The sequence below is a fragment of the Rosa rugosa genome, chromosome 5 (assembly GCF_958449725.1).
Source record: "Rosa rugosa chromosome 5, drRosRugo1.1, whole genome shotgun sequence".
Taxonomy (NCBI): Eukaryota; Viridiplantae; Streptophyta; class Magnoliopsida; order Rosales; family Rosaceae; genus Rosa; species Rosa rugosa.
The window spans coordinates 25,608,387-25,680,475 of NC_084824.1; the positions used below are offsets into that span (position 1 = coordinate 25,608,387).

Genomic DNA, 72,089 nt, shown 5'->3' on the forward strand with positions numbered 1-72,089 from the left:
TATATGAATCTGAAAATTCTCAATTAATCATAAAATTCCAGAAATTAACAATTGTTCAAACATATATGTCAACTAGAAACAATTCTAACGAAATCAAACAAGGTTACAAAGAAAGAGGTTGAATTACACAGTGAGATGGAGACGGGCATGAAAGATAAAACGTATGGAGTCTTGAATCTCGAAAGCAAGCTTCAAGGTGGAGAATGGATGATGATGCTCACGGCTTGGTTCTTCTTCTTCTTCGGCCTTGCTTGAACTTCGTGGCTTGCTCTAGAGGATGGAGAGAGCTTTCGCGTATATAGTAAAGTTCTGAATTATGGGGGTGTGTCAAACGTCTAGCATAGGGGGAGTATATATAGGGGACGTTGGCCTTGGTCTCTAAGTCTTCATGAATCTTCTATTATTTTCCAAGGAATTATCAGAAAATGCCACATAACTTCAACCAATCACAAATTGCCATGTAAGCCCTGGTGTGTCATCCAACCAATCATAAGCCTTCAAAATAAGTCCCAAATATATTATTGCCGAATATCCATGAATTAATTCTGATTTTCTTCTTTATTTTCGGCCAAAATTTCTTTAGGAATTGTAGGAATGAATCTGGACTTGTTTTTGAACCTTTTATTCCTTAAATCTCTCCATGGACTTCCTTTAATGTCTCTCCTTGATTTTCTCTTGATTTTCATGACAAAATACAGATTTTATTCCTCATTTTCGTCCAAAATATATTGAGGGGATTTAGGAACGAATCTGGACTTATTTTGAGCTTTTTCTTGTTGCACAATCCCTTGAAACTCTCCCTAGAATATCTCCAACGTTTTTCCTTGATTTCTTCTTGATTTTTCACATTATCTTCATGATTTCCCATGGCAAAATCAGATTTAATTCCTCCAAAAATATCTCCATTACGTCACAAACCCTAATTTCCATGGGCCTTTATCCATTTTGCCGAAAATCCAACTTCTCTTGACAGTTCTTGGGCCTTTATGCGTCACCTTCAAGCCATGTCATCTTCTAATGTCTTCAAGAAGCTTCTCAACATCATGACACTTCAATATTTTCGATCACACTTCTTGGACAGCCTAAGGAGTCATTTCCTTTCCTGGACAGGATTTCCTGGTTGAAACAGGAAAACTTCTTTTCTTCATTTCTGCTCATTTGTGCATCCCTTTGTATCTCATCTTGTTTCCCTCCAACGTTCTCTAGCTCCTCTTTCCATTTATGAGCTCATTTCAGCTCATTTATTCCAAGTACCTGAAAATAGAAACTGTTAATGAAAAATAGAAACTTTCCTAAAATGAAAAACGGAAACTTTCCTAAACTAAAAAGGGAAACTTTCTAAAAATGAAAAATAGAAACTACAAAATGGAAACTTTCTACAATAAGGAACTTTCCCAATCAAAGGATGGAAACTTTCCTAAACAGAGTTTTATTAAGGAAATAACGCAGGAAATGTAGGGAAATAACAGTTAAAACGTCGCATTAAAATGCTCCTATCAGCATGCCTCATGGCCACACGGGCTCCACGTCACCCAATATAAGTTGTCCAAGTATATGGCTTGAAAATTCGCCACACGTTCAGGGGTGTGTTGAGAGTATAGATCCCACATGAAAAAATGGGAACCTTACCTATAGGTTTATAAGGATGTGGACTACTTCATTCATTGTCAATTGGGTTTGAATGTAAACCCTACATTACTTTATCAGTATATACCTGAATATCAGTGTGGAAGAAGACATCGGCGTAACCTTTGAAAAATATAATCAAAGTGTCTACATGTACATTCATATTATAACAGGGTCTACTTAGCATTCATCATCGAAAGACGGAGAAAAAGCCTATTAAGTATAAGAGTGAACATCATTTTTTCCCAATACCCAAGCTAACAAGGCAGTTGCGACGTGATTTGGAATGCAACATGTAGTAGACTGTAGTAACCTGACATAGCAACTTGTTTAGGCCGTTTATTTATTTTTCCTTTCACTACTAGAATTTTTTGTTAATAGACATCAGTCCAGAACCGATGTAAAACTAAATTCCGACCGATCTCTTAGTGGGTGATGTAAAAGATCCAGACATCAGTCTAAGCGCGTCAAAAACCGATGTCCCGGACAACGACCAACATCGCTTCTAAAACACAAATCGATGTACAATCGTTACAATCATCATAATTTTGTATGTTAACTATATTTAATTCTTCATATTTTCACATTTTATGCTTAATAAAGTATATCTCGAACAATACCTTACAATTTCAGAAATGAAGTCTAATACTCTCATAGACATCAGTCTGACTTGATACACATTTACGCAAGCGTACGTATCATTGTCAAGGTAGGGAAATATTGAGCCCAAAGTTTATCGTACCACGGGGATTAGTGACTAACCCACAATCCTTGGGTGGTCGGAACTAAAGTCACTAAACAAACAAAATAAAAATAAAGTGAATAAAAAGGCTAATCTAAGGCCCCAAGCCTTAGCAATGCTCGGCTTTGGTTTTCACCAAAGCCTAATCAAAACTAAGAGCCTAGTGGTGGATATGCACAAATGAGTCGAAATTTGTAGGGAGTTTTGAATTGGGAATCAACTAAATTAAATGTAAACTAAAATAAAAGCAAACAACTAATTATCAAGCAAGAAATTAAATTTGGATTTCAAATTAATGGGAACATGGGAGTGTCGGGTGATTCACACTAACTATCTTGTAAACATCGATACCAATTTCACAAATGCATGCATTTCCTATATGTGTCGAGTCCCGTATCTAGTACCGGTTAAGGCTACTAAACCAATTATCCTTTCGGTGTATTGACTATGCCGGTTAAAGCCACAATCAACTCTCTAATTTGGGCATTACGCCGGTTAAGGCCGCAATATCCAAAATTAGAGGCCTAGAGAGCAAGATAATAGAGACTCAAGCAAGCTTAGCTACAATTAAGCTAGCTAATGGTTACCACACTTAAATCCTAGATGCCACAAGACTAATAAGTTGTCAATTTATCAATCTATTCATCACAATTGCCCACAACATAATTTCAAAGGGTGACAAAGCCTAGAAATATGCTTCAACTGACAAGAAATCTATAGCTGGTTAAAGTTGCCAGATTGTAATGTAGTCTGCTGCTGACCCTCAGTCACCAAAACTGTAATATCTCGATCTCCAGAGATGAAAAGAGAGTGAGACCAATGGGATATGAAACGAGACTCATAAGACTACCTGACGGTAAAATTTCACTGAAATATAAATTCTGAGTCAAAAACCGTTGGCCTCCAAACTCACTAATCTGTTCTGCAGTTTCTGCTGTCCCCTGTTTCTGACCTCTGTCACTTGGAACACAATATCTGAAGCTAGGAAGGTTCAAATGAAAAACTGTTATAACACCATACAGAGGACGTATGAAGATACACCTCTGAGAAATTTTAGCTCCAAATTACTTGATATGTAGAGGATATGGCTTCTCAAAGTCACTGTACAGTAGCTGTCTCTGTTCTAACCTTCATCCATTGATCACCAAATAACTACAGTTCCAGAGACTAAAAAGGGCTGAAATTTAGTCAATACATAGCACACACACAGGGGAATGTCTCCAGAAAAATTCAGCTCAAACTAGCCTGTAGATTGAAAAATATAGTCACCCAAATTCAACTGAATATTCTGGACAGAAACTGCACACCACTACATTCTTGCTTTCTTCACACGTCCAACTCCAAACACCTCCCATCCTCCCAAAAAGATGGCTAAATAGCTTTATTGATGCAAAATGAACAAGGTAAATTCAAAACAAACTAGGGTTGCCTCCCTAGAAGCATTTGTTTTTAAAGACCCCAAGCCGGTCTATAGATTGTAATTTTTGTCAAGGTGGATACTTCTCAAGTACGACCACCCTATTGTTTGGGGCTAAGGGACTCCTTGATGTATCATAGAGGCAAGACCAAGAGCTATCCATGAATATTGCAATTGGTGACCAAAAGTGAAGCTTCTTAATCTTCCTCTTCTTCTCAATTTTTCTTCTAGAAACCAACCTTGCCTTCTCCTTCAAAATTGGTGTAGAAATGATGCTTATAGGAACAATAGGTGGTAGAAGCTCTTGAGAGTGATGGGGAAGGGTGAGTGCAAGTGCTCCATTTCCTTTCCAATCCATCACCTCATTGTAGAAACATTGACCACTTAATGATGGATTGGGAGGTAAAAGTACCTTGATCCCAATCCTCGCATTAAGAACATAAGTGCTCAATGTTCTACTCTCCACCTTGGGAAGCTCATGATGGATCTCTATGGATGCGGGAGAATAGAAAGTTCTTGCCTCTTCAATTTCTTCACCATCACAAAGTAATGAAGGACTCTCTTCCTCCATGGGATTATCAACCTCAACAAATAAGGGATTATGGTGTATGACTTGAAGCTCCGCATCCTCCTCGATGAACAAGGGATTATGGTGTATAACTTCAAATTCTGCATCCTCCTCACTAGACAAGACATCCTCTTCTTTGGAATCATCTTCAAATATCTCCCCTCCATTAGGAAGCTTAGATTTCCAATATTGCACCCATTCCTCTGAAGTGTAGTCTCTCACCCCACTTGCATTGAAACTTTCATAACCAAGCTCATTTTCTTGTACATCAACATCACTATCATCATCTTCAACTTGCATAAAAGACTCTTGCTCAAGATGCTCGATATACGCTTCTTCTCTTGAAATAGGCTCCACTTGGTCAAAGAAAGATTCATGCTCATGAAAAATTGTGAAGGGTGGCTCTTGTGCAAAACTTGCTTCAAGTTGCTCATTGGAATGTATAAGCATTTCTTGAGAAGCTTGCAATTGAGCTTGTGAGGCTTGCAATTGGGCTTGGGAAGCTTGCAATTTAGCTAGCAATTCTTCAAGAGAAGGCTTCCTAGACTCATATGCTTGCTCATGACGATATGCTTCGGGAACCATGGTCTCTTGTGAAATTCTAGCTTGAGAGGCATGTAAAAGACCTCGGGAGGCTTGCAATTGAGCTAGTAGTCCTTCAACGAATTCCTTCCTAGGCTCATAAGCTTCATCTTGTGAATATGCATCGGGTGCAAATGTCTCTTGATACATGCCCATCTTGTACTCACACTCTTGCATAAAATCCGGGCACTCAAATCTCAAAGAGCACTCAAAAGGTGAATGCCACGGAGAATTACACAAAGCACAAGTTCCATTGCAAGAGAACATAGACCCCACCGCATGAGAATTCCACTCCTGATGACCTCCACCATAGAAACTTTCTTGCTCATATCCCCTCGGATCTTCCCATCCATAGCTCCATTGATCCATGACTCAATATGATAAGAAATAAGCACCTATGAGTTCCCAAAGGTAAGATTAGTAACCAAAAAAAAATAAATTAGAAAATATAAATTTAGAAAGTAAGCAAACAAAATAAACAATTTTTTTTTTTTAATAGAGAAACAAAAATATGCTAATGTGACCTAAAGAACCGATTCACCCAGGGATTAAGGCTATTAAACCCTAATCCCCGGCAATGGCGCCATTGACTTGATACACATTTACGCAAGCGTACGTATCGTTGTCAAGATAGGGAAATATTGAGCCCAAAGTTTATCGTACCACGGGGATTAGTGGCTAACGCACAATCCTTGGGTGGTCGGAACTAAAGTCACTAAGCAAACAAAATAAAAATAAAGTGAATAAAAAGGCTAATCTAAGGCCCCAAGCCTTAGCAATGCTCGGCTTTGGTTTTCACCAAAGCCTAATCAAAACTAAGAGCCTAGTGGTAATGCACAAATGAGTCGAAATTTGTAGGGGGTTTTGAATTGGGAATCAACTAAATTAAATGCAAACTAAAATAAAAGCAAACAACTAATTATCAAGCAAGAAATTAAATTTGGATTTCAAATTAATGGGAACATGAGAGTGTCGGGTGATTCACACTAACTATCTTGTAAACATCGATACCAATTTCACAAATGCATGCATTTCCTATATGTGTCGAGTCCCGTATCTAGTACCGGTTAAGGCTACTAAACCAATTATCCTTTCGGTGTATTGACTATGCCGGTTAAAGCCACAATCAACTCTCTAATTTGGGCATTACGCCGGTTAAGGCCGCAATATCCAAAATTAGAGGCCTAGAGAACAAGATAATAGAGACTCAAGCAAGCTTAGCTACAATTAAGCTAGCTAATGGTTATCACACTTAAATCCTAGATGCCACAAGACTAATAAGTTGTCAATTTATCAATCTATTCATCACAATTGCCCACAACATAATTTCAAAGGGTGACAAAGCCTAGAAATATGCTTCTAAGGACCAATACATTCGGATTTAAAGTACACACAATGGAAATTGCATTTATTAAAATTAAAACATCAATATTTATACAAGATGAGTTAGGGCTTCACAACCCTAACTCCCAAAATTGAACTACTCACTATCCATACTCAAATACATCGTCCAATACATAAGAAATTAAGAGTAATGATAGAGGAGAGAGGGAGCACAAGCTAGGCTCACAATTTTGCTATAGGCAAATATGAGCCCAACTTGAGATTAAGCCCCCACTCTTTACCAAGCCAAAATCTCTTTGTGGTGATGAAGCCTTGATGATGTGTAGTGAAAGCCCCTTGAGTTTCCTTTGAAAGAATGAAAATTGGTGATGAAAAGTTAAAATGGGAAGAGAGAGATATGGAGGTGGGTTCTCTGTGAACAAAGAAAAGATGGAATTGGGGGGTGGTTGCGGCACTGTTGGAGAAGATGGAGAATTTGGGGGTGGTTGGTCTGATGGGAAAGGGCAGAAGCCCTTCCCTTTGCGTTGCGGCGCTGTAGCTCTGCCCTGATTGTGATGTAGTGAATGAATTTATATCAGGGGTCTGTGTTGTGTGAAGGAGGAAAGGAAGGGAATTGAGTGGATGGGGGCACGTGTCAAGGGGAAAAGTTGATGGGATTTTTTTTTTTGGTTAATTGGAATGGGGAGAACGTGCTGTCAATTCCGACACGACCCAATAACACGACTCGAAACCCGCAAGAAATAAAGCGGGTTGAACCCGCACGATTAAAAAGCGGGTCAGCCATGGGTCAACCCGCCATGACCCATTTAATAAATGGGTCGGCCACGGGTCAACCCGCCAACACGAAGTGAACCCGTATAACTCGATTATGCTATACTTCATCCTGAAATTTTAGACATTGGGAGTATTTGATCATAGGATTAGACAATTTGAAATATTTTGCTTTATAATTATTGGATTTAATTATTTATGAATTATATATAATTATTTATATTCTTCGTCTTGTAGAGTTTTTAGTGAATTTAATCAATTTATGCATTTTTTTAGTTAAATGGGTCGCATTGTTAACCCTTAAATTGGTCATTTTGTCAAACACGACACAACCTATTTATTAAATGGGTTAAGCGGGTAGGAAACGGGTAACCCGTTTAATAAATAGGTTGGGTTTGGGTTTAAATTTTTGACACGATTATTAAATGGGTTGGGTTCGGGTTTGTATCTTGCGACACGACAAATACCTTGACCCGACACGAACCCAACCCGACACTACCCATTGACAGCCCTAATATATGGCCAAAATATTGGCTAACAATTATGTTTAATTAGTTAATCAAGGATTAATTAATTAATCGTCCACTTCTCTTCACTTTAATTCATCCTTCTTTTCATTTAATTTTTTTATCAGAGACAATTAGATTCTGCTCCCCTTCATGACATCGATCACGGCTGACTCGGTGTTGACTTTTCGTCTTTTTATCGGAAAATCCAATTATCTCCAATTTTGCACAATTTTCCTCCAAAATTCTCAACTCCGCTTATTTGCTACAAAATAAATAAACATTGATTAGTTACATATTAATTGACTTGAGAATTGACTTATTTCTAGTGTTTTAAATATAATTACATGTATATAAATGCGTGTAATCACAGTCCCCAAAAAATTTTGTTTGTTCGTGTCCATTTTTACATGCATCTTGCCACCTTATTCTCTCGAAAATTCTTCAGTACACGGAGGGTGAATGTGCACGGCGTATGTGGTGAAATCTGAGCCGTCGGATACGTTATCCAAGTTGATCATCTGATCCAAAATATCTGGGCCCACGTAGTGTAACCAATCAGAGTTGTTGCACATGGGCCGTGTATGTACACGGCCGTTTACCGAAGACTCTCCGTTATTCTCTTGAGAATGATGTATGTGCCTTTAGGCAACATCGGTTAATCTATATGTGCCTCCATTCTTCTCATATGATTTCCTCCCCATTCTTCTTAAAGCACCCAAACCTCTACCGTATGGCTTTCTAGTATAATAGGCAGAAGTACAATTATGATGATCTATAGATTATATAACAAGAAGAATTGCGTAACGATCACCTCAATTGAGGAGCTATAAACAAAAACAAAAATAAAAAATAAAAAAAAGGAAAAAAGAATAAGAAGAAGAAAACTGCAATCCCATCAAATTATCAAAAGAACTTGCAAAAATTAGATCAGTGTAAGAGGTTAGAAAAGATAGATTGCTGCAAAGGAAGATGACAAAGGTAGTGGGCTGAGGCTGTGATTTAATTTTTTTTATATATATTTTACAAAATTTCTTACTTGGTTAAGGTCTATAGTTACGCATATTCGAAGTACATGTGGTTTAAGGTCTACCACAGATGAACTTACATGCATTTTTGAGGATAATGTTGTTTGCATTGAACAAATGAAGCAAGGTTTCATTAAGGGCGACAACACCAAGCATATTTGGTCTGAGTTCTTTTATAATCAGCAACAACAGACACTCCTCATGATCAAAGTGAATCAAGTTAAGTTAGATATGAGGATAACGTGGCAGATTAAATCCACATTTGAGAAGCATGTAAAGAGCATTGGTTTGCTTAAGTTATCTGAGATTCCATGATTGTAGGAATCAGGGGGAGACACAGAGATCAAAGGGACTCTGACATCTACATGGGAATCTCCAAATGTGAAAGGTGTGCTGTACTTTTTTCCTTCGACCAAGGTTATTTTTGTTCCACTGAGTTTTTATTACTTGGCAAGGTTTTTAACGAGGCAACAAGAGAAGCACCACCTAGTGTTGACAACATAAAGGGGAGTGTTCAAGGAAACCTTGTTTGTGTGTGCCTAGTCAACATAGGAGTAATCATATCTAGATTAGAATAAGCTAGGAGAGTAAATCCTTCTAGATTATGGTATTAGATTTAGAATGGTATTAGGATTCCTTACCATAATGTATCATGTAGTCCTCTATATGTAGAGGCTTCTATATTCACTCAATGAAATACCACATCAGCTATTCTTTCTCTGATTTTGTTTCGTCGTAAGGTTTCAAATTTCTCCGAAACTGCTGAAATTTCCTTAATTTGGAAGTACTGAAACGAAATTCATATGCTATATCATTTCCATCAGGAGTTTCCCGAAATTTTTAGAAATTTTTCGTACATTTCTGCGAAATTCTTAATTTCTGAAATATCTGCACACAGGAAATATATTTAAAAATTTACACCGAAATTTCTCCAAAATTTCTGTGGAATTCGTATGCCACCGACAACGAAGTTTTTTACTCATATTTTCATAGAGAAAATATGAAATTTTGATTTTTTTTTTTTCCAAGCAAGTTGAATACAACAAAAAAACCTTTTGCTTTTATCTGCTACCAAAATCATTTCCAAAATTCATGTACTTGGGAGCAGTATTGTATGATACTAAATAGAAGCGGTTCAACCATATGGGTCAAATCATATTGTAGCAGCTCTTATTATTAATACTTTATATTACTTTTGTTGTACTTGTTCATTTTCATTCACGGGGTTTTGGTTTCCCCCCCCCCCCCAAAAAAAAAAAAAACACCAACGCGGTTGTAGTTTTCTAATTATTAGTGAAAAAGGCGTGATGGCCAAGCCTCCCACTAGGTTTCAACCATCGTTAAAAAAAGTAAATCACATTTACATTATCAATATACAACACAATTATAATTACATATAGATAAAAACACATAGTTTAGTAACCTACTATAGTACTGGTTAATTACTCGTCCATATTGAATATCACAATTCTATTATAAATGTATAATTTTAGAGATGCTACATTGTAAATAAGTTTAGGGTTTTTGTCCATTTCCCCTATTTCTAGGGATTTTTTTCCCACTTACCCCATTAAGTTTTTTTAATTCCCTCTCACCCAAAACACTCTAAGGAGATATTCCCTAATACCCCATTAAGTTTTTTTTTAAATACCATTTTATCCTCACTTCTTTGTTACTTAGAGAGAGAGAAACCATAAGAGACTTCGCCAGAGCCGATCACCAGCCGCCGGAGTTCGGTCACCGGCCGCCAGATTCCGGTTGCCGGCCGCCGCCCACCGGACTTTTCTGGAAACCTCACCGGAAAAGTTTATTGCCCCCAATAGACGTCTATTGCCCCCCAATGCAATAGACGTCTATCAGCCATGTATTGCCCTCCAATAGATGTTTATTGTCCCCTAATAGAACTTTCGGTTGCCAGAATATAAACTAATCTCCCCAAATTTAGACAAATAAAACTTTGTTTAAAGAAAAAAACGAAGAGATTATATCAATTTTAAAACGTTTATTGCCCTCCAATAGACGTCTATTGCCCCCTAATAGACGTCTATTAGGGGGCCAATAGACATTCAAAACTTTTTTTTCTTTCCTTCTGTCCCGTTACTTAAAAAAAAAAATTGATTTGGGCACCCAATCTTCTTCTTCTCCCTTCTTCCATGGTTGCAGACCAGAACCCTAACTTCTTCGTCATCGTAAAACACTGAGGGACAAAGAGAACTGCTTATCGACAACGCCGATATCGAAGTAAATGAGGCCGGAGCTGGGCACATCGACTCGGATACCTTTCACTGGAAACCAAAGGAAGAGATCCTGAGCCGAGACGCCGGACAAGTCGGCGATTCGGCCGAAAGTGTGAGTCCCGGAGACGTTGAAATCGTACCGGACCTGATTCTCGAACTTGGTGCGGCATGGCTGGGGCAGAAACACCTGGAATTCGCCGCTGAAATCGTTGAGGGAATATTCTGTGATGCCTTTGGGGAGGAGGCCGATGGGTAAGCCATATTGCCGGAGGTGATCGTAGATGTTTCCTCCTCTTCCTCCTTCTCCGATGCTTGTTCCTACTTCCGACGATGCTCCGACTCCGATGAAGAGAGAGAGAGGTCCCGACGATCTGTACGTACGGAGAGAGAGAGAGAGAGTGTGTGTGTGTGTGCAAATCGGAGAATGGAGGATGAGAGAGAGAGAGAGAGAGAGTACTGCAGATCGGGGAGAAAGAGGAGAGAGAGACAGAGGGAGGACTGCATGTAATTAATTACTTAAGTCAAAGGCAAAATTGTCATTTTGCTTTAAACAGGGTAAATGAAAATAAAAATCTGTTGTTGGGATAAGTGGGATAAATCTTTGCTCATTTTGGTGTTTTGGGTCAATGACCCATAAGTTTATTATATTATATGTTAGTTTAGTCTATGTAAAAGTTTTATTTAAAAATATTATTTTATAAATGCAATTAATGTGATTTTTTTTATTTTAACCGGAATTCCCTCATAACTGTTTCGTACTTTGTAACAATAACCGCACCCGATACAATCACACTACTTCCTCTTCTCCTTTCTCGGTTCTAGCCACCAATGAAGAGACGCAAACTCCACCGCTGTCACTCACCATCACCAACCAACACTAACGGACCCCTAAAACCAGAAGTTAACGAAGAGCCGAATGCCGAGGAACCCCAGCAACAAAATGACCAGCATGCCGAGGAACCCTACATTCTGCAATTGCCAGACTACATCATATTCGAGATCTTGTCCAGAATCCCAATCACAACCATGAACCGATGCCGGTTCGTGTGCAAGTCTTGGCTCCGCTTGTTCTCAGACCCCAGTTTCACCAAAACCCTATGTTGCAGAACACCCACCAGCCTTGTTGCTGTGTCGTCTACCCCATCTAGGGACTACTACTTGGTCGGCCTGGACGAGGCCTCCAGACCAAACGGAGATGTGTTGGAGCTGTGTAGTTATAGCAGGGAGTGCCTTGACATAATCGGTTCTTGCAATGGTTTCCTCTTCCTATATGATTCCGCGCTTATCGATGATCATCGTCTTTACTTATCCAATCCCATCACCAGAGAGCGTTTGGCCTTGCCCAAGTATGATGGTCTTAATATAGACACTGCCTTGGGGTTTGGGTTTAGTCCAGCCAGCAATGTCTACAAAGTATTTGTGTTTAAAAGTGAAGAACAAAATGGAGACTTCCGAGATGAATATAATGAAGAGGAGGTGGTGGTTTTGACGGTTGGCTCTTCGGTTTGGAGAAACATTGGGAAGTATTCAGTCTATTTTGGGAATACAGAATATGGGTTTCCTTTTAATGGCTTTCTTCATTGGGTTGGGAGACCCAATAATTTGGTATGGGGATTTGATGTAGAAAGGGAGCTTTTCCAACAGTTTCCACCACTCCCATTGACATCTGAGGATACTATTCTTCTTGACAGTAGTGATTCGAGACTAGCAGCGTTGAGAGCTTCGCTCTGCCTTATAGTTACTAGGGGCCAAAATGTCAGTGTTTGGGTGATGAAGGATCATGGTGTTAAGGGGTCTTGGAATAAGGAGTTTGAAATTCTGAATGAGTCTTTCGATCGATATATTCCTCAGCTACTGAAATTCACAGAGGGGCAGGTCTTGTTGTTACGTGACACTCAATTGGAAACTCATAGTCCTGGAAAAAAGGGCTTTTCCATGGTTGAGGTTGATGGGATACCAAAAAAGCTTTATAGTGGATATGTCCATATTCCAAGCTTTATTTCGCTTGCGGATATCAGGGGTTAAAGCTCCAAGATACTATACTTAATAACTGGTTAAGTAGCTGGCCTTTCATCTATGTTCAATTTCAAAATTTTGAAGTCTTTTCTTACTCATAGTACGCTTTTCTTGTGCACAACTGCACAAGTTATGTTTACAATACATAGCACATTCCACCAAGCTTCAAGAAAAAGCGCTGTTTAATATTCTTAGGCATGGTTGAAACAGACTCATCTGTGATTTGGATAAGGTTATTACGGTTCTATTTTGTTTCTCTGCATTGGTCATATTGTTCTAAGATCATTCAAAAAGGGGCATCATAAATTAAATGCTTAGCAATGATATTGTCTCCACTTGAAACCTGGTTATTTCTGGATGTTCTATTCCATTCATAATTGTTTTTGTTTGCGTTTATGGTTTAACTAAGAAATTTGAAGTTGTAGGGTGAACTTGATGGTTGATCCAGTGTAAATATTGTCTATGCTTACTATCTTGTTGTAAACCTAATACTAGTTACACCAGTGGATATTTTAATGTTTTCCAAACGACATTATTAATGGCTGTTTGTGTTGTTACAGACGCCTAGCACATAGTCCAGACTCCAGATTGTGTACATCAAGTATATTATAATGGAGATGTAATTTTGAGTAGTGGGTGAGTGCTTGGTGGTGAAATTCTTTTCACAATGCTAGACTTCAGACTGATGGTGCTCTTTCTCTGCCTCTCAACTCCAACAGCTTTCTCATGTATGAAATTTGACAGAATTGGAAACTAGGGTTAAATGTGATTTCTGGACTTCTGTTTTTCAATTTTTAGGTTGTCCCCTTTGTTTCCTAAAACCTGCTTTCTTGTATGAACTCTTATTTCAAGTAGCTGATCGGAATATTTCTTTATGGTTTAAACTTGATGCATTTTCATTTCAGTTAATTGGATTCATTACTTATGCTAGCTGCTATGTTTGAAGATACTTCATTCTACTCAGGAATTTCACTAGAAAACCTCAATTGTGCTCTGTATCTTTTTGAGTTTTTTGATGCAAGAAAACTTCCAAATCCTACAATATAACATCAAAGCATCTTACTAGGCTACATTTGTCTTTCTTCTCATAGTAATAAAATGGTTGACATTCTCATCAACTGGAGCTAGATATACGAAAGAGGTTCCATAAAAACCTTGTTAATGAACAGTGCTTGTGATATATGGAATTTCTAGCAATGTCAGATGGTTGAGGAAAAACTATTGAGGCGAATACTAGATGGCTATGTTGTCTAGTGCCGCTGCAATCATACTTTGGGACATTCGTTCGCGGAAGATCTGTTTGAAAATCAAGTGCAGCACGTTGCCGAAACTTGAACAGGAGTTAATAATTTTTAGCATCTCCATTCGATGCCAAATAAAATGAACTTGGAGCAAAGATCTTTGCTGATTATATTTTCAGCATCAGGAATTCTAAACGTTTTTGCTAGTGTCTTTCAGTCTTTGTGAAAGTGTATATCCACTTTGATTGTTGAGGTTAAGTCCCTAAAGTCTTGGGCCTTAGTAATGCCCTAGCATTGCCATTATTGATTATACATCCAGACATTGCTTAAGTCAGTAAACACGGTAATACCATACATGCTGTCATAATGGATAAATTATTATTATTTCTCATACAAGAACTGGAAATTATGCTCCATTATTTTCACTACCAGATGTTGGGTAGTTGAAGAGAAACTATGGGGAGACTCAAATCCATATATCAGACGTGCAGTCACCACCAGGGTATCTCATTTCATGGGCAAGAGAAGGACCATCAGGTTCGGCTCCAAAGTCGACGAAAAACTTTGTGTTTAATGCAAGACCACCTTTCTCAGTATCAACATCAAGCTGTAACATGTGGGATCCTTTCTCCAGGAGGTCAGGGTAGAACTGGCGATCCCATGTACTGAAAAGCGAGTTGGTGACATAAAGCCGCTTCCCATCTAAACTCAACTGGATCATTTGTGGTCCACCTCTCAATTTTTTCCCCTGAATATGGAAATACAAAATCATCATCAATCAGAATGTTTTCCAATAGAATAATGATGGATTGACAACCAAGGAACACAATAGCATGCAATATATATGGTGAGAAATTGAACCAGCATTGCCATCTAATCATTTGTTCACCAAATTTTTAATATGGGACTGCGTCTAAAAGAACTCTAACATGCAAGTTACTAGTGAGGCTAATACTTCTGGTGATTTAAATGGTGAATTTAAAATTAAGATCCTATCACTTATTGCCACACTAAATAAAATTCAGCTCAACAAACTTCTGAATCCTGGCAATAAGTCAATAGTGTGGAACATAATTGATACAGAAAGTTATAGTATGAAGATCATACCTGGATCTCCGGAACATCAAACTGCTTTGTTGTACCATCTTCACCCTCAACGACAACTGGGCTTCCCTTTTGGATAAGTCCCCCAACCCATACTTGGCCAGTCAGTTTAGGATTTTTAGGGTCCTCAATGTTATATTGTCTTACATCTCCATGAAGCCAGTTGACAAAGTATAGAAAACGATCATCAAGTGAGATCAAAAAATCAGTTATGAGCCCAGGCATCTCTGGAAGAATCCAGTTCTGCACCTTCAGTGGTTCTACTGATATTACAACCTGGAAAAGTCCCAATTAGATAGTTTGTATCATTTGCTATTATTTTAGTGACAGCAAAATAAGACCAAGATGAAGACAGAAGTGTTGCATTAAATGCATGCCCAATTGCATCAAAACTGCATACCTCATGGCTCCATGAACCATCCTCTGTCTTGAAGAATCGCACCACGTTACTTGACAAGGCACACCCAACAAACCCAGTGTCCTTAGAAGGATCATGGAGGAACCTTATCTGGAAACGGTGAGAATGATTTATAAACTTGAATGATAGATCCAAACTCCAAAGCCTCATAATCACCCACTAGAAAAATAACACATATTGTAAGAATTAATGACTGTGATCAGCTTTATACTACTCACCTCCAAGGGTAAGAGCCCTGTATTGCCAAGATCCAAAGTTTGTTTCAATTCACCCTCAGGCCAGCTGTAGACATGAAGATGCCTCCCATAGAGACCATCAAAGACATGCTGAAGGTTGAAACCTTTGGTGAAAGCAGCAGGGGCACCCCATGATGTGCTTATCATTGTCTTGTGCCGCGGTTGGTACCAGAAATCATAGCCAAAAAGCGGACTGTGCCCTGGTTTCTCCCACCTGATAAATGATAGGATAGCTAGAAGTTAGATGCTTAGATGTAATCAAACTTGTTTTAGATGTCTTTGATCTACAGTCTACCATGCAAGTGAACAATGAGTAATCATATATCTCACATGTTGGTGCTAGTTTATTGTAAAAGATATTTGCAAACCACATGTACACATTGATTTCTGTATGCATCTCAAATCCAAATGACTACCAGATGATTACAAACATTGCACATAGACTCTCTAGGAATGATCATATCTCAAGTAACATGTTGGTTTTAGTTTATTTGTATTACATAAGCATATACATATTGACTTTTTTGTGTCTCAAATCATAATTATGTAAAGGAACAGAGGGCATTACCTTCCCTTGACATTAAACTCTGAGTCAAGGAGAAGAAATCCATTTCCTGCAGCATTTCCATCTTTATCCCCTAGGCAAGAAACCAACAAATCACCAGATGCAAGGCAGTGAGATGTGTGTGGGTATGCCAATCCAGTCTTCTGCACGATGTCTTCAGGGTCAACAACTTTATGCAGAGAGGGAGCTTTTGGATCTGTTTTTGTGTCGATCACATATATGCGACTAGATCTGAAAGATAAGAAACACTTAATAAGATATATATCATACAGTGGAATCCTTCTATTGAATGAACAGTAAATTTTTTCCTAAACCCAATGCATAAGTTCATGGTTGAAAAAGAATATTGTTGACTTCACTTGGCGTAACTTCTTTCCAGTAGGCTTCACAATGCTTAATTTACAATTTAAAACCATGCAGATCTTGTAGAAGACACAAATTGAGGGGAGAACATCTGTAACAATGAGGATGTCAACACTATTACTAAATGATCCAACAGATCACAGAATTGTTGTCTTTGTAAAAGGACACTTAATTTAGTTCTTGGACAACAGACTGACAATCTATATAGGAGCACGGATTTCATTACTTGACAATTTTCAACATGCTCCACAAATAGAGTCAACGAATAAATCTTCTCTGTACTGTGAGATGACAAACGATCAAAGCTAGCAGAAGACAATATGTTGAACTTAGCAGCTTCCACTGCTATTGTCCTCCCTTTTCGCCAAGGTTTCACACTATTGACGTACATTGATTTATCTTTTATTCTCGAAATTCTCAGAATCAGAGAATATGAGATTGATTCTGAAATACTAAAATTTACAAGAACCAAGGAAACTCAAGCTGGATAAGTTTGAGCGTGTGGATTCTTATTTTGTCTATTTTTCTTCTTCTTTTCCCCCTAAACCAATTCAGATTAGCTGCCTAACTAATGGCTTCAATCAATTCAATTCACAACAAATAACCTTTTATCAATTTGAGGGTAGCATAAAATTCAGTGTCTTACACCAATGCAGGGAGGACAAGGAAACGGCGCTGCGCAGATGGGTCTCCATGGCAAGAACTGCACGAGTTCCACCCAGAGTGATGCAGTTCATCGCCTAAATTCGGCACAGGCAGCCTGTGGATAACTTTCGAATAAGTTGGGGAATTTGGATCCACGTCCACTGTGGCCAGGTAATCAGGCTTCTGAATCCCGGTTCCTGCAACACTCATGTTTCAAAGGATCAACATTCATGTTTCGAATAAAAAATACAACTTAGCAAAGCAAAAAAAGAAAGAATCACAATTTCCAAAAAAAAAAAAAAAAAAACACATGGGTTTGCTTGAGTAGACCAAATTAAAGCTGTGTAGAAGCTCTTCTCTTCTTAAAGCATTTGTAAAAGTGGCATCAAATACCCAAAAAAGGCCTTGAACAAAAGTTCAAATCTATAGCCAATAATTTCTGCCACCCCCCTTTTAATCTGGGTTTATGCCAAGAAAAAAAATCATCCAAACAAGTACAAAATCAAAGAGACATTGAAGAAGAAGAAGAAGAAGAAGCAAAATCAATTGAGAGTAGCCACCAGAGTAAACAGCAGTGACATAGAGGATCTGCTCTCTGGGACCAGACATGGCCTGGAGTGGAGTGGCGTAACCCGGCCCAGTCTTGCAGCATGATGATGCTGCGTCGCCATTGCTCTGCCCCTTCCCTTCTACTACTCTACCGTGCTGCACCGCGCTCACATCCGTAGCCATCTCTCTCTCTCTCTCTCTCGCTCACATGAGTCATGCAGAGATATATATGAACAAAAGCACACGATTGACGTGGCAGATTCCTGCAAATCGTTTTTGTTTTGTATCGGGTCCATTTTTTTGTCTTTTATCTGTATATAGTAATAATAGTATTGTGTCCAGGGGGGATGCATTCGGAGTTTCGCTATCCATGTTTGGAAAATAAGAACTCATCTTAAAGTCTGATCAGGCGGTCAATGATCAGACACGTGTCAACAGATAACTGGGTTTTGCTGCTGAGATTAGTGAGCGATGGGATATGCGTTACCTAGGAAAAGGGCAAAAAAAAAAAAACAGATAACGCATTCGCTGAGGTCACAAGATGGTGACTTTGATTAGGGCTATGATTATTCTCAAAAAAAAAAAAAAAATTAGGACTCTGATTTTTGGTTTTACCGGGAGAAAGAATTTAAAGCACAAAGCTATTTATAACATGAAATGTATTTTTTTTTTTATTAAAAAAAGCAATTAATATATTAAGAAATGTGTGCTAGATTTTTTTTTTTTTTTTGAACCCTTGAGAATTTTATTGAACTAGCGATTAACATCGCTTAATAAAATATTCTTTAGAAAGTCAGGAGCATACAAAAACTAAGAATGCGACAAATTTGAATTTAGAACCATCTAGCGATAAATATCGCTTAATAAGATATTCCTTAGAAAGTCAGGAGCATACAAAAACTAAGAATGCGACAAATTTGAATTTAGAACCATCTAGCGATAAATATCGCTTAATAAGATATTCCTTAGAAAGTCAGGAGCATACAAAAACTAAGAAAGAGACAAATTTGAATTTAGAACCAAGAAATATATGCTGGGTTATTTACATTGACAGTGAATAAAAGAACGAAGACTATTATTTCAAAAAATGAAGACTATTATTAGTTTCAATGAAATTGCCGGGCATTGGGTGAATGGGTGAGAAGAAGATGCTTGGGTTTTGGTTTACACTCCACAAAGATTTTTCAATGGAGATTTTGGGTGTTTAGTGATTGTCATGTTGCAATCTTGACCGAATTGTGTGAAGGAGATGGAGGTCGTTCTAGGAAGATATGATTCGAGTATAAGGCTTAGGATAGGCTTAGAGGAATGGAGGAATAGTGGGTGCCATTTAGTATTAGTTTATGGATTTTAGATAAGTTTGGATCTCAATAGTCCATGACATGACAAAGAGAGTATGGGTTTTCCAACGTTCATGTGATTGTCTACCGATTGTCCCTTTGTTTAACAAAAAGAAAAAGGAGTGGGATACATATGCTTGCTACATCAAGGAGGGAGAAAATTATCATGATCCACCTACTATTCTTGTAGGTATTTCAATTCGCCTTCACCATCTACTATTCTTGTATTCCAATTACAGTAAGAGAAGAGAAAGAACCAAAAAAAAACAAAACAAAAAAAAGCCAGTGAAGTGAAAAATCATATTGACATTAATAGCTAACTATATAGTGAAAGTAAATAACGGTTGCATTGACTAGTTAAGCCTCAGACACAAGCATACGGGAGAAAGCAAGGTATCTATTCAGCTTACACATGAAACTGGTGACCGGTGAGGTATACTCTTCAGCTTCTTGCCTTCTCCATAAAGATGCATTAGTTTGGGCACGACTGTCATGATCTGCTACTATCACCAGATTCAGTCTCACAGTTACTGCAGATAGATGAGTATCACAGTCTGGGCCTTCATATATTGTCTTCCAGCTGTGTCCTGAGATTTGCAGAAAAAATAACCATGAAATAGAATAAAAATGCAGCAATTTACAGTCCAACAGTTTCATGCAATGCTTATACACATTATTTCATACAAGTTATCCTTGCACTCACAGAGAAGTCCATGAAAATATGCTAGATTTGAGATGAAAATATATATTTGACACCTATGCGATAACAAGATCAAGCTGACTCCAATTCAGTTAACAGAAGCACATTAGATTAAACTGATAACGTCTTGCAACGCCAGGTCTAGATGACCAGTAAACTTTTCCCCTCATACAGTAGCACCAGCTTGTGCCTTCAGCTTCCAATGACATACAGTTGGAAATCAACGTAGCTACATAAACCATTTTATTCATACCAGCTTCTGTTACAGGGACTAGGTAGACTAAACAACATTCCAAAATCTGGTTATAAATCATCAGTTTTTGCTTTCAAGCAAATGCAGGACAAAAGTATATGATAAGGATAGACAATGTACCAAAACATAAGGTCCTTAGACGAAGATACAATGAATTCAGAAGGAAGATCAAGAGAATCCAATCCTGAATAACCTCCCATGATTTTGGGGATCTTCAGTCGCGGATAGTTGAAATTGCTAAAGTTCTCTTCTTTAATGGGATATACCAAATTAGGATAAAGATGCATTTCCACTAGTGCTTCTTAGATAGAATTAGTACCATTTTAAAACTTTCTTGTTTTTCAAACTAGAAGTCCAGAATAACAATAACTACAGCTATAATCAATGAGAAGGTATATTCATTGATGCAAATAGGAATCAATGTGCTATATGGTCAGCAACAACAAGGGGCAACTTTACTCGGTGTTTAAAAACACAAATTGAATTTGGTCACAAGGTGGTACTGCAAGTAAGGTGGGAAATTGACCTTGAATTTGGATGGGGAAATTGCGCCATGAGAGACATTATATTCCTCTCATATCGGAAAAACTCTTGTGCAACCATAGCATTGAAAGAGACGACACAATTGGTCAAGCAAAAGAGTATTAGCTGGGCTTAATGGCCATAATCAATAGGAACTAGTGTTCAAATCTGTTAGTTATATGAACCTAAAGAAAGTAGATAGAACAAAAAATTAGCAAGCCTAAAAGCAATGTCAGACAAAATTAGAGATAAAACTCAAATGAACAGAAACCTAACTCAAAGGCTATAAAGAACCTGAGCAAAACCCAAAGGCAGATCCAATGTCTGGAGTAGGGAGCTTCAGAAGAGTTCCAATCCACAGATATTGTGTTACCAAAAGTCATTGCATGAACATTCTCCTTTACTAAAATGGTGGTATCTAGTGGCATCTCTAACAATGATGTCCCTCTTCACAATACTGCTTATGAGTTTCAATACCGTGTGACAATCTCCGCAAACACGAAGATTTTTCACTATCCGGATAGGTGTCCCTGGAACAGCCTTCAGAAGCCCATAAGCCAATGCCAGCCTCTCACTATGCCAAAACAGCTGCTTTTCTTTCTCTTGCTGCTCCATGTCATGTAAAACAAAGCTACTGTCGGGAACATAGCCTCTTTTCCTCATCTCTGCATCCAACTCTTTAAGCAAATCGAATATCTCATCCTTCATAGGATGAGATGTCTCTCCAGCATAAAACACTTGGCTTTCCTTTCCAATGTCGATGGAACTGTAACCTGGATTCTTCTTAACTTCTCTCGCTGTCATCAACTTTCTCACTTTTGCTACATTTTCCCACATACCAGCACCAGCGTAGACATTAGATAACAGTATATAACTTGAAGGATCTTCTGGGTTTAAGCTTAAAAGATGATCAGCAACCCTGATACCCATTTGGGTATCTCCATGCTGCTTGCAAGCACTTAGTAAAGCTGCCCAAGTGGGTTCATCAGGCTCAAACGGCATTGAATTAATAACATTCAAAGCTTCACTAAGATGTCCAGAGCGACTAAGAAGATCCAAGAAACATGTATAGTGCTGCAGACAGGGACGAATTCCATAATCTTCAATCATAGATCTGAAAATGGCACGTCCTTTGCTAACGAAACCAACATGACTACAAGCATAAATCAGTCCAACAAATGTAACTTCATTAGGCTTAATTCCAGCTCCAACCATGCCATCATATAAAGTCAATGCTTCCTCAGCTCGCCCATGCTGAGCCGCCCCAACAATTATGGAAGTCCAAGAAACTACATCTTTTTGTTGCATTCCACCGAAAATATCCTTCGCAGCTAAAATGTCACTACATTTTGCATACATATCCACCAGTGCATTACTAATAAACAAGCACGACCCATACCCAAGACCAATAACCAGGCCATGAACCTGCTTTCCAAGCTCCAAGACTGCCAAATTAGCACAAGCTCCAACAGTGCTCGAAAGAACCAACGGATCCACTATATCAACCCTTTCTCTTCTCATTTCAATAAACAAGTACAGTGCATCAACACCATTTCCACTTTGCACCAACCCGGATATCAAAGCAGTCCACGAAAACAAACTCTTCACCGGCAGCTTCTCAAACATTTCCATTGCATCCGATTTCCTTCCACTTCTAGCATACCCGGAAATCATTGCAGTCCAAGAAACCACACTCCTCTTTGAAATCGAATCAAAAACCGCACGAGCATTATCAGGCAAGCCACATTTCGCATACATATCAACAAGAGACGACTTAACAACATCATCCTCGCAAAACTGCGATAACATAAAGCGTGCATGAACTTGCTTGCCTTGCCTAATAGCTCCCAAGCTAGAGCAAGCCTTGACAACACTAGCAAAAACAAAATGGTCCGGCAGCAAAGAGTCCGACTCATACATAATGCGGAACATGGAGAGAGTCCGGTGGGGGAGGCTGGCTTGGTTGTGTGCCGTGAGAAGTGAAGCCCATGAGACGTGGTCTCTGTGAGGCATTTCGTCGAACAGGTGGAGTGCGTCTCCGACGAGACCGCATTTGCCGTAGACGTCTAAGAGGGTGTTGGGTAAGGGCGGGCAGAGATGTAGTGCTGCTTTGATGATTTGGGCGTGGAGTTTCTTGGCTGTGGAAGATGTCTGGCTTCTTGCGCAGAGCTTTAGTTGGTGTAGATAGTGAGAGACACTGGCATTCATCCGCTTGTTATATAAAACCAAAACAGAAACGACTTTGCGAGTTGGCTCAAACGCTATTAGACATTCCTAAATTCCTAATACTAGTAAGACCACTCGAATCATCCATGACAATTTCCATAATATGGGAAGAAAATATTTACAAATTTGAGAAATGTTGTTATCATTTATTTATTTTTATCTTTTTCACTTAATTGGGCAAAATTAGTTTAGGATATATCTAAGCTATAAATTAGGCTACCAAGAGCAACTCCAACTATGGGGTTCTATACTAGATTTGAGACCCAAATGAGAATTGGGCTCTCCACAATCCATTTTAGGGGGAGTTGGTCTCAAAAATATAGGACTTGAGTTCAAACCGAGTCTCAAATTTTCATAATAAAACATGATCACACAAAGTAAAAGCACATCACACAGAGTAAACTCACACCACAGAATAATATAACCAAACTAAGTCATGACCACTTATCATGAAACTCATGAGAACATGACCACTTATTGAAAGCAATAGACTTAAAGCTCCTCACTAGTGTTTCTAATCAGCTTGTAGCTTCATGGTCCGTAAGTGATTAACAAAATCGTCTTGGAGATGATCTTCTTATGATTGCCCAACGAGCTTGGAGAATATCAAATGCTCTCTCCACGTCTTTTCTGTATTCTTTATGTCTGCAGCGTCCTCAGGTTTGTAATTGCATGTACAAATATTGCCCATTTAGGGTATATCATCAACTAGATAATAACATTGGCCATAATGTCTATCACTTGAGAAGCTTCACCAAGGCATACATCATTGAATAACGGTGAACATCTAAGGACGTTAATATCATTCAAGGAACCTGAAAGTCTGAATAACGCGTGTCAAATCTAAGTATCGTAGGAGGTCACTACCTCCAAGATGATTGTTGGTTTCCTCTCATAGTCAGTATACTGCCTTGCTCATCCGGTAAGATAGTTTTTCCACTGGCAGTTCATACAATGAAGGCACCGTGGTGATCATAATATTTAAAAAATATTCTTATTATCAGATAAGATATGACACGTGGTGGATAAAATATAAACCGTAATTTAGATAGTCACTTAGAATTTGACAAGTGACGACAAAATCACATCTAAATTCGGAATAAAAAATTATATCTATACACGTGGCCCAAAATGTCTTCTCAATAATTCATTGTTTGTCATATATGCTGACACAACACAACAACAAAAATTATATATTTTCTTTTGTCTGCTACGCATGTCACTGCAGCACAATGACAACATATATTTTAATTGTTTACTTTCGCTTCTAGCAATGCATGCCTTTATAGTTGAGTCTCTTGTGCTGCCTAAACCTTGGCACTCAAGTATAATGGCATATATTGCTATAAAAGGAAAGTAAACAATTAGAGTATATGTTGTCACTGTGCTGCAGTGACGTGCATAACAGATAAAAAAGAATAGAGTTAATGCTCATCTGTCAAAATATTTCTCATACAACCCAATATCTTATTTTTATTCAGAAAACGACTAGAATGGCCCAGGCAGACAACGACTCCTTTGTCATTGGCCACAATTCAGAAACTGACGAGAATATGTGAAGCTACAGGTGAATAAAAAAGCATCAAAATTGCAACTGTAGACTTTTAGACTTTTCAAAAGCTACTTTTACTTTTTCAAAAGTCAAAAGAGAAAGTGAAAAACATTTCACTAAAGGGTCTTCTGCTTTTCCTCATCCGACCTCCATCATCAGGAGCACTCAGGAAAGCAGAGAGTCACGGAGTTGTTCTGTACATTTTTATGTTTTGAATTCTGATTTGAGTTCCGCTCCCTATATAAGGAGCTTTAAGTTCAGTTGTAAGGCATCAGAAAATTGAGCAGAAGAGTCTTCTCTCAAAGAGTAAGAAAGCCATAGTAGCAATGTGCTTCCCTTCCTGTCTAGTGTGAAGTAGTGTGTTTTTATTTCAAGTAAGTATCTATTCTCATTCTTATGGATAGCTAAACAGCCTTTTGCTGTTTACCTGAGAATGAGGCTCTGAATTACTAGCATGTATTTATATTTGAATAAATAAATTCAGATCGTTCACCCACTTCATCAAACTTTTACTTATCTATTATATCTGTAATATGCATGTTTACTTAGCTGTTATATTTACTTATCTGTTATATGCATGTATCCTGTAGGAATCCAAAGTTCTAAGTGTTACTTTTTACAAAAGAAAACCAGTTTTAAAAACCTAGGATTAAGACAAGCAGCAGTGATTCCGCCTGTTAAAGTAACCGTTAGGCAGGGAGCCGTTAGGTGAAAAACTTGGGCATGTTGAAGGCTAGTTTTGTTTTTTTTTTCAAAAGTTTTGAAACGAAGTTTTTAAATGTGGAAAGTTAATTCCAAAAACCTAAAGGTTGACATAGGATATAAAAGGCATTATCCTGAAAAAGACTACCTCTATTAGTCTTTTCCAAAGGAAATAGTGTAATACAAAAGTGTTGGGCAATTGGGCACAATACAGGAGATTTTTGGGCATACGGGAAGAACCCCAAAGAATATATGCTTGCAACAATTTGAGTTCAGCAGTGATCTCTAAAAGGTTTGATTGAATATAAAGATATATTCAACTTTAAACTATTCAACTTTAGAGTGGTGTTATCATTTCAATCATCGAACAACCTATGTGATTTCTTTTTTCATTTTGGTTCAAAGTTAATGCGTCACTCATCACTATTTCAATTGTCTTCATATACATACAATTTTGACAGTTGAGCTTATTTCAATTGTCACCCAAACAGAAACAATTTAATTGGCTAATGAGTTAGCTCAAACGGTTATTAGATACATTCCTAATATTAGTAAGACCACACAGATCATCCATTACAATTTTCATAATATGTGGAGGAAATGTTAACAGATTTGAGAAATATTGTTACTTTTTTTTTTCTCATGGACAAAATTAGTTTGGGATATATTTAAGCTTAAAAAAATAAGGACTCGGTGTACACTTTTCTTCTGAGATTTAAATGTGTGGCCAATTATAAATGAGGCTACGTAGAGAAACTCCAACCGCGGGGTTCTATACCAGATTTGAGACCCAAATGAGACTTGGGCTCTTCAACAATTCATTTTAGGGAGTGTTGGTCTCAAAAATATAGGACTTAGACTCAAATCAAGTCTCAAATTTGTGACTTTTCCAGAATCAGGACTGGACTATAATGGAACGGGGCCACACATTGGGCTAGGTCAGCCCAACACCGAACATAACTCGCTGGGGAGGGCTGTATTGATGACGCGCTGGCATTACGGGCTCAATACAAGACACGTACGCGTACTGCACTGGAGAGAGAAAATGACGTTGACCAGGACGCCCTGCCTAATGTCTAGAGACAGTGGTTGTCGGTCATGACCGTTGTGGAATTACAACAGTCCTTTATTGGACAGTTACGATTCTTTCAATTTGAAAATCGACCGTGGAGATGTTTTCGTAATTTTTTTTTAAAATTTTAATAAATATAATTTGATCTAAGGGGCTAGATTTGATATGATCAACAACTTCTATTAAATCAAGGCTTACTAATTCCAATTTTATCCAAAAAGATTAAAAAAAAATTACCACAAAATTGAAGAAAATAAATCTACCCGTTGGAACAGTAAAATTTAGGAAATTCTATAAATACCAACCCATTTTTTTCCAATTCTCCACACCAAACTTCCTCCATCGTCTTCAAAATTCTTCATTTATTCACCCATCTTCTTGGAAAAAGTGGGTCCAAGAAATGATTCTTAGAGGGAGGCATAATGAAGAAGTTTTTTTTTGCCAAGCTTGGATCACTGTTGGTGGTGATGGTTGAATGGAAAAAGATCAAACGTCGGATTTATTGTGGGTGCGTATTTCGAAGGAGTACAATGCGCACAAACCAACTGGTTGCATAACTAGAACATCTTGAAGTTGTAAGGCTCTTTGGAAAAAAAAAAATATGTCTAGCATGTATGAAATGACGCTAAGTTCTTACCAAGATTGAACTTTTTCAACGAAAAAATGGAGAAAATAAGGAGGACGAGGTAATTATATTAGAATATGTTAAGTAATATTTTATTTGTCATGGCCACTTATTGAAAGCAATAAATTTAAAACTCCTCACTGGTGGTTCTAATCAACTTGTAGCTTCATGGTCCATAGGTGATTGACTAGATCGTCTTGGAGGTGGTCCTCTTATGACTGCCCCACGAGCTGGTACTCTTATGATTGTCCAACAAGCTTGGAAAATTCCAAATGCTCTCTCACGTCTTTTTTATAGGTTTTCTGCATCATTGTCAAATGTTGTGTTTGCAGCGTCTTCGAATTTCTAATTGCTTGTACAAATGGATATATATCATCAACTAAGTCATAACATTGGTCATAATGTCTATCACCTATGTGGTAACTCACTTGAAGAGCTTCACTAAGGCATACGTCATTGAACAACGGTGAACATCGAAGGACGTTAATATCATTTAGGGAACCTGAAAGTTCGAAGAAGGCATGCCAAATCCAAGTATCATAGGAGGCCACTGCTTCCAAGATGATTGTCAATTTCCCCTTATAGCCAGTATACTGCCCTGCCTATCCGATGAGATATTTTTTCACTGCCAATGCATCAATTTAGGCATCATGGTGATCATAATATTTTTATCATAATATTTAAAAATCATTCTTATCATCAGATAAGATATGACACGTGGTGGATAAAATATAAACCCTAGTTTAGACAGTCACTTAGAGTTTCACAAGAAGTGAGAAAATCCAAATTCGGGATAAGAAACTATATCTATTTTATACACATGGCCAAAATGTCTTCTCAATATTTATTGTCATATATGCCGACACAACACGTCAGAAAAATTTACACATTTTTACCTACTATGCGCGTCACTATAGCAAATGACAACATATATTTTAATTGTTTACTTTCGATTCTAGCAATGCATGTCTTTATAGTTGAGTCTCTTGCGCTGCCTAAACCCTAACACTCATCTATAATGGCATGCATTGCTATAAAGGGAAAGTAAACAATTAGAATATATGTTGTCACTGTGCTGCAGTGACACTCATAGCAGACAATATATATATATATATATATATATATATATATATATATATATGCTTGGAACAATTTGAGTTCAGCAGTGATCTCTAAAATTTTTGATTGAATATAGAAAACATTCAACTTTAAATCTTCCAAGTTTAGAGTGGTGTTATCATTTCAATCATTGAACAGTCAATGTGATCTCTCTTTTCTCTTTGGTTCAATGTTGACGTGTTACTCATCACTATTTCAATTGCCTTTGTATGCATACAATTTTGAAGGTTGAGCTTGTTCTATCTTCTATAGCCAAATTCATATCCACAAAATCTCATTTATATTAGGTTTCAACAATAATCAAATAACTTATTTACAGGCAAAACTTACCCTATGTTAAAATAAAAATGCATTTTGGAATTTAGCCAAATACAGATGAAGTAAAATTTTCATGTACTAAAAGAAAGAAAAAAAAAAGTACTCAAAGACATCACATGGTGAATATGAGGTACAATTGGGTGCTATGAGATATTTGTTGTACTTGTGGCTGAAATAGATTCATTAGTCTTATTACATAGTTTAGTCATTTTTATTTCAATCAAATGGAATTGATAAGACGTGCATAACATAAAGGACATAGATAGAAATAGGGCCTGGGCATGAGTTGGACATTGCAATATGTTTATGCCACAAGAGGAAAAGTTTAAAGGCAACACATGTGAAGATGTGAAAAAATTATTCAATGCTAAAGAAGAAAGTTAGGAGCTATCACATATGAAGATGAGAAAACATCAATCAGTGCATTATTGTCATAAAAACTTCACCAGACATCTAATTCACTTCTACCCAACTAGTTTGAAAGGCTAATTTTGTGACCATCGATATCACCTTGAAAATTTTCTCAAGAAGTCATAAGTGTTATAAACTAGAGAATAAGAGAGAGATAGAATAGAGAAACAAAATGTAGGAGGAGGTAGAAGTGTGTATTTCATTCTCATTAGACCCCTTTATATATATATGAGTAGTGTTTACATTATAAGGACATAACTAATGAGTATTTACAGTGGACAGCCATATATATATAATATTTACAACAATAAGTTAATAATTTGTTTGGAGTTCTAATTTTTATAAAGGATACCTTAATGAAATCTATATATAGCTCCAGACTATCTTCCTCAGGATTAGATTAGTATTGTAGTCTTCCAAGTTTGAGCTGCAAACAAGCATCTAACATTTTCAAGGAACAAATGAGATCAAAGAATATGTTTATACTTTTTGGGTCATCAATGAACATGAATTATATTTTAGTCCAAAAGATCATAATCATTTTATTGGTAAAAGCCATACTTTGTGAAACATGAAACGCTTATATTTCAATAAAGAACTTCATTCAGAAGGCAACACATATTCTATTAGTAGGCGTATTGTTTAATTAGTAGAATTTACAAAATTTCATCAAGATGTTCAGCACATCAAACTATTATGTTTGTAAGTGATGAAAAATTTTGATGTAAGAAAATATGATATAATTACCAATCTTTTATTCATTTTATGACAATATTTGAAAAATTTGTGACCAAAATGTAAAAGAAAGAAACTATGTGACTCTTTGGCTTCTACTAAGTTTTTAAAACTACTACTTAATCATTAACTCATATGATTATGTGTATAATCTTTATACTAGATGATTTTCATTTGTTGGAAGTACAAAAGAATATTCCATATGCCACTATTTTTTTTAGGGAGCCACCATTCATAGATGTTTATGTGCAGTTTCATTAGAACCAATCAACCAAAGATTAATTACAAAATACTCCCACAAGGAGCAAAAATTGGGGAGCGCTCTGCTTCTCCCAAATCCTAGCCATCAAGGCTGGGAATATCAATGACACCACATGTCATTGACCTTTATTCTGTTTGTAGGTTCTCTCGCCGAATCCTATCCCATTTTTGTGGACTCTCAGCATCGAGTTTATTCGACAACCACTAAGCCAGGTTTCTATGACTTTCTAGTGAATCATGTGGAGGCCGCCGATCTCAGGATCTGGCCTAATCACCGAATCATCAAGGTAACTTTTTGTTGGAATAGATCTAACGCTCCAATGGGTGTTTTCCATAGTGGTGGCTACGCCATGGCTAAGTTAGATCATTGGGATGCCAAGCCACGACGAGGTCGGCTCGAAACTCGAATAAAGGAGATGAGAGATGCAGCATATGAGATTAATTTCCAACATGGGTGCTTCGTTGAATGATGGAGGTGGTGCTCTGCTTATTGTTGGAGATCTGATGGCGGGGCTGGGTGGTCTTAGCAAAGCTCTTAGTGGCGTTGGATGGCTGCTGCAAGCTTCTACCATACCTGGGCATGGTGGTTACGGTGGTGCCGTTCTATCCGGATTGGAGACAAGCTTTCCTAAGCTTATTAGGCTGGCAGACTCTCCTTGGACTTGGGATAAGGTTTTCGGGCCTCATAGGGGGTGGATCAGCCAAGTAGGGCTTGGTTTTAGGTTTTAATTTGGTTTTGTTAGCCTATTACTATGCTTTGTTTGTTCATAGTTATATGCTCACTTTAAATAAGCGATAAGTTCTGCATATAATTGGTTTATCTTATATATCACTGTGGTTTTTACCACAAAGCCTTATTCTGTCCATAGTGAGGCAGCAGGTGGGTATGTAATGACCTTCTTGACATGAGTTTTTTTATCAATGAAATTATTATTAATTCAAAAAAATAATACAAAATACTCCCGAACTATTAGGTTATTTTCATATTTTCATACTTGACTATCAAATTTGTGCATTTGTATACCTTATGTTTCATTCTGTTAACATTTTAATACCCTAACCACTAACACCGTTAAAATTTGCTGATATTTAATGGCATTTCTATAAATTCATGTATTTCGTAATTAAAATTAAAATTTCTTCATTGAACTTGATAACTAAAATTAATTTAATTTCATTAGGATTTTTGCTGGTGTTGCTCAAACCCGAGAACACTTGTTCACACGGATGCACACCAAGACCAATGAGTTGCAATTGAATTCATGAATTGTTTCTTATTGGCTTCTTCTTGTTTTTTTTTTTTTAAATAATTTCTTATTGGCTTCTAATTTACTTATACAATGGCAATTGGTACGGAATGGTTGTTTCTTCTTTTATTTATTTAATTATTTTATTTTTGGTCTTGTTCATTTACTTTGTTTTTCTTAAATTTTTTTTCTAAAAATATATATACAAATTCTTCTAGTCAATATATATTTTAAAAATATAGTGCATTGTAATTTTAGTGTTTTTAGAATATTTTGACAAACTACTAATATTTGATAATTTCAAAAAAAATATATATATGTGTGTGTGTGCGTGTATATATATATATATATATATACATATATATTTTTTTATCAAACTAAATGTCAAAAATCATAAAGCCATTGAAGTGATGGAAACGCCCTTGATGATTAACAGTGTTAGTGGTCAAGGTATCAAAATATTAACATGAGGAAACTGAAGGTATGCAAATGCAACAATTTAATAGTTGGGTATGAAAACGAAAATAGCCTCATAGTTCGGAGGTATTTGTAACTAATCTTTAACCAAACATTACTGTTTTGGTTGAGTGGTGAAAACAATCGTCAAACTTCACACGTGATAAGCCCTCGGGTTACTTAGCCCATCTCGTCTGCTGAATACGGCGGGCCGGGCCATAAGTGATAATGCAAAAGGGAATAGTAGTTTTTGGGGCTAGATTTTCACTATATAAACACCATTGATGACGGCCTCTCATATATCTCCTATGGCTTATGAGCATCGTAGTTTCATAAGCTTCCCAATCTTCATGGGGACAATGCTAGCAAAGTCCCTATATAGCTTTCCAGCTAAGGTGAGAAAGCAACCCTAGCTTTTGTTTTGTAATTTTGTTTATCTTCTTGGCGGATAAGTAGTTATATCATCACTGTTGATTTCCATACAGCTATTTGCAATTATTGAATTCAAGAATTTCAGTCGGTCGATCAATGTTTTGAATTGGACTCATTCGGGTAAAGAGATTGTCTCTGGTACAATGGGCGAGTTTGGCCCCGAGGTGATTAATTTAAAATCGGCTTTAGCTGTGCTAGGGCTGGGCATATGTCGGGCCGGTTCGGTTTGAGGCCCAAACCGTTTCCGACCCGAAGTAATCGGTTGGGCCCAAATCCAAACCGACCACCGAATTAAAAAGCATTGGGCCGAATTTTCGGTTGGGCCGAAATTTCGGGTCGGCCCACTTCGGTTTCGGTTTATTTTTAAGGCCCAAAAATTCTCATTTTGGGACCTTTTCAAGGCCCATTTTCTGCTTTCGTGTTACATATTTCTGGTTTTAGATGTATTTTTAAGCCCAAACATTCATAATTCACATTTTTCTTAATTCAATAATTAAACTAGACATTCACTAATCTTCAAAAGTCCTCATCACCAACTAATCTTCACAACACATTCACTAAGCTTCAAAGGATTTTCACGAAAATTTGCATCTGCAAGTAACAGAATAACATAAGAAGTCCATTACATATCGAACTCCACGTTATAGATCTGTTCTCATCACAAACGAAGAACCCATTTCCAAACCTTTGTATCTAAAAAAACATAAACGCATAGAAACCAGCTCAATTTTCAAAACACTAAAGTAAAATTCTAGATCTATCAGAATGAAATAAACAACACTAGGTCAACTCCAGATCAAGATTTGACAAACCCAAATAGAAATTAGTTGCAGATTATTACAATTGAGAATCGAAATTAAGTTAGAAATTAAACAAAGCTTCTCAATTCCCAAATCGCATTGAAAAAACAAAAACTTCCAACTTCATCTCAACCCCTCCAGATCTATGATTCCATATCCTGCAATACATAAATTCAAAAATCAAAAACCCATAACATGAATCATATATTATTAACCCACATCGAACACACATGCAAATATGCAATACCAGATATCAATAAAATCAAATCCTAAGTAGAAGTACCTCAGATCTGGTGTTGATGCGACTGACGTCGGCGGTGATTATCAGGTGCGGTAGGGATAGATCCAGACGCGGTGGCTTCGTGGAGCACTACTACTTGCAAGGGTGAGAGACAGTAAGAGGGGGATAGTGCGACGCTGCTGTGAGAGAATGAAAGAGAGAGAGAGAGAGAGAGAGAGAGAGAGAGAGAGCGGCGCAAAGGGTTAGAGAGGATCTGAATGAGTGAAATCAATCGTGTAGTATGTAGGGTTTGAGAGAAAAGTGAGGATTTGGTGTGATCAGGTGCACGTGAAACCTGTTTCTCAGCCAATGATAGACTGAAAACGCATAAAAAAAATTATTTTTATATATATTAAAAAATTCGGCCGGTTCGGTTTTAAACCGGTCGATCTAACAACGAAAACCGGTATCGAACCGGGTTTACTCGGTTTCGGTCCGGTTTTCCTCATTTCTGCTACTCTTTTCTTCGGTTCGGTTACCGAACCGGAAAAACCGGTCCGGTTCGGCCGGTTTTTAAGGTGTCTTCGGTTTTATGCCCACCCCTGAGCTGTGCTGTGAGAATAATCAGCTATGAAATTAAGTAGCTGGGTGTTTGGTAAACTGTGCTTTTAAAAGTGCTGTGAGTACAAAAGCAGTGTTTGGTAAACTTTAGTATAAAAGTGCTGTGAGTTTAGAAAATGACCAAAAAGGACATGATGTTAAAATGATGTTACTTATATATATTTTTAGAAATAATAACATTTATTATCTTTATAAGTTATACTCTACTCATTCATATATTGTGACTTTCTGAAGTTCTGGGAAATTTTCGGAGAATTTTTTGGATACCCGGACTATTTATCGTGACTTTCCGAAGTTCTGGGGTTTTAAAAATTTATTTAAGGAAATAGAAATCAAGTGGTGCGATCTGAGCCGTCAATTTCCTCCACCATCCAATCTGGTCCGTTGATTTGGCTTTAAAAGGAAAGGAAATGGACCAGATTGGCCTAGAAAGCTCGAGAGAGAGAGATGGAGCTTGGAGTGAGAAGGCCACCGACCCGGAAGAGAAGCCTGACCGGAACTTTCACCTCTAGTCACCCCACGACGGCGCACGGGCACCATCCTCATCGTCTCATCGTACCCGTCACGTATGTGGCCGTTGATTGTCCATGCACCGGACGACGAAGAAGAATCGACGGTGAGAAGGTCCGACTGCTCCGGCGAGTTTCAGCGAATTCCGGCGACTCCGGCCACCGATTGGCTTGCATGTGGTATGAAACCTCATCTTCTCGTCATGGTCTACGTGCCTGTGTGATTATTTTCTGAATTCGATTAGGTTCTGATGATTTTCGTTTTTGGGAATTCTCAGCTTCGTCGCGGTTCCTCGACGCCGGCGACTTTTCCAGCTCTTCTCGGCTTACTCCTGGCTTCGTTGCATCTGTAGAAGAAAGCTGACCACGATTGGAGTTGGAAGTCATGAACTTGCTGGGTTGTAGGCATCAAATCCTCAGTCCATCTTCAAACCAGTTTCGGTAGTGTTGGGATATAGATGAGGGCAATATAGGTACACATCTCAACTTCTGAAATCTCTTAATCTAGAAGCATCACTTTTGCAACTTGTGGATTATAGCATTAATTGGGAAGTGGGAGATTGGATTATAATCACCAACCTCTTGTTTTAGCAAACACCCATCCAACTTAAATTATGGAATAAGCAGCTTAAGCTGCTCTAACCTCGGGGCCAAACTGGGCCAATGTATAACTTTTGTTAAAAAATAAATATAAATTGTTTGATGAAATGCTTAGATATTTAATTTGAAAATAAGAACATTTATCATTAAAATGTGGTCAGAAGTCTAGTCCAAAAGGGACATGAGGAAAGAGATAGGGAGTGAAACAGCTCTGGGCTACGACCTTCTGTTGTAACATTTTAATATTTTGTTTATTATTGAAATTAAATTTGGGTGAAGTTATTGTGTGTTTAAATTCTGAATTTATTTTGAATTTTATTTTGTAACTCATGGTGTTTTATTTTGATTTATTTTGGGTTTTAATTTTTGTAACCTATGGCATTTGGTTACTACCCTATTAATTGTAGTAATTGTAGGGAGTGTCCTAAGAGCCTATAAATAGCACCATTTGTTGCATGCTAAAACACATCAAACTTTTACTCAACTATTCACCCATCAACCTTCTTTCCAAAATTCCCCAAAAGAGTATTCTTTGAATTTTTTGGCCAGAGAAAGGTGTTCTTTTGGTGGAGCTTTGGGTTCCTCCAATTTGTGCAGATTGGTGTGAGCCATACAACTTGTTGTTGGGCTGTTGTATCCTGGAGGGGACAAGTCAAGAGATTTCTGGTGCACCGGCATTGTTCCGCAGAGGGCTTGAATCTCCTTAAAGAGAGCGAGATACCCGCGCCTCAGCCTTTTGTCAACGAGTTTCTCATATAGAAATTATAATTTTATTGTAATTTCACCAACAATTTTAAGGAGATTCAACAAGATGGAGCGTACTCAAGAGAAACCGTTCGACAATATGGGAGATCTCAATTTGAGAAAGATGAGTATAACTATTATTTTTTATCTCTTGACTTATTTCTCATATAATGCTTATGATTATAATGAACTACTTCAGTTTATATGCTCTCTTTTTTGAATTTTTGGCATGCACGTTTATGTCATATAAATAGTAGATATGTGGGAATCATGAGTAGCTTGGGTTTAATTCCTTCAGTGCAAAAAGATTTTGAAAAATGTGAGACTTGCAGTAAAGCAAAAATTACTAGAAGGCCTCACAAAAATGTTGAAAGGCATACCGAGCTCCTGGAATTAATTCATACAGACTTGTGTGAATTTGAGGGAATTTTAACTCGTGGAGGTAACAGGTATTTTATCACTTTTATTGATGATTGTTCTAAATATGCTTATGTCTATTTGTTGAAAAATAAAAGTGATGCTTTTGCTAAATTTAAAGAGTTCCTCCTTGAGGTTGAAAATCAATTTGGTAGAAAAATTAAAAGGCACCGAAGTGATAGAGGGAGAGAATATGATTCTTCTGAATTCAATTCTTTTGTTCAATCTTTAGGAGTGATTCATGAAGTTACTCCACCTTATTCACCTGCATCTAATGGTGTGGCAGAAAGAAAAAATAGAACTTTGATTGAGTTAACAAATGCCATGTTGATTGATTCAGGTGCTCCCTCTAATCTTTGGGGAGAAGCAGTTTTAACTGCTTGTTATGTGTTGAATAGAGTGCCACATAAAAATACAAAAATTACACCTTTTGAGGTGTGGAAGGGGCATAAACCAAATTTGGGTTATCTTAGAGTTTGGGGTTGTCTAGCCTTTGTGAGGTTAACTGACCCTAAAAGACCAAAATTGTGTGCTAGAGCTACTACTTGTGTTTTCGTTGGATATGATTTAAATAGTACAGCCTATAGATTTCTTGATGTTGAAAATCATGTTATGATTGAATCTGGTGATGCAATTTTTCATGAAGAAAAATTTCATTTTAAATCAAAAAATAGTGGGGGTCAAGAATCTAGAGAAAATGTTTTTATCCAACCTAGCTCTTCTTCTTCTAATTTACATATACAAGAAACTTATGACAATGAACCTAGAAGAAGTAAGAGAGCTAGAGTTGAAAAAGATTTTGGCCCTGACTATTATGTTTATAATATTGAGGAAAATCCTATTTCTTTACATGAAGCTTTATCATCACCAGATGCAATTTTCTGGAAAGAGGCTGTGAATGATGAAATGGAGTCTCTAATTTCTAATAATACTTGGAAATTAGTAGATTTACCAACAGGGTTTAAAACCATTGGGTGTAAATGGGTCCTTAGGAAAAAGCTCAAACCGGATGGAAGTATAGATAAATATAAAGCTAGACTTGTTGCTAAAGGTTTTAAGCAAAAAGCTGATCTAGACTTTTTTGATACTTTTTCTCCGGTTACAAGGATTACATCCATTAGATTATTGATTGCTATTACTGCAATTCATGATTTGATTATTCATCAAATGGATGTGAAAACAGCTTTTCTAAATGGTGATTTAGATGAAGAGATCTATATGGACCAACCAGAAGGTTTTATAGAACCTGGTCAAGAGCACAAGGTATGTAAGTTATCTAAATCCCTTTATGGTTTAAAGCAGGCTCCTAAACAGTAGCATGAAAAATTTGATTCCTGCATGATTGAAAATGGTTATAAATCAAATGAATGTGACAAGTGCATATATTATAAATCTTGGAAAAATTCACATGTTATTATTAGCCTCTATGTGGATGATCTGTTAATTTTTGGCTCAAATTTGCATGTAATTGATGAGACAAAAACTATGCTTAAGAGCAATTTTGATATGAAAGATCTTGGTGAGGCTAATGTTATTTTGGGCATGAAAATAACAAAAACATGTGATGGTATTTTTCTTGATCAGTCACATTATATTGAGAAAATTTTGAAGAAATATGATTATGTTGGCTACAAGCATGTGTCTACTCCTTTTGATTCTAGTGTTCACTTATTTCCTGTTGAAAGTGAAAAATGATGTGATTAATCAAAAGGAATATGCTAGTATAATTGGCAGTTTGCGCTATGCAACTGACTGCACTAGACCTGACATTGCATATGCAGTTGGAGTACTTAGTAGGTTCACAAGTAAACCAGGTAAAGAACATTGGCATGCAATTGAGCGTGTTATGAAATATTTGCTTGGTACTAAAAAAATATGGATTATTTTATAAAAAATATCCTGCTGTACTTGAAGGCTTTTGTGATGCCGATTGGAACACTCTGTCAGGTGATTCTCTCTCTACCACTGGTTATATTTTTACATTAGGTGGACGTGTTATTTGTTGGAAATCAAAGAAGCAAACAATAATCTCTAATTCAACCATGGAAGCTGAACTTATTGCTCTAGCTTCAGCAAGTGAAGAAGCAAATTGGTTGAGAGATTTATTGCATGAAATTCCCTTGTGGGAAAAACCTATACCACCTATATTGATTCATTGTGATAGCACTGCAGCTATTGGTAGAGTAAATAACCGTTATTATAACGGTAAATCCAGACCTATAAGAAGAAAGCACAGTACTGTGAGATCATATTTAAGTGATGGAATTATTAATGTGAATTATGTTAAATCATGTGATAATCTTGCAGATCCTTTAACTAAGGGCTTGACAAGAGAAAAGGTCTGGAGTACATCGAGGGGGATGGGATTGAAGCCCACATCGTCATGAGCCATATATGAGGACACCCAACCCGGTGATTAGAGATCCTAAAAACTGGGTTCAATGGGAAAAACGAATCATAAGGTGACCGTAAGAAAAATGCACTATATTTTCTTACTCATCCCTATGATGTAAGTGCATTAATCTTGTAACGTATATGAAGGTTGAGTTTATTAAAACTCTTAATAAAATCTGTAGCTCATATGAGTGGGATGTCATAGTTACAAGAGCATCCTTGACGGGTTTTACCTATATGAGTGAGAGAGTGGGGCCGCTCTCTATGAGAATTGGGCTTATTCTTGAAATACACTCATGAAAACCGGGATAAGCACAAGGTCGTAACGTGCTGGCTAATAAAGCTCATATTAACACCTGAATTATTATGTGTGAGCAGTAGTTCTTATTTTCCCTTAAGCAGTTGTAGTTCAAGTCTGAGACCACTATCAACTCTGGAGTAGGGATTGCTGTTTCACTAAGTGAAGGTTCAATGCAGAGCACACCTTCATGACGCATAATGGTTCGTCTTTGGCCGGTAACTTTGGTTTATATTTGTTTTTAAAATATTAAAATGAGTGGGGGAATGTTGTAACATTTTAATATTTTGTTTATTATTGAAATTAAATTTGGGTGAAGTTATTGTGTGTTTAAATTCTGAATTTATTTTGAATTTTATTTTGTAACTCATGGTGTTTTATTTTGATTTATTTTGGGTTTTAATTTTTGTAACCTATGGCATTTGGTTACTACCCTATTAATTGTAGTAATTGTAGGGAGTGTCCTAAGAGCCTATAAATAGCACCATTTGTTGCATGCTAAAACACATCAAACTTTTACTCAACTATTCACCCATCAACCTTCTTTCCAAAATTCCCCAAAAGAGTCTTCTTTGAATTTTTTGGCCAGAGAAAGGTGTTCTTTTGGTGGAGCTTTGGGTTCCTCCAATTTGTGCAGATTGGTGTGAGCCATACAACTTGTTGTTGGGCTGTTGTATCCTGGAGGGGACAAGTCAAGAGATTTCTGGTGCACCGGCATTGTTCCGCAGAGGGTTTGAATCTCCTTAAAGAGAGCGAGATACCCGCGCCTCAGCCTTTTGTCAACGAGTTTCTCATATAGAAATTATAATTTTATTGTAATTTCACCAACACCTTCTTATTGCCACAGTGGTAACCCAAGACTCGTCGTTGACGTTAGCCATGCGATATTCACCTTTTTGTCCCATAGCGAACACAACAATCACACTTATCATGTGGCTAGCTTCTAGCCATTAATGTGTGTAAGCATGAAAAATCATCATTGAAGAGGAGATTCGAACCCACGACATATCCAACACAAGTGCACATCTCAGCCAACTGATCTAAAAAAAACTTTTGTTAAGTTTACATTACTTATATCTTTAATCAATGTTTTTCTTTTCGATGGAAAAAGAAATAATTACAAAACAAACCCTCTAAAACAACCTAATTGTAAAAGATCAAAATGAAGAGCAGGAATGACAGCAGAAGGAAGCTGATCATGCCCACTATCAACATCAATTCGATGTCCAAGATTCGCCAAAACATCTGCTACAAATTTAATCAATGTTTTGATTATAAATTCTCACTATAATTGTTTACTTTTTGTATATAATACTATAATTTATGATGCATTACATCTTTTAAAAATCACTTAATAAGTCGATTGAATAAAGTTAACTTCTTAGCAATTTTGCATACAAGCGGAATCAAGACTACGCAGCTAGTATATTTAACTGATGATAATAACATCGTCAAAAGCTAGGGTTCTCTCCCTAGCCGAGTTTTACAGCGCCGTCGGAGGCGAGTAGTAGTGTTTTGACATCGAGATTGAGGATCGTGCACGGCGCTGATATTTGAGATTGATTACGGTGTCGAGCCCAAGGCGAGGGTGGCGAGGTTCCTATGGTGTATCACAAGCCAGGTTGGTGGTTTGTGGGGAGGCCGACGTGATCTAGATTGCAAGTAGCGAACTGTTGATGGTTGGAGCGAGCGGTTTGTAGGTATTGTTTTGTGATGACGGTGCGGCTTTTGATGGCGGGCGGCTCTTGATGGTGGTAGCAGCTTGCTTGCCAGAGGTCCAAATGCTGCCCCAGGGCTGGTCAGCTGTGCTCGGGTGCCCAATGTTGGGGTGTCCAGATGAAAAGGTGGGGAACTTTAGCTGTGCTGCTTTCGACCCATAGGTAAAGCCCAATTGGGCTTGATTCCTTTTAGGATTTGGATATGGGACCCAGGTGGTGTTTTACTTGTGCTCAATTTTATAGCGGTTACTATGGATGTGGTGCTTTTCTTTTTGGGTAGATTGATTCTCTCTACATTCTATCAAGAGTCTCAATGTAATCACATTGTGAGTATCACAATTGCGTGTCTTGGTCAACAGTGTGTTGTAGGATGGGACAAATTTAGAGTTGATTGGTCTGCTAATTTCTTGCATGCCTAGATTGCATATTCTGATGGTTTGATCTACAAATCTCAAGGTCGTTGGTAATTATCATGAGGAGGCTGAAGATTTCTCTTTAGTTTATGCTAGTTTCTCTGTAAGTGTTTTAGAGCAGTGTCTTATTGTATATGAACAACTTGCCGGTGTAGTACACTTTCTAATTTGTTCTATCTTAGTTCTAGCTTTAAACCATTTGTGGCTTGTGTCTGCTCCCAAGATTATTCGGGATGTCACTTTAAACGATTATAATCATTAAAAATTTCAATGAATTTATTTTTTCAAAAAAAAAAAGAAGAAGATTAAATTCTGCTTACTACCCTGTTCTTCAGGGGTTCATCAGTTCAGTCCATGGACTTTTAATTTAATCAAAAAAGTCCCCGCAATAATTTCATCAAATCGATCCATTCCGTCACTACTTCGTCAATATTCTCTGTTAAGTTGCTGAGGTGGCCGATGGAGCTCTGATCTGTCAGTTTTGTGGGAGCTCTGAGAGTGCGGGGACTTTTCTGATTAAACTAGAAGTCCAAGGACTAAACTGATGAACCCCTGAAAGTATAGGGTAGTAAGTAGGATTTAGTCCAAAAAAAAAAAACTACTAAGCTAGTTTGATTTGTTAGTGAGAATTGAACTCTTTTTATATATCTTCATCATTAATCTTTATTTAAATTATATTTTTCACCTTCACAATTAATATATTAATAGAAAAAGTGAGTGAATAATGTCTTGTCCCTAAGACCCTGACCAAATAGGTGAAAGTTACATAAGAAAGAGAGTGAATAGTGTTATCCCCTAGAGACCCTGCCCTAGAGTCCATCGGGTGAAATTGCTCTTATCATATTGGATCCCAACGGTTCAATCGAAAATGATATCAAACCAACCACGATGTACAAACAAGCCCAAGATCTTACAATTCCAAGTAGGTTGCAAAAACCTGCATCTACCATAAATCAAATCATTTGGAGATGTGACCCAATAAAACAAATATAAATAAATTTTACTAATGAACACACACACACATTGTGTTGCAGTGGCAGAGCCAGAATTTTATACCAAGTGGGCGCTCAGAAGTTTTAGAAAAAATGGTCTCAAAAAAAAAAAATTGAAAAACTAATCTTCCCAACATGCATGTTTGGAACCTATGACTGCCTGCAAAATCCATGCATGCCTTGCTGCTACACCAAGTTGGCTGGTAATAATATTAAGAAACTCTAAGCTACTTATCCACGTTTTCATATACAGAAATTAAAAAAATAATATAGAAGTGAGTGGGGCACGGAACCCACTGGGTAGTCACGTGGCTCCGCCCCTTTGTGTTGGTGGGAAGCTACCACTTCAAAACTACATCACGGGATTGGTGGGTTGGCCACTTAACTAGGGTGCAATTGTGGTCACTCAAGTTCGATTCAATGAATATAAATTTGATTCTCACTAACACAAAAAAAGTTGACCAACTTGACGCCAGTAGAGTTTGATTGATTATACGATCGGTGGAATGAGCTTTGAAAATCAAACATCATCCAAGTTGGATTTGGTTAGTTTCGAGAAAAAATTTACCCCCGATACTCCAAAAAAAAAAAAAAAATCAATCTTTACTTTATTGACATTTACTCAATATATAAATCACTAAAACTCCCTATTCAAAAAAATCACTGGAACTGCACATTGTTTCTCAATTTTGTAATCCAGCTACTGACACCGTCAAATTAGGCAACGATTACATGACCCTTTTAAGTGGAGACCGTCATCACCGGTGTCATGACTGTTATCTGTGCGTTCTCTTTTCTTATAATTCCTGTTTCTAACTATTTGAAGCTAAGTCTGCCATTTCTTGACGTCAGGTCCTCTTGGCATTGTTGTAATTCTCACCTCTTCCCCAAACTCCACAGTATGTAATGGAAATTTTCATAAATGTGGAGAAATATGTGATCCAGGCACAATATCGTGAAAGAATAGATACAACTTCACTTGAACAGATTGTCTATCTGTTCCTTGTATCGAGCCACGACTCTATCCCTTCGAATTTTCATGGTCAGAGTCATCAAACCATTATCAATCTGCAAGAATAAGGAATAATCAGCCAACAAGTCACAGCTGCAATGCCAAATAAATGTTGATGCTGACATGGTTATTTTACCGTAAAGGGTTCATCTACAATTAAGATCCGTCCAATTTGAAATGAACAACTTGAAGTCCTGCAAGAACTTAGAGGGTTAATAATGAGACACACAGTCTACTTAACAGCAAGAACTTCAGAAAATGGATCTTAATCCAAGTTGAAATTTCTCAGATTAGACAAGTAATTGCACCTCAATGGGGACTTCATTTAATTGAATCAAGTAGAAAAGAAAGAGTAGAAACATAAGACTTATAATTGCTTGATATGTGTCAGCCAAGTCCATAACAGCTTAATCCTTTGGGGTTCAATGATTGTCTAATAACTTGCATTCACCCAAATCTTATTCAGCATATCAAAGATTAATTGACCCTATCATACCATTTTCGTAAATCTTGAGACAACAAGCTTTTCATTGTCTCCTTGCTTAGGTCAGAGGCATCAATATCTACAAGGGACAAATTCTTAGCTGCAAGTAAAGCCTCTTCTTTGTTTGGAACAATTATTGCCCCAAGCCGTCGTTGATCCTACATGTATGGATGCCAGCAGAAACATAAAACCAACATATCAATTGTTATTAGTGACACGAAAAACAAACTACAGTAAAAGAATGAAAAACTGAGACTCAATCAACCTGGCCAATGACAACAATTTGTTGAATTAGACTACTTCTTGAGGCAGCTTCCTCAAGCTCTACTGGTTCAACGTTTTCTCCTAATTAGAAAATGGCAACAAGCAAACCGTTAGAGGGAAAAGAACAAAATGAAATCTTGGTAATAAGAGAGTAAACATCTCAATGTAACTAATTTGCAAAATAAACAAACAAATAAATAAGAGCAGCCTTGATTGAAAATGTTCAAAAAGCTACTAAAGGCGCAAGTATACAATGTACCATCAACACATAAGATGAATTTTAGAATAAGCTATTTTTGCAGTACGTATAACTACATATATGGTTGGGATCTACGTAATGATACAAGTGAATACATGTACCTAGAGCATAATTAAGTAGCAATATGTCTCTCTGGTAATTATCTCCAAGACTTCGTGTGTCTTTACATTATATTTCAAACAATCTTGATTCAACAACAGGAAATGTGCTGATTTCAAGTTTTTCGCCAAAAGAGTTCATTAGTAACTACAAATATTTGGACTAAGTATGTAACAATAATTGTTTCTTCATTTCTCTGTGAAATATGTAATCTAATCTGCGAAGCCGAAATCCCAAAAATATTAAAAGTTGTTTGTAAGAAGACTTGCAGAAGAAAGCTTTTGGTATACTTTTCTGATAAGAAAGCTTTTAGTACCTGTTGAAAGCACTATGGTGTCCTTTGCACGTCCTTCAAGGACAACAACACCTCCACAACGACGACTTCGCCCTATTGAATGATGAGGAGCAATCCAACCTATATCTCCAGTGTTTAGCCAACCATCCTCATCTAATACTTGCTCTGTAGCCCTTGGATTCTAGTTCAAACATGAACAAAAAAGTTAATAAACACACAATAGCTAACTAAATATATCTTGAATTTTGATAACACTCCATTAAATGATTATGACTTCAGTTCGAAACTGTAAAAGTTCAATACAAAACAAAATGAAATCAAAAACAATAACTATGAGTATGAGTATTACATACCGAATATATTACCTAAAAGCCGCATATTCATTTACATTACATCGTAATGACTCTAAAATAAGTTATGTGCTATTCTATTCAAGAGGGTGTACATTCAATTTGAAGCATAATGGTGTATGCATAAATACTGTCACACAACGGCACAAACATAGACATATATACATGTAGGAATTTAAATGTACAGTTCAGTGCTACAATAACAAAATGCTATACCAGTTCATTACTAATTTACTACAGATACTGAAGTCAGTTATAAAATTTATTACGGGTGGCTCCGTAATGGATACTGGAAGGTATCATTGATAGAATAAGTTTCTACATGATTCTTGGTAACAAGGCTTAAAGCATACAGAAGGACATACAAGATCAAGGGCTACAAGGCTTAGGCCCTACAGAAAAATTCAAAAATATACGAGATTTGCAGTTACAAGGATCCACTAACTAAGACTTCGGTATTATGCTATATTATGCTTTCTATTTCCTCAGTTCTAAACCAATACTCGTACAATTTAGATTTAACTGCACATAAAATTCTCTCAGAATATCTTCAATAATATTTTAATTAGAAATATCATATTTATTAATCAACAATAATGATACCTTGTAGTATCCTTTCATTACTTGTGGGCCCCTAACTTTTACAATGCCACTTAAACCAGGTAGGAGAACTTCACCAGTTTCAGAATCTACAACTTTGAACTCAGTATGTCGAATCGGATGCCCAACTGAACCAAGAACCTTCAGTAAAGTAGATGAAGAATAGTAAATAGTCTATTACAATAGAACTAAAAAGTGGCGTCTGACATACCACACCACTTATATAAGTGACTACAACTTCAAAAGACTTGTTCAACCAGTAAAATACAATTGACATACCAAATAGGATAAAGTTAATATACAGTACAGAAACAATTAATCACCTTGCATGACAATTCAAGCAGTAAGGAAGTCTGTGCTTGATATGGTATGACCAGTCAGGCCAACCTAGGTATAACAATTATCAAGCACAACTCAACAACAGTACAAGTGTACAACACAAACCAACACTCTCGTTTAAGTGCAAGACCACAGAATAATTCACCAAAAAGAAAAAAAAAAGAAAGAAAAAAGGGAGAATAAGTAAAACTTGATCCATACATATACATTAAACTATATTTCTTACATTACAGCTTGGGTGTCGAGCAGCAACAACGGGAGAAGTCTCTGTTAAACCATATCCGTTCAGCAATTTAATGCCAATTGCCTGCAAGTCACTACACTATTGAGATAGCTGATTATCCAAAATTTATATTTGGCAAGATTAAGATATAGAAGAGTAAGAACCCAACCTCAAAAAACTTATCAACATGTGAAGGTAGATTGCCTCCTCCACTAATGCCAGCCTGCAGGAATCTCTTATCAGTCCCTTTCATTCTAAGCAACACCATAATGTCTGCTTTTATCAATGAGATACAAAACATAATTTAAAATTCTAAAAAAAAAAAAAAAAGAATATGAAGAAACAAACAAGTAAAGCAAAGAGAATACCGATCCTCTTCTGAAAACCTTGAAAATGAGGAGAAAAAACGTAACAGAAATTAAATAATCATTTACAAAAGCATTTTTGTTAGTTATGAACTTATGAAATATGATCTATGAAAGTCAATGATGCAATACCCACTTGAGACATAGTTGTAACAATATAAAGAAGCTGACTACATATAAGTTAGAAATCAGATAACCTTTGATATTCCGATAGCAGATTGGATTTTACTATATATTAGATTCTGTCCCATAACATGCAAAGGCCATAATACTGCAGCAACAACTCTTGCCCATAACCAATCTGCTATTGAAACAAGATGTGAAGATTGCTTCTGTTTCCTTGTCAAATATGTTCCCTATCAATCACATCATAATCAAGTAATGCAATAAGTTTGGGTGGGAAACTAGTTGTCAACTAAACACACAACAGAAATAACAAATCAATAATCGAGTGTTAAACCAAACAAAAGTTTGATAGATACAAATGAATTAAACAGTTAAGGCACATAATATTCATCAGAAGATTCAGATATCCATCATTCAAACAGAATATGAACTAATAGAATTACTACAAAAGACCCTGTAGGTCACAATCAACTGATTTGGTTTAGAAATTCCAAAAAAATCACATTTTAGAAAGACATAACAAGTTAATGAAGATGAGCATTGAGATCAATATGGAGTCAAATCCACACATCCAACGACTAGCAGTTTGATGACAGTTCATCTTTCATTCATTGACAATCTCCATTTACTCAGATTCAGGACATATTACTCATTAAGAAATTTGAAGTCCTCGATAATCATGTGTTTGTGGATCTGCAGGGAAATATTATATACCCACTTTAGTTACAGAAATCTAAACTATGATATTAGGTTGTGAATTTCAGCAACCATGGACTACCTTTAGCTGCAAGGTTGTTAACTTGTGATGGATCAGTGATTGGTGATTGATGACTACTAGTGACCAGCTAATGGTTGTAATTGTGAGGTAGAAATAAGAACTTTAAGCAGATTTCGAAGTTCACGAAGTCAACGTGTCTCAAGGAAACATGGAGAAAAGGCCAAGAAAAATACAGAAGCTATGTTATTGAAATTAACTAATATGAATTAATTGGACCCAACATGTATTGGTTGAGTGGTCTTACTTACAGCAATAAGAAGGCATGAACCCATCCATAACAACAACATAATTGGCCATGCATCCATAAATGATATATTAACTCATTTTCCTCAAGAGATTAAATTATTGACACAGCAGATTATCAGTAGACAGAAATGAATATGAGACATACGTACGGAATCTACTGTATTTCATTTGATTGTTATGAGAATGACGAATAACAAAATAAATTTGTAGGGAATAACCTCATAGATCCTCTTAAACTCCATGTATGCCAAACTGATCCGTATGAATGTAAGTGTAATAAGCTCAAGAACTGTAGAGCTGGAAGAAATCTGTTTATGAATCCCACTGCAAAGAGAATGAAAATATATAACCCAAAGAGAGGAAGAACGCTAGCTTACCACACAAAAATAACATATACAGGCTACAAAAGAATTCATGATCAATACTGTTACAGCATGAGACGAAGCCATTATAATAAAGACAAAGAAGTGTTAAATCAATCTCAGTTGTACATCAGAAATCCAATGGAGCATTATTTACAGCATCTGATCAGATGGTTTTTTAATCCATTACAATATTAACCATGCAATGACAATGCTGCCCATTAGACAAAAAAGAAAATAGAAAAGAAAAGAAAACGGAAGAATGGATTTTTAATTATAAATCAATATCAATCGTCAACAGACATTAGGAAAGAACACTTGAGCATAGAGACTCCAAAGGGAGATGCAGGCATAATTTCCAAGAAAAATATATACCTGTAAAGTGTCTCATACACTAAAGGAACGGAAATTACAAAATCTGGTTGATATTGTCGCAAATCAGCCTATCAAATGAGTAAAAATTGTCACATGAAATGATAATAGTATAAGGGTGAAGAAAGTGGTGAACACCTACTCCTTAATGAAATATCAAATAATTAGGTATGAAGTCAAAAGTTTTTCAATTTCCCACAAAGAAATATTCTTCTACTTCTTCTTCAAAATCAGTGGAAAGTAGTGTAGAGATAGTTTCCAAAGCTAAATTGTTATGTCCAGTCTAGGACTGCATTTCTCCTAGGCTGTAGCCATAGTATTTTGGGATCTGAAATAGTAATTCCCAGATAAGAGACTAAGCATAAGTCATATGTATATGTATATATATATCTATATATATATATATGTCATATTAACAAGCATTAAATCAGCAAATTATTTAATAATACCTTCAATTTCCTGACAGTTGTGTAAAATTGTTCAATTCCACGTGCAAAAGCAAAATATTCAGAAGCTCGTTCATAGCAATGCCAAGGTGGAAGCATGCTGAGAAATTTGTCCCCGCCTACAGCAGGTACAATATCCCCGAGGTTCTTAATCTGGCAAACAACAAAGCAAATAGCCTCAAATTGAGAATAATTGACACAGGCAAGTGTTGGCTACAGTCATAAGAAAACGAACTGGGGTCTTCTAAAATGCAAGAAGTAGTTGGCCAAAATGCTACAAAGGAAGAAGAGATCTGGGGAGGCACTTAATGTCCAAGATAATTATTTTGGGAAGACACATTATATCTCCATGAGATGCTCTTTATAAGGTCACGAATGGTTTGATGGCTTCTATTTCAAGTAAAATGCTGGTATGGGAGTTCTCAGTCAAACCCTATACCTGCGGACAAGATCACTTTGGTGGCAGATATTGAATTTTAATTAGGAACAGCCAAATGGGTATTAAATCTCTTCATCTGGGGTTTCTTAAAATCACTCATGCTTTAGAGCATCTGACGTAATCTAACAGGTGCCAAATGTTTTTTCTCCCTTTATATATGATAGATTGTTTTACCAAGCAGTGTCTCCACATGAAAACATAGAGGGTAAATGGATGGAGCTCCCTACATAATCTTTTTTTTTTTTTTTTTTTGCTAGTTATTAGGCTTCTATGTAGGAAGGATACTAATAATGGAAGTTTAGTGAAAGAGAGTAGCTGTATTACGTTTCAGATAAACAAGGGTGAAGAAAGTGGTGAACACCTACTTTATATTTTCTTGCAAAAGAATGTATTTATTTTTCCTCGGTATAGTTAGGCCAAGTACAGTTGAGAAGTCAATATGCTTTGCATGAGGAAGGTATGAAAATAGATTCAAGCGAGATTCTATTATGCTTCACATGTATAAACTGAAAGGATCACGACAATAGGTCAACTGAAGATTAGAGCCAGCAGTTGGATATTGAAGATAAGTAATGTTCTTATGTGAATTGTCTCAGCAGCTTTGTTCCAATCTTTTAAGGGAAGCTCAAACGGTGTGGGTTCTGCCGGAGGTTCGCTATTCTCTGTTAAGCGCAAGTTTTAGGGGTTTTGGAGGGAAAAGGGCAAAACTTGTGGAATACGGGGGTGGAAGAGTTGTTGGAAAAAACGTATTGGTCCTCTTTTGGGGCTTATATTTCAGCAGCTTTTAGAAGTGTAAATCTGTTTTCCAGCTTGTGAAATTGGAACTAGCCTTCACCAAGTTTCCTGTAAGAAACTTGCCTTTTACTGTTTTAGCACTAGTATATTCTTCTCTTATGTAAACCTCTTGTCCACAGTTATACGTTCATAAGTTCATTGAAAAAAGGTAATGTAGTTTTGGAGTTACCATTGATGTCTTTAGCCTATCAAAGTATTCCTCATTTCATTAAAGATCATTTCACTTGGATAATCTTCCGTTTTTGTCTCCTTTAGATGGTACATTCATATTACAAAATGACACCTCTTATCACTATACATTTTTCTGTTCTTTTTAAATTCCTAGATCCAAAGCTTTGTCAAGATGGACACAAAGATGACAAACCTGATGCAACAGATTTCGATGAGTGAGCATGACACCTTTTGGGTTACCACTTGTTCCGCTTGTATATACAACTGTAGCAATATCATCCGAGTTGATTGCTTCATACATAGAGTACTTTCCTGCAATCAGAATAGTTACAACGGATGCTGCATAAACTTTCAAAAGCTTGAAGGATATGTAAGAATCGTAACAACCAAACTTAACTACATAGAAACACTCATCCACAAATAGATATACAGTCAAGGCACTTATATATTTAGAACAGCAAAAGGACCAACAGTCTAAATAAACAGAAGTATTGGGAATACAATATGTAATGTCCAAAACAAGTTATATGCATATAGATTCTATGATATTTTGAGGCAAAATAACATAAGCTGCTTCTCGCTGCTGGCATCTTTTCATTTATATAAATCAGATTTGTTACCACAATTCTGAAACAGAAATGAAGGACAAAGCTGCTTAGGCTGTCAATTTGTATTCTAAAAATGTGAAAAAAACATGCTAAAATTCTATAGCTATATGCTATAACACAGTCTAGTATTGCAGAATTAAAGACTGAGGATACCAAGTGACACTGAAAAACATTAGGAGTCCAAACTCATAAAAAGGCTTTAAATCTAGTTTTATCAAAAAAAAAAAAAATCTTAGATAAATACAGATGGATGACCTACGTCCATCATCAGAATCGGCCATACTCTTACAACTCTTTCGTCCCAAATCTAGAATCTCTTTGTAGTTGAAAATGGGAATCTTCCCATCACTGACCAAGCTTGATTTCTCCCCCCAAAGAAGAACAACAAATTTCATGACAGCCTTGGAACAGAATTCTTCTGAAATCCGATTGAACAGTTCAGGACTGTCGACAGCAATTGCAACACTGTAGTAGGAATGAAGTTAAACTCAAGATTTCCTGGTGTCATCAAGGTAAAAGAGAAGGATGCATGAACATAATGTGAAATTATGAATACTTTTATAGGTCCAAGAGTTTTCAATGATCTCAACTTAGCTCCCACTACTAACATTGTGGAATAATGGAAAATTAAATTTTCTAACAGTAATTATTTCAATATAACTAATTAAAAGAAATAAGATCTATTTCATTCTAAGAGATTGCTAATATTCTTTATTTGCATATGCAAGAATAGATGTTTTCACTCAGAACCTCAAAAGAGATCAAAGGTGAAAGCAGCCTAATGTATTAAGTTTCAACTGTAAAAGGTAATGTGTAGATAGAGTATAAAAAAAAATTGCAACTTATTTATACTGGTAATATACTTGAAATAAGAAGAAAGTAAACTTTTAAGGGAGATCGTCTCCAAACCTATCTGAGTGGTGATATATTTGTAGTAACTCTTCGACTGATGACCTTGAACCTCTTACCACATTGATTGCTCCGGTGGCCATTATACCTGAAGCAAGAGAAACATAAGAATGAGCTTTAAATTCTCAGACTAAGAAACAAGGCAGTTGCCCTTCAGCCATACCACAAAAACAAATTATGTTACCTAATTATTTGGAAGGTATGATTCATTCTAAATTTGTCACCTAATTATTTAGAAGGTATTACCACAACCCTAACCCCTTAGTATGGTTTGCTCTGATACATTTTGCAACAATAAAATATGCACTTGAAATTCGTTCAGGCATGCATTCAGTTTTTTTTTTTTTTTTTTTTGGGTCTGTGCATGGATTCAGTTCATATTGCAGTTATCAATAGCAGGATGTGAAGCAACAAACCTGAAGAACATAATGTGATGCTATCAGAAGATTCAGAATAATATGGTGGCCACAGAGAAAATGAGCATACCACATCCTAGAGAAAGTAATACACATAGCTATAAATAAGGTTTGAATGAAACAATTATTGTTTGCAATTATGCCAAGAAGCTGAATACCTTGATCTGCTACAAGCCAACGACATGAGTTATCTGCAAAAAGTGCAATTTTTTCTTCAGGCTGTACCCCAACGATTCTTAGACCTTCAGAAAAATCTAAAATTTCCTTCTCAAGCTGCAGTTTGGAAGAACCCAATGATAAACACTCTATGCATCAGTAAAATGCTATACAGAAATTATATTAATAAATAAAGTGACTGTAGGAAACGAAAAAAATAATTTAACAGACACTAAAATTGACAATGATTAACTAAGTTAATGGCAGTCAAGACAAAAGCGTCTGTTACACCACTGAACCCCTTTTGTAATAGACGGGATATTACTTTTGATCATGAAAAAAATGTATCTCAGGCAAAATCTCAACAACACAACTACCGGACTGCTATCATGTCATTGCCTTTCACTTTCAGCGTCTGCATTCGGTTGCTTCAAGTGTTTGGAGCACTATGCATTTTGGATAGAAGTCTATACTTTAGACTATGTGATGGGTAATAAGAAGATCATTCTTCTTATTTATGGATTTATTGGAAGGAAATAAATGACATAATCATAGAAGATAATGCAGAGGAAGCATTTTTAGTATTTTAAGATAATCAAAGAATTTATTATAAAGTAGGCAGAGATTGTTTGGCATCTATGCAGGATTCATTGTTGAAGCATTTTAAGATATTTTATTTAATGTTTCCATGTTCATTGACCGGGAACAATGAGCTGTTTATTAGTCCATCCCTCATAAGTTTTCTGGTAAGGCATTCAAGTGATTCATTTCTTCTTTAACAAAAGTTTATGTTTCCAACAGAAGAAATTTTGTTTGTTCATTTCTGCTTACTAAGTATACTAGTTCCAAAAAAAGGATCACTCATTTCTTGAAGTCCCCGATTTTGGTGGAGACGAAAAAGAAAAATGGGTCTGGAATAAATAAATCTTAAAGAGATAGTTAAGAATTGAATAGAAAATTAACCTGTTTATAAGTTAAACTAGAAGGTGGGTCATGGTATGGATCTGTCAATGCTACAAGATCACCATATTTCTCAGATGAAGATCTCCAGATATCAGGAACTGCTTGCCAATCATCAGGCACCAAACTTGCAGTACCATCCACAGAAGCACCTTCTAGGAAAGGTGAATACCTCCGTATCTGATTTTCCTCTGTCTGCACAGAACATTTTGAATACATAATAATGTAACTATCCCCTTGCTAGTTTCCTTCTGTATGATATTCAAGTGTTACAACGTTTAGAGCGGAAACAGAGTTTCTAATACTGGATAAGATCATTGCAATAGGACCACAAAGCATCTCGGCTCTTTTGGATGGGTAGCATTAGATTCATCTACAGTTATGTACTTTTGCAGATGTCCCTGTTGAAAACTCAGGAACACTTACCACCTCAATGGAAGTGGAATAGTTTAAAGCAATCATGCAGCCATACAGACATGGTAACAGACGGGATAATCTAGCGAGAAAGTTGACTGCTCTAAAAGGTCCAATAACATACATGTATCAGTTTATAATTCCCCACTCGAAAAGACTTTTGCAAAGAAAAAAAAAATTATCTAAATAAGAACGAAAAATCACAAAATAAGTTGTACAACAACAGAAAGTGAAATCCTAAACCTCACTTCAAAAGTCGAAAAACATCAATAAAACTCCTATGTCGGAAATAATGTCTCATGCAGACACAGAACTCTACATGCTTACGAGAACTGATACAGTTACAGTAACATTTGCAGGCTTACAAGAAAACAAGAATTTCAGATTAGAAACGTATTGAATTATCAAAAGGGTGTTCAAGAATCACCTTTGATTGGCAAAACGCATGACACCCAGTTGGGTTTCGGTAGCGTGCTCTGTGTCTGCTTCTCAATTTCTTGTTAGAACAGAGGAATGGAAGGGCGTGCCCAGAATCAGAGGAACTGCCCAAAATGAAGGAGGACGTTAAGAAAGCTGTGGCCATTTGAAGAAGAAGAAGAAGCAGCTGCGGTAATGGGTTTGATGAGAGCTTTGAATATAGAGCTGAGGTTGTGCATATATCATGAAGAAGAAGAAGATGACAAGCAAAGATGATGAGAGTTGTTCTGACAAGCAAAGATGATGAGTCAGAGTGTGAGAGAGATTAAAGGGAAAATTATAAGAGTAGGGAAATTTGTGAGTAATTATTAAGACCAAGAGATCATAAAACATGTTTTGGCGGATGAAGAAATTTCGCGGTTGTTTGCTACAGATTCAGCCACGAATTTTATTTTTTATTTTTTATTTCCGTTTTTGGTTATATATTAATATTAAGATAAAGTCTCTAAGATAAAGGAACTAGATTACGACCCCTGTTATCCACAAAAAAACAAAGATTACGACCCCTGGTCATCGGGTCAAGCTGGGCCTTACCACATTTTTACATAATGACGGGTCGAGCTGGGCTGAGCCGGGCTTCATTGTAAATTTTAGAATCCAAGACCGTCCTTATAAATAGGGTCTTGCGGGCCTGGTACCCTTCTTTTATCCGGGCTGGGCCTATGTTCTTTAGTTCCAAACAATTTAATCTGCATTCAGATCTCCTAAATTTTCTTCATTTTCCTAGCTTGCAGCAGCTGCATAAATTTAACTTTTTACTTAAGTAAGTTAATTAGAGTTCTTGAAGTATAAGCTTGCAGTATTTTATTTTGGAGAAGAACATATATATATATATATATATGTGTGTGTGTGTGTGTGTGTGTGTTGGGGTGATTTTTTATAACAAATATAAAAGGATGACAGACCAGTATGCATGCATATATTATATATATAGTAGACATTGTGTAGTTAATTATGGTGCTTTTTGAACAGTTTTCCAAAAACATACATCCAATTCATTTAATAATTATAGTGCTTTCCAGAATCATAGCATGTAGGTATTGCATTTTCAGTTCTGATTTTTCATACCTCTATATTTTAATATGTGTGTGTCTATCCTAAGAACCTCCACATATATTAAAATATGCGGATTTTCTTGAATAGACTCACTTTTCGATCGCATATCCACATCTCGACCATTCAGTTTTTAGGTCCTGATGTATAGATCACTTTTGCAAATTTTCAGCCAATTTGATGATCGTTAAGGTATCAAACTAGATTAAATCAATTAACGAACCGAGTCTGTCCAACCTGAACCGTTCGTGTTCATAATTGTAAATTGCAGTTTTAATGTCGTAAAGATTATCAATTTGGCTGAAAATTTGCAAAGATTATCTACTCATATATACCTAGAAACTGAACGGTTAAGATGTAAATATGTGATAAAAAAGTGAGTCTATCAAGGAAATCCCCATATTTTAATATATGTGGAGGTCTTTAGCAGAGAATGACTATGTATATATATAATTAACTACACATATAGCATAGTATAGAATTTGCGGGTTTACAGAAGCCCCTTTGGAAGGCCGGGCCGAGCTTCAAATCTCTAAACCAAGCCTGGCCCTCAATACCAGCGGGCTTTTATCCGTCGGGCCAGGCGGGCCTCCATCAACCTATCGATTCAACGGCTAAATGATGACCCCCAATTATGACATGTTCAAACTGACTGATTTTTCAAAAATATCACTAATAAAAAATATCACTTACTCATGTTGATCTCAGTGCAGCAACCTACTTCTCCAGCTCATGTTGAAGCCAATGGCCCTTGAAGATATTCGAATAACTAAAATTAAAGAAGGTCGAAATCTCTCAAAAATAGGATAAGAAAACAAAGATTTGATTTTATTGATGTCAAGTGAAATGTTTTACTCAAAAATAATGAACTCTATGCGAAGCAACATTGGACCAAAAATAGTCTGAAGAACCCTTTCACGTGGAAAGGGAAGCTTCCTCTCTCGGCGCTTACAGCTTCTAATTTTGATAATTTTAGTTCTGGTTGTCCTAGGGGTTTCAAGTTGTAATTTCTTTTCGCTCCTCAAAAAAAAAAAAAAACATTGGACCAAAAATAGAGGTAGCAACAGTGGCCAAACTCGTATGACCCTCGAGGATGATCATGTGCTAGAATTGTCCCACATTTTTTTCTCCTCAATATCACGATTGTTTGAATGATGGCACATGGAAATTAAAAAGCTGAGGAAATTTTTTTATTTTGGAATAAATAAAACTCCGCTGCCTCGAGTTCAGTGGAGAGGACCGGATTGCCATCACGATCGTCAGAGATGGAAACTTGAAACACAGCTACACGTGTATGCCAAGATTCCATAAGATCCTCGCCGGTATACACCAACCAAATTCGGCCACCATCACACTTACCCATAACACAGTTAGCGACGAGTAAAAAAGGACAGAATATTATCCCCTGAAGCTCATGTAGCTGTCGAAACAGCATGGGGATACCATTCGGATCCAACTGATAAACAGTGAGCTCATGGTATATTAGACCAATTAAAAAGCCCTCAAATTCTACAACAGCCATAAACTCAAAGTGGTTGTTCCCTTCGTCCTCCTTTTGCTCTGGCCATTTTTCCCATTTCTCTTGATGAACGTCAAAAAGGTATAAACCCGACTGAGTATTGCAAGTTACAATCTTGTGACCCCAAGCAGAGTGACTATATAAACTTAATGAGTTATGATCACAGTGGGGAGGACGGGGAAGCTCTTTCCAAATTTGGCGAAGGGGATCAAAAACCTTGAAAAGGGGTGGGTGATGATCCATATCTTCCTCATCGCCCAAGTATGATGTTCTGGCCATAACATAGATTTTGTCCTCCAGGGTAAAAACTTCAGGACGTACCAGACAAGGTCTTTGGATCAAGCAACCTCGGATCAATTAGCTTCCTTGGATTGTACGGTCGATGCAGAGACTGATGGTTGGACCCTCTGAAGCATTCGGATCAAAGGCAAAAACATCCAAATTGGGCACACGAGAATCATCATGCCGACGTACCCTTTCACGGTCATCACGGTAATCATTTTTAGAATTATATCTTCCACTGCCACCGGAATCATCATCAGAATCAAATACTTCATTTCAGGGTTACACGTTCTTGTGAATTTACCCCCAAACATATACACTTTGGAACCCACAACTATAGGTTGCATTCCCTGCGGAATAGTTGTATCAAGACGATAGTCGTCATTAGGATAATAATCATGCAACTTCAAACTGAGGCTTTGGAGAGTTCCTTTTGCAGAATTCATCAATATTTAGACGGCATATTCGATCGTCCCTGATCAAGTACAAAAACCAGTCCTTCTTTGGCGGTGGTGCTTGCATCGGCATCTAATTCAATGAATATTAAAACTTTGGATCTATCAAGTACTAGCGCAGAAGCGGTAGTGATCGAGGAGAAGAAGGCTGTAGCTAGGGTTTGTACCTTTTTTCTCGTTTTTGTTTTTGGATGGCTAGGGTTTGTATGTGGGACTCAGTGGGAGCAACATGCGTTATTTATAGGTTTCATCGATGACCCGAGTCGAACTAGTGGGATTATAATTAGGGGAAATGATCATTTACTCAATTTTGGAGTTAATTAACCCCACTTGCCCAAACACTCTAAGAGATTGTCCACTTACCCAAACAGTCTAAGAAATTATTTCCCTAATTCCCAATTAATTATTTTTTTAATTCTTTTTTATTTATTTTTAAGACTTTTTTGCCCACTGTCCACTCAAAGATGGGTTTATAAGCCGGATTAACATTAACAATTTTTCAATCCACGCAATTTTTTTTTTCTATGGAATACATAAATTTCTTGAGTCGGCTAAAAACTATATTTATTTGCTCTCTCATTCTGAGTCCTTGAGAGGGGTCATATCTCTCTCTTCCATCGCACCCTGGCTTCCTTCAGTATTCTTGATGTTCATGTGCATGCTTAATAAAAAAGATGAGTTGCATCATATCAAGAAACAATCAGAAGAAGATGAATCTTACGGAAATATGCAAATCTTTGAACAAAAAAAGTTTAGATTGTAGATGTGATATATCTTTAGTCGTTTACCACTTTTCCATACATGATCTGATCACTATACACAATATGGCACCAATTACAACTATTTATTCTACCAAATTGACTAGCGTTGTTGTATTACCTCTCATTTTGATAAGGGTGATTCTAGTTGGACCTCTAAATTTGCTATTTGGACCTCCCATACTTAGTACACCTCTAATTTACTTTTTAGAATACTTGAAAAGCTAAGTAGACCTCCTTATTTTTATCAAAACACCCTTGAACATGAAATACAACAATCTATTACTCTACTTTTTATATGTATCTTCAACCACGAGAAGAAGAATGAATCAAAATCACATGATATTGCTCTCTTATGAGTAGGTCTCTCCTCCACCAAAATTAATCAGAGGGTTGGTTCTCTATCTTGATATGTTGCTGGAATCCCTTTGAATTTGCTAAAAGAAGTCTTTCAAGGGTTTAGGGTTGGAAGATCAAATAATAACTATATCATAATATTCACTTAATTTAGTTTAAGAAAATTTCAAATCAGATTGTTTTGAATTTATTTTTGTATTAAATGATGGGCCATCTATAGAAATCATTATTTTTACTTAATTGTTTTAGGTAAATTTTTGAATAATGGAAATCCATTGATAATAATATCGCATGCCAAGAAGGCCATTACATACCCACCCGATGACACATCATGGTCAGAACAAGGATTCGTGGAGGAGCCACAGTGGTACATAGGATAGACCAACTATATTTGAACTTATCGCTCGCAAAACAGCGAGCCTATAAGCTATGGAAAACATAGCAAATAGGTTTTAGGTAAATTATTAAACTATATAGGTAATATAAGGAAATTTCGGGAAAAAAAAAATTAATTGAATGTTATATTTGGGAAGGTAAGAAGAGTTTCTTTTTTTCCATTTTTTTCTCTCTGTCCTTATTTGTCTTTTCATATGACTTGATAAAATTTATTAATAATTGAAAAAAGTTGGAGGTCCAAATATCAAATTTGGAGGTCCAACTAGAACCACCCTTTTGATAAATGGATCTCCCAATTATTTTAAATATTTTTTATTCCAAATTTATCCCTCTGCAATATAGTTATTAAAAAAAAAAATTGAGTTCTAAAACCCATGGGAGGGAGAGAAGGAGAGAGTGAATGCTTGATAGGATTTAAACCCCTAGCATATTCCATGATTATCTTTATAACATAAATCGATCAATAGATTATCCAAAACAAGATGTCAAAGAGATGAGCTTTAAGTGATAATTAAGTTGATAATTGGCATATCAACGACTAGGAAACAGCAAGATTATAATATTGCCATACTTGAAGAATCTGTCTCAGAACAAGATTAAAGGAATAATAATAGGAAAAATGGGTAATCAGTTTGGGTTGGTAATTAAACAAACAAATATATAAGCGTATGTAAGAGAGAATGATACTGGATAGGGGAGTTGGCCATTGCGCGCGCAGAGAGAGATGGATTGAGAGATTAATACGAGGTTGGAAGAAAAGGTGCATAGAGAAAAAAAAAAAACAAGGGTGAAATTGGATGTTTGGTGTTAAAATATGAAGTAGGAGGTCTATATATTAAATTGGGAATAGACACACTCTTGTCGAAATGGGAAGGAAAAAAAAAACGCATTATTTATCTGCCAAGCAAAAGAAATGGAAAACAAGAACGTAAATGGCTATTAATGTCCAGTACAATTGGCAACGCCAAGTGCTCATCGATTACGGCATACACAAAATGAAAATACAAGGACAGAATACATTTTCTGGAAAATGGGGATTGCAGTATACGGATCAATCCCTACTGGGCAGAAATCAGAGATCACGAACCAAACTCCAGATTTTTGGTTACGCAGTGAAAATCTCAAATATGAGATTAAAAACACTGCGGGGCTCTTACTCTTGAGAACCCAAAATAAGAACAATTGGATTATGATGAAGGATATGTTCTTTACAACTTCAAATAGCACTAGCGCGGCTACAATGAATAGACAAAACTAATATGCAGTTTGTCTTCAATCTCGAACTCCTTCTTCACTTGATTGTTCTTCGATTTTTCTTTTTCTTGTTTCACAGCAACTCTTCAGATCACAAGTAACTCCATACGTATGAGCAACTGACCTATAACACTTAACCAAGGAACAAGTGTTTAGGATTTTTATCACTACACAATATCAAGCAAGACTCTCAATTATTCTTGCATTCCTTGATCGGCTGCCAGTGTAGTCTGCATCCTATATCTCTGTCAAAAAGCAACGGCAACCCTAATAGACTTCTATTAGGAAAGAATCGTGGTGATTAAATAAAATAACAAATCCTAGAAAGACTTAGGATTACATTACACCACGTTACAAGCCATGGGAATACCTTTCCTAAACAAATAAGCATTGAGTCCAAAAGATATTTTCCCTTAACAGCATTTTTTAAAACAACATATCAGTTTGTATAGGAATGCCAATATGACAAAAAAAACTTGTACCAACAATCTCCCCCTTTGGCATTCCTATACAAAACAACTTTACCGTATGAAAACTCCCCCTCAACAGGTACTTGAGAACTTTCCCTTGTGAACAATACAAAGATAGAATAATGTTACCATTGATTGAACAAAGCATGTAAATCCAACAGATCACACAACTTTCTCCCCCTTTTTGAATAGGAATGACAAAGGCAACTTATGTAGCGGAAGCAATGTAGAAGGAGGATCATAAATATATGGCGCACAGTAGACACTAGCCCAAGTCGAATCAATCAGAGGAAGATAGTCCAAGTATTAATACTCCCCCTAAGTGTGATCATGTTATGAAAGATGCAAGAATGAAATGCAAACACACAATGAGTGAGTTTGTATCCAAATGCTAAGAACATATTTAATTCGCAGAGCTTTTCCAACAAGAGCAATACCACTTAACCATAAACAAGAGTGCAACAAAATAAGTTCACACGAGTGAATTGATTCCGACAATCACAAGGTAAGATAGAGGATGATCGAGTATTCTATATCTCTTGTTGTGAAGAGTGAACATATCTCAAGATGGGGTGTGTAATATTTGTGGAAACCTGAAAAGCAAGGCTCACATACGAAACACATTTAAGCACATAAACTTTATTCCCTCTTATAACACCGTGTGCATGGGCAAGATTTTGAATTTTTCTTTTGGCCTTTCACACAAAGTAACATTTTTGCTCAAGAAGACTACGACCCTTGTAACGAGTATTATGCTAGCAGCTCCCAAGTCAGATGACTTTAGGGTACTAGATGTAACAAGGACATCCCAAAGAGCACATCTACTCGAGTCAATAGTTTCACAATCCACCGGGGTGACCAAACCATTCCCGTTTCTTCCCAATCCTCATATCGTTCGTCACGACCAAGGCCTGTTTACTTTGGGAATAGCCTGGCCATGCTCCATTAACCAACTACATTTTTTTTTTTTTTATCAAGGAGCAACCAACAAGAGTAATTTCGTACATGAGCAATGAGAACAAGCCAACCATCAAATAAGACTTACCACCACTTAGAGTATGTGTGCATGTGAGGTTTCAAGATTGTAGAGAATATGTTGTTCAAGCTCACAATTACAGAGTGACGTAGGTACAAGTTCAAAACGTGCTAGGCACCTTATTGCACACAGATTTAAAGAAAAGAGTATGACCCTTGTCAATCTAAGTTCAAAATAATCTGTCAGACACTCGGGGATACAAACCACTATTTTTCAACCCTAAATTTCCAGAAACTGAACGTAAAAATGCAGAAACGTAAAGAAAATGCACCTATACTATCATGAAGACATACACCATGAATGCATGCAAAATGGATCAAGCGAAGTGAGAGTATCAATACTTAGAGCATCCACCAACGATGCTTCTAAGTGATTCAAATTGAGTTATGTCTAAAGGCCTAGTAAACGAATTAGCCAATTTGTGATCAGTAGGAACAAAAGCACGCTCAAGCATATTATCACGATTATCCATATGAGTAGAAAAACGATTATTCACTACACCAAAAAGAGTCTTTTACGGCCCACAATGTGTGCCGTAAAAGGGTATTTACGGCGCACAAAGGCATGCTGTAAATGCCGGAGCCGTAAAAGACGTACCTCATTTACGGCACACTAAAATGTGTCGTTAAAGTGCATCCAAGAACGCCGTGAAAGTGATATCGGAAATGTCACTCATGTTATTTACGGCACATGTTGCACGCCGTAAAAGACTTGATTGCGTTCCCATTTAAGGCGTATAATGTGTGCCGTAAAAGTGTGATTGAGTTCCCAATTAAGGCGCAGCTTGCACGCCGTAAACAAGGTTTTTTTTAATAAAAAAAAATTTATATTTCTACCAATTTCACATTTGTATCACTATATCCATATGACAAATTAGATGTAAGAGAAACATTTCAATCAGATTATCATTATAAGTAATTTCATTTACAAAATGACAATTAAAAATGTACAAGTAGCAGTACTCAGTACATCAATCAATCAAACTCTAACTCTACAAGTTCAATTCACATATCAGTTTCATTTCAGCAAACAGATCAAGGACTACCACCCTCCCTGCAGGAACATAATGTAAAAGTGTCTGGAAAGAAGTATGTTCCATTGTTATTGACAACATATAAATAAAAGGGAACAATATACCCAAATTAAACAAAAATTGTAAATATAACCTTCATTTGTGCAGGCCTCCAGAATGGATCATGTGAAAATAACCACCCCTGCAGAATTAGTCATTAACATACCAAAACATAGTAAAGTCTAACATACCAAAACATAGTAAAGTCTAGTAACTTTCCAGCAACTCTACAAGTAACTAACACATAAGGAAGTCATCATAATCAAGGTCAAAAGTGAAAAATACTTGTAGCACAAATTCTAGATAGTTGAAATTAACTAACTCTATTGGTAACTTCATTAAAGTTCTTTCAAACTGATCTCATTTCATTGGAAACTAAATTTCAAATATAGTGGTCAAAGTTCTGGCTAACAGATAGTTTATGCAGCTTCTTGATTTACCGTATATCAATTCCATAATATGAAGTGATCGACAATTGCAAACCTGAGATGGTTGGGCTTATACTCCCAACTATCTCAGGTTTGCAGAAGCAATTCCAGAAAGACTAAAAGCCAATTAAAATGCATATCTACACATACTGATATAGATTTTTTTATTTTATTTTTATTTTTATCAATTCAAAGTTCTTGTTCTGCACAAATCAGATGGTTTAGTTTGGACTTGGCTAGAGAATAAAGTAAAAAAAACTATTAATGTGAGGTCTAGTCCTCCACTACGACCACGAAACCAACATGTATAACCTTCATCATCACCAGAAAGCAAATCAAAAGTATAAATCAAACATACCTCTCAGTAAAACTCGTGGTCTTTAACTCTATGGTGTGGAAAACTGGAATATAAATTTGAGGTGGGCAATCTGTCCGGATTAAGTAAATGCAATTACACAAAAGTAACAGTATGGCTTAAAGCATTTGCAAAAGACATACAAGATTTTTGCTTGACAAAAACAATATTCATTGTAGGAACTATACTAGTATAGTACCACCAAAAACAGTATTCCATTGTTACTGAAATGCATAGTTATTATTCCATTTTCAGTATTCCATTGTTACTGAAATGCATGCCATCTGCTTTTGCTGATCTGGATGCTAAGGAAGAATTACTATTTGAGGTTTGCGGCTGGCAGGTACGAATTGTCTTCACACTGTCAAAGAACATGCACTTATTAGGATCCATGAAACAGATTGCGAATCTGTGATCACCGAATAAAGAATTTGAGTTAAGAGCCTTTACGTACAACAACATAATATGAAGCCAGAGCACAAATAAGTGAACTCACAAGCTTTGAGGAGTTCCGCAATACAGTTGCAAGCTGGGAATGACTACTTACGAGGGCCTTAATCTTCTTGAAAGATGCAACAACAGATATTGGCACTATATCAGAATGAATAATAAACAGTTAATAGTGATGAAAACTCAACCCACTGAATTCCAATGCAAAATCAATATACATCCTTGCATATAAAACTGGTTTGCAGCACCACAAACAAATTAGGTATTTCTGCAGGGACAAATCTTGCCCTTTAACTTGAAAAGTAAGCATCATATTTAGTATATTACAGAGCCCACAAACACTGAATCTAACTCTCTCACACACATTTAAAACCATAATAGTTCTCAAAGGAAAGAAACAGTACAAACAGATTAGTAATTACCAAATCCTTCAGGGTCTTTGTTTATGAACCTCATAAGATGATCAGTAGTAGCTAAGTTCAGATCACTGAAATAATACTCCACCTGCAAATGTTAGGAGAACAAAAAGAATATCATGTAAGGTAAAGAGTAGGGAAAGTTGAGATTACAACTATTAAATTAGATACTAGTATAGTACCACCAAAAACAGTATTCCATTTTTAGATTTTCTCAAACACATTATAGGAGTCAAACCCTGCATACGTACGTTCTGGAACACATGTTATCGAATTCCATAAGGACCAACTTCATCCCCATTTCAATTCATCCAATGTCAAATTAAGTTTGCAGCCAACATACTTTTAGACACATATATGAACACTATTACATAGCATATAATCTGCTATAATAGAAAAATCAAGTAGGGTATACCTTTAGAAGTAGGGAGCTCCTTGCCTTCTTTAGTAAAAAACTCCCTCAACGACACCAATGGTTTCCCCTTGAATTCCTGAACTGTCACCTTCCTCTTATGCGAAAGCTGCGTCACCACAAACAATACCCCAAAAATCAAAAATCAAATAAAATATCGAATCCAAATTAGCAATAAGCAAGACCCGGATTTTGGCATACCCTACAAATCACGAGATCGCCATTTTCATCGAACCCACGCTCCTGGTTGCTCTCCTCTGCTACTTTGGACTCCTCCTCATCTGCTGATTCCGAATCTTCGACTCAGTGGCTTGGTCCATGTCCGATTCTTTCAGGATTAGACAGCAATTTCTGCGGCTGAATTCCGACCTACTTTATGTTCATTCTCAGATCTAAAAGAAACCCAGAATCAAACTAAAAAAGAAACTACAATTTGGTTTTACCTATTACCTACAAAGTGAAAAGGAGAGAAGGATTACCCATCCGTGCTGAGCGAATTTTGCTTGGCTTCGACATTGGATTGAGCTCCTTCGATATGTAGGGCGAGAGAGAGAGAGAGGGAGAATGTGTTTTGCCCACAAAATAAAAATTGAATAGGAAGTTTTTGTTCGATAAAAAAAAAAGTACGTGGGAAGTTTAAGTTTTGGCCCAAATATTGGGCGGGCTGGAAAACCTTTATACGGCGTGCGTTATCTGTGCGCCGTTAATAAGGATATCAAAACTATTTATTTAAGGCGTGCTTTAATTGCATGCCGTAAATAGCTTAAAAATACATTATTTATGACATGCATTAGAAGCACTCCGGAAATAACTCAAGACCTTATTTACGGCGTGCAATTAGAGCATGCCGTAAATAAGGTATTCTCTGGAGTAATTTACGGCATGCATTGAAAGTGCATCATAAATAAGGTACTCTCTATAGTTATTTACGGCATACTTCACAAGCACGCCGTAAATAAGGTATTCTCTAGAGCTATTTACGGCGCGCTTTAAATGAGCGCCGTAAATGACCAATTTTTACGGCACACATGAATGCACGCCGTAAATTTTGAGCGGTAAAAGACTCTTTTTCTTGTAGTGATTTGAACCTTTTTTAATCCAGATTTGCTTCTGCTTCATTTTTGTTTCCAGATCCACGGGGATTGAAGCCAGCTTTGCAATCCTGGTGATCAGATTCAGACCCTCTTTCAACTCAGCTTGCAACGAGGCAGGTGAGTTAATTCTCAACGTTTTCCTCTGATTTTGAGTAGCCCTGCGAAGTATATTGCACCTAGGACGTATGTGTCCTAATTTTCCACAATAATGACAAGTAGGAATAAAGTTTTTGGAGTTGTGAATATACCTGGGCTGACAAAGTTTGTCAGGACTTACCTGAGCAACCTTTTTATAGGTTTGAAGGTCCAATTTACGTTCTGGTCTTTTGGGCAATTTGGGACCAGAATCAATGTCTTCTGAAGCATGTGATTGACCCAGCGAATTTTCACCTTCCACACCTTTTACAAAGGTCAAAGGCTTGCACAACTCACCTTCAAACCCTAACCCTTCTTTGTTGCCGTGAGTTTTACCAAATCCTATCATCTTGGAGACCTTTTCAAACCCTATGGAGAACTTGTTGAAGCTTTCCTTGACTTTAAGCAACTCATCCTGCAATTTCTCATTTTCAAGGGTTAGTGAAACATTTAAAGTGGATTGAGCCTTGATTTCAACCTGCAAAACTTTAATTTTATTAATGAGATCACCATGTTCCTTGTCCCCAACTTCAGACTTAACCTCATCCTGCAAAGCTTTTATCTTATCAACAAGGTTAGTACGCTCAACATTCCATTCTTTTACAGAAGTTTCAAATTGTAGCTCAATTTTCTCTTTTTCTTCTCTTAAAGAATCAATTTCTTTTTCAAGTGTATAATTTTTCCGAAGAACAATCCTAGAGGCATTATACAATTTCTTGCATTTTTCATTTGTTTCTTCATCAAGGGTATCACCTTCAAAGTCAGAATCATCAGATAAATTAATATCAATAAAGGAAGTAAGAGCAAGATTTACCTCTTCACCATCAGATTGAGAGCCTTCATCACTATCACTCCATGTGGATTTTAAAGCCTTGTTCCCATGTGAGTTATACTTCTTGTTGCCACAATTGGCAGTAAGATGTCCAATTCCACCACACTCAAAGCATTTAGGTTTGTTAGGAATTTTTTTTGAAGAGTTTCCAAAGGAGTTTTTATTTTTCAGAAAATTTTTGAACTCTTTTGTCAACAACGATAAATCCACATAATCATCATCAACATCATCTTTCTTTTTAACAGAAGAGAAAACAATATTTTTTACCTTTTTCTCGGGCTTGATCCTCATCTCAAAGGTTTTGAGATTACCTATCAGTTCGTCAAGAGAATAGGTGTCTAGGTCTTGAGTTTCCTCTATGTCAATTTGCTTGGCTTGAAATTTTGAAGGAAGAGCCCTGAGAAATTTCTTGACTATTCGATGCTCCTCAAATGGATCATCAAGGCTACGACATTGGTTTGTCATATTGAGAAGTCGAGCGTGAAAATCATCAATTGATTCATCTTCCCCCATGGTCATGTTCTCAAATTCCAATACGAGTCTTTGAAGCTTCTGACCTCTAACCTTCTTGTTTCCCTCATAAGTAACCTGAAGTAGATCCCAAGCTTGTTTGGCTGTGTCACAGTGGCTAATTCTCATCCTCCCCTTCTTGGACAAAGCTGTGAATAGTGAATTCCTTGCCTTAAAGTCACAAGTTCTATCACGAACTTCCTCTTTTGTCCATTCCTTCCTAGGTTTGAGAACCCTTGCAGAGGACCCTTCTACTTTCTTTGATTCTTCTGCCTTGGTTGGGTGTTCCCATCCATTCTCAACTATATTCCACATGTTTTCATCTTGAGAGTAGAGAAAAGCCCTCATCATGATCTTCCATTGTGAGTAATCTTCACCATCAAACAAAGGAGGGCAATTTATCGAACTGGAGGCTCTGTTATATTCACGTTCCATACTTGACCACGGATCAACTAAAAGCTTTAGAACCTGCTCTGATACCAAGTGAAAATACAAGGACAGAATACGTTTTCTGGAAAATGGGGATTGCAGTATACGGATCAATCCCTACTGGGCAGAAATCAGAGATCACGAACCAAACTCCAGATTTTTGGTTACGCAGTGAAAATCTCAAATATGAGATTAAAAACACTGCGGGGCTCTTACTCTTGAGAACCCAAAATAAGAACAATTGAATTATGATGAAGGATATGTTCTTTACAACTTCAAATAGCACTAGCGCGGCTACAATGAATAGACAAAACTAATATGCAGTTTGTCTTCAATCTCGAACTACTTCTTCACTTGATTGTTCTTCGATTTTTCTTTTTCTTGCTTCACAGCAACTCTTCAGATCACAAGTAACTCCATACGCATGAGCAACTGACCTATAACACTTAACCAAGGAACAAGTGTTTAGGATTTTTATCACTACACAATATCAAGCAAGACTCTCAATTATTCTTGCATTCCTTGATTGGCTGCCAGTGTAGTCTGCATCCTATATCTCTGTCAAAAAGCAATGCCAACCCTAATAGACTTCTATTAGGAAAGAATCGTGGTGATTAAATAAAATAACAAACCCTAGAAGACTTAGGATTACATTACACCATGTTACAAGCCATGGGAATACCTTTCCTAAACAAATAAGCATTGAGTCCAAAAGATATTTTCCCTTAACAACATTTTTTAAAACAACATATCAGTTTGTATAGGAATGCCAATATGACAAAAAAAAACTTGTACCAACACAAAAACTGAAGGGAAAAAAGTCACTACTAAAAATATGGCAATACGGGCACGGTTACGGGGTTTGTGGCCTATTAAGTACCACTAGCTAGTCACGCTGTCACGGTTTTGCCCCGGTTGGATACAAAACTGTAGCTGTAGTGAAACTATGAAAAGTAGCGCAAGTGACGAAATAGTATGACGGTGGCAATAGAGGAGACCTTTGCCAGTTGCACACAACGATCTCTCTCCCTTCAGCTGTGCTGTAAAAGAAAATGTACTCATGCATTTGTGGTATAAGACAATAATGTCTTCATTTTGAATACTTGTAGCTGTTATATAAAAAATACTCCAGGTAGTGTATGTAAAATCATATATTATTAAGCCGATACTTCAGATAGTGTATGTTGTTCATGTCAGGAGAGAGAAGAGAGCAGCGCGTGAAGCAAACTCGAAAGGTGGCCCAAATATAGTGCAGACAGGTTTTTCCATCAATGGAGTTGGAACAATATTTAGTCGCGGACACAAATCTAACTCTATTACTGAATAGCCACTGCTAACCGTCCCTAATAGTCAATGGGGAAGAATTTGTGGGTGTGGCAATAGGCCCGATATCTAGTAGTGAATTTACCTTAGTAATGTTATTGTGCAAGCTATTGAAGGTTGTTTGAATAAGAACCTTCAACTAAATGCTGTATTACCATTTCTAAAGAACACTGAAATTAATTGTAGATGAACTATCATCCAAGACTCTACATATGTGCATCGAGACGAACAAAAGGGATGTCAAAAGACTGGATCGTATTAAAGACTTGGCAAGCAAACCACGTCTGCATATTGCACTATTGCAGTATTTCCCACCATAAACCTGAATAACATGAACAACAGAAGAGAGGCGAGCAATCTATCAATTTCTGCAAATAGAATTAATGCAGAAAGTAGGGAGATAAAGAAAAGAAGTAGAAATAGACATCACATTTTATTAATGAAAAGTTTATTCTACAAACTCGTAACAAGAATCAAGCATAAATTTGACACCAATATATCATGGTGCATAAGTGAAAGCCGAGCTAATAAATCTATCAAACTGAAAAAATTGTGCAGCCTCAAGATCTGCACAGAGGACTTGATTTCCATCAAAGTCATTAGAGATGAAAACACGAAACATCACTACACGAGCATGCCAAAATTGCATACTATCCTGTGCAGAATCCACCAGCCACATACGATCACCATCATATTTACCAAGAAAACAGTCGGAGACAAGTAAACAAGAGCTAAATATCTCTTGCAACTCGTGTAGCACCTTCGAGAGTTTGGGCCATGATAAGTGAAAGCAGAGCTAATAAATCTATCAAACTGAAAAAATTGTGCAGCCTCAAGATCTGCACAGAGGACTTCATTTCCATCAAAGTCATTTGAGATGAAAACATGAAACATCGCTACACGCGCATGCCAAAATTGCATACTATCCTGTGCAGAATACACCAGCCACATACGATCACCATCATATTTACCAAGAAAACAGTCGGAGACAAGTAAACAAGAGCTAAATATCTCTTGCAGCTCGTGTAGCACCTTCGAGAGTTTGGGAATCCCATTCGAATCCAAATGGTAAGCAACAAGTTCTTGGCGCTTATAAGGCATGCCAATTAAAAATCCCTGGAATTCTGCCACAACCCTAAAACCCTTATCAAGGATTGCACTGATATTCTTGGCATCCTCCCATTTCTCTTGGTGAGTGTCAAAAATGTATGTGCCGGGGTTCTTCTTTTTTTTCTTTGCCTCGGTACGAATAATGAGCTTGTGGCCCCAAGAGAAGTAGTTACACACATAAGGCTCGGTGTCACGTGATGATGAAAATACAAGGACAGAATACGTTTTCTGGAAAATGGGGATTGCAGTATACGGATCAATCCATACTGGACAGAAATCAGAGATCACGAACCAAACACCAGATTTTTGGTTACGCAGTGAAAATCTCAAATATGAGATTAAAAACAATGCGGGGCTCTTACTCTTGAGAACCCAAAATAAGAACAATTGAATTATGATGAAGGATATGTTCTTTACAACTTCAAATAGCACTAGCGCGGCTACAATGAATAGACAAAACTAATATGCAGTTTGTCTTCAATCTCGAACTCCTTCTTCACTTGATTGTTCTTCAATTTTTCTTTTTCTTGCTTCACAGCAACTCTTCAGATCACAAGTAACTCCATACGCATGAGCAACTGACCTATAACACTTAACCAAGGAACAAGTGTTTAGGATTTTTATCACTACACAATATCAAGCAAGACTCTCAATTATTCTTGCATTCCTTGATCGACTGCCAGTGTAGTCTGCATCCTATATATCTGTCAAAAAGCAACGGCAACCCTAATAGACTTCTATTAGGAAAGAATCGTGGTGATTAAATAAAATAACAAACCCTAGAAGACTTAGGATTACATTACACCACGTTACAAGCCATGGGAATACCTTTCCTAAACAAATAAGCATCGAGTCCAAAAGATATTTTCCCTTAACAACATTTTTTAAAACAACATATCAGTTTGTATAGGAATGCCAATATGACAAAAAAAACTTGTACCAACAGATGATATATTATAGCAGGGGGGATGAGGGAGGTGTTTCCAGGATTGTTTGAGGGGATCAAAAACCTTAAAAAGTGGTGGCCTATCATCATCATCAAGTTCTTCTGCGTCCCCCAAGTATGGTCTTTTTGCCAGAACATAGATCTTATCCTCAAGAGCAAATGTGATAGGAATGGTTTTGGTCCGTGGATCAATCAACCTGGGAATTTAACCTTCACATTGGCAGAGGGTGATAGAAGGGCCCTCTTTTGTTTCAATATTGTGATTAAATGCATAAATATCCAAGTTGGGCATTGCAAAACATCTCCCATGTGCATCACTATGGACTCTTCGATCGAGTCTTTGACCGCCAACTAGATACACGTTTGATCCCACAGTTATATGTCTTATTCTACTGGGAATTGTACAAGGACGACCTTCTGGATAGAAATCATGTACAACTCCGAACTTAGATATGAAAGAGCTCTTCCTTTTGCAGAATTCGCTAATATATATTTATACTGCATAGTCGATCCCCCGGCCCATATTCAAATACAAAAACCAATCCTTGGTCTTCAAATTATCATGGCACATGGCAGAAGCTGAGTAAACTAGAGTGGTCTCCTTGGCGCCTTGAACCTCATAACTATTTGAATCGATAAAATCCGCAGCCTCAATATCTACCAAAAACACTACTTTGCCAGCATGGTCATATGACATAGAAACTCGAAACACTGCAACGCCTATACAAGAAAATTTCTGGACATTATCCTTGCCACAATACACCAACCACATAAGGTTATCATCACATTTACCCAAAAAAACTTGAGGGTTAATTAACAAAGGACGCCATGAAAACATCCCCGTAAGCTCGTGTAGCACCTGATGCGGCTGAGGGAAGGATCCATCCAACTTATAAGCAACAAGCTCATGCCTCATCTGTTCATTGCTCATGCCTCATCTGTTCATTAAGAAGAAGGTGAAGAGATGCAGCGTAGCATTCTGTTTTATTTTTTATTTTTGGATGAAAGTACCTTAGCATTCAAGTGCGCGCCAATAAGCACTTTGTTTTCTGTTTGACAAACTTTTTTTTTTTCTTTTCGCTTTTTTTTTTTTTTTTCGCTGGGAGGGTTATTGGCCTAATCTCTCCTTATATCCTGTTATTTCTTTCCTTTTCTCTTTATATTGATTAAACTGTTTCTTTAACAAAAACCTACATATATTAATTCAGGATGCTTTCAATTAGTTTGGATTACTGTCGCTGCGTCGTGCAACAAGAAAAGGAGATACGGTAAATATACAATATTTTTAATGGATATTCAATTTCTCAACTGCTTGATTAATCGCTTTGCTACGTGACGTTGATTGTTTGATTAATATAAGTGATGGATATTCACTTG

General features: G+C 36.8%; 4 protein-coding genes and 2 long non-coding RNA genes across 12 annotated transcripts; 1 reads left to right on the plus strand and 5 right to left on the minus strand.

Moving 5' to 3' along the window:
- Window positions 1-11,649: 11,649 nt before the first annotated feature.
- LOC133711435 (F-box protein At3g07870-like) lies at window positions 11,650-12,846 on the plus strand. Its single transcript, XM_062137561.1, has one exon. It carries the CDS (start codon window positions 11,650-11,652, stop codon window positions 12,844-12,846), a length of 1,197 nt encoding a protein of 398 aa, XP_061993545.1.
- Window positions 12,847-14,409: 1,563 nt separating this feature from the next.
- Window positions 14,410-18,182, minus strand: LOC133710070 (selenium-binding protein 2). The gene is made up of 7 exons (XM_062136047.1): window positions 17,970-18,182; window positions 17,411-17,606; window positions 16,405-16,632; window positions 15,819-16,050; window positions 15,583-15,690; window positions 15,186-15,458; window positions 14,410-14,826 (listed from the first exon to the last, which is right to left on the minus strand). Exons 1-7 carry the CDS (start codon window positions 18,139-18,141, stop codon window positions 14,545-14,547), a joined length of 1,491 nt encoding a protein of 496 aa, XP_061992031.1. The 5' UTR covers window positions 18,142-18,182; the 3' UTR covers window positions 14,410-14,544.
- A 1,260-nt stretch (window positions 18,183-19,442) lies between these two features.
- Window positions 19,443-23,213, minus strand: LOC133713124 (pentatricopeptide repeat-containing protein At4g14050, mitochondrial). Of its 5 annotated transcripts, none has more exons than XM_062139244.1 (3): window positions 21,068-23,213; window positions 20,778-20,958; window positions 19,443-19,885 (listed from the first exon to the last, which is right to left on the minus strand). In XM_062139244.1, the coding sequence occupies exon 1, from the start codon at window positions 22,979-22,981 to the stop codon at window positions 21,143-21,145; it is 1,839 nt and encodes a 612-aa protein (XP_061995228.1). In that variant the 5' UTR covers window positions 22,982-23,213; the 3' UTR covers window positions 19,443-19,885; window positions 20,778-20,958; window positions 21,068-21,142. The 5 variants fall into 5 exon arrangements, with proteins under 5 accessions (XP_061995228.1, XP_061995229.1, XP_061995230.1 ...); XM_062139245.1 differs by having other exon boundaries at window positions 21,050-23,213; XM_062139246.1 differs by lacking the exon at window positions 20,778-20,958.
- A 9,508-nt stretch (window positions 23,214-32,721) lies between these two features.
- LOC133708255 (uncharacterized) lies at window positions 32,722-33,178 on the minus strand. The gene is made up of 2 exons (XR_009845692.1): window positions 33,013-33,178; window positions 32,722-32,887 (listed from the first exon to the last, which is right to left on the minus strand). It is a non-coding gene; the product is annotated as an uncharacterized LOC133708255 (long non-coding RNA).
- A 9,064-nt stretch (window positions 33,179-42,242) lies between these two features.
- LOC133710943 (probable acyl-activating enzyme 16, chloroplastic) lies at window positions 42,243-53,939 on the minus strand. 3 transcript variants are annotated; one of them, XM_062137097.1, is made up of 18 exons: window positions 53,571-53,939; window positions 52,733-52,924; window positions 51,772-51,886; window positions 51,198-51,285; window positions 50,572-50,753; window positions 49,874-49,992; window positions 48,279-48,428; window positions 47,833-47,900; window positions 47,314-47,419; window positions 46,143-46,301; window positions 45,750-45,803; window positions 45,584-45,664; window positions 45,022-45,159; window positions 44,090-44,249; window positions 43,417-43,496; window positions 43,164-43,309; window positions 42,804-42,861; window positions 42,243-42,723 (listed from the first exon to the last, which is right to left on the minus strand). In XM_062137097.1, the coding sequence occupies exons 1-18, from the start codon at window positions 53,724-53,726 to the stop codon at window positions 42,631-42,633; spliced, it is 2,145 nt and encodes a 714-aa protein (XP_061993081.1). In that variant the 5' UTR covers window positions 53,727-53,939; the 3' UTR covers window positions 42,243-42,630. The 3 variants fall into 3 exon arrangements, with proteins under 3 accessions (XP_061993081.1, XP_061993080.1, XP_061993082.1); XM_062137096.1 differs by having other exon boundaries at window positions 50,548-50,753; XM_062137098.1 differs by lacking the exons at window positions 52,733-52,924; window positions 53,571-53,939 and adding an exon at window positions 51,614-51,689 and having other exon boundaries at window positions 50,548-50,753; window positions 51,772-51,882.
- An 8,141-nt stretch (window positions 53,940-62,080) lies between these two features.
- Window positions 62,081-62,413, minus strand: LOC133709190 (uncharacterized). Its single transcript, XR_009846166.1, has 2 exons — window positions 62,367-62,413; window positions 62,081-62,278 (listed from the first exon to the last, which is right to left on the minus strand). It is a non-coding gene; the product is annotated as an uncharacterized LOC133709190 (long non-coding RNA).
- Between the last annotated feature and the right edge of the window lie 9,676 nt (window positions 62,414-72,089).

Excerpts from the sequence above, each read along its gene's own strand:
- LOC133711435 (XM_062137561.1), top strand. The coding sequence starts at position 11,650 with ATGAAGAGACGCAAACTCCACCGCTGTCACTCACCATCACCAACCAAC.
- LOC133710070 (XM_062136047.1), bottom strand. The coding sequence starts at position 18,141 with ATGGCTACGGATGTGAGCGCGGTGCAGCACGGTAGAGTAGTAGAAGGG. Across the intron at positions 16,051-16,404 it reads GAGTTTAATGTCAAGGGAAG|GTGGGAGAAACCAGGGCACA; the intron begins GTAATGCCCTCT and ends ATCATTTATCAG. Across the intron at positions 15,459-15,582 it reads ATGGTTCATGGAGCCATGAG|GTTGTAATATCAGTAGAACC; the intron begins GTATGCAGTTTT and ends GGACTTTTCCAG.
- LOC133713124 (XM_062139246.1), bottom strand. The coding sequence starts at position 22,981 with ATGAATGCCAGTGTCTCTCACTATCTACACCAACTAAAGCTCTGCGCA.
- LOC133710943 (XM_062137096.1), bottom strand. The coding sequence starts at position 53,726 with ATGGCCACAGCTTTCTTAACGTCCTCCTTCATTTTGGGCAGTTCCTCT. Across the intron at positions 51,286-51,771 it reads TTGGCTTGTAGCAGATCAAG|GTATAATGGCCACCGGAGCA; the intron begins GTATTCAGCTTC and ends CTCTTGCTTCAG. Across the intron at positions 44,250-45,021 it reads TAATGAAAGGATACTACAAG|AATCCAAGGGCTACAGAGCA; the intron begins GTATCATTATTG and ends TGTTTGAACTAG.